This window comes from Saimiri boliviensis, chromosome 4 (assembly GCF_048565385.1).
Source record: "Saimiri boliviensis isolate mSaiBol1 chromosome 4, mSaiBol1.pri, whole genome shotgun sequence".
NCBI lineage: Eukaryota > Metazoa > Chordata > Mammalia > Primates > Cebidae > Saimiri > Saimiri boliviensis.
The window spans coordinates 3,145,032-3,217,120 of record NC_133452.1 but is presented as its reverse complement, the minus strand read 5'-3'; positions in this window follow the sequence as shown (position 1 = coordinate 3,217,120).

Below are 72,089 nucleotides of genomic sequence, written 5' to 3'. Positions count from 1 at the left end.
CAATGATCATAGCTAAATCTTCTGGAGAACTTGCTGCAGCTTCTGCATAAGCAGTTTCACCTTGCCCTTTTATTTTATGGAGATGGCTTCATTTCCTAAACCTCACAAATCAACCTCTGCTAGCTTCAGACTTTTCTTCTGCATCCTTCTCACCTCTCTCAGCCTTCATAGAATTGAAGAGTTAAGGCCTTGCTCTGGGTTAGGCTTTGACTTAAAGAAATGTTTGGCTGGTTTGATCTTCTGTTCCAACCACTAAAACTTTCTGCGTATCCGCAGTAAGGCTGTTTCTCTTCATGTGTTCACTGGAGCAGCACTTTTAATATCTTTCAAGAGCTTATTTTTAAATTTGCAAATTGGCTAATTGTTTGAAGCAAGAGGGCTAGTTTTCAGCCTACCTCAGCTGTTGACATGCCTTTCACACCAGGCTTAACCATTTCTAGCTTTTGTTTTAAAGTGAGAGATGTACAACTCTCTTTCACGTGAACACTTTGAGGCCACGGTGAGATCACGAACTGGAGTAATTTCAATCCTCTTGTGTCTCGGGGAATAGCAGGATCTGCCTACTGAGTAGAGGAAGAGAGACGATGGAATAGCCAGCCAGAGGAGCTGTGAGAACATGCATTTATTGTAAGACCTCAAACTATGAGAATCCTAGAAGAAAACCTCAGAAACATGATTCTAGACATAGGCCTTGGGAAAGAATTTCTAAGTCCTCAAAAGCAATTGCAATGAAAACAAAAATTGACAAGTGGGACCTTATTAAACTAAAGAGCTTCTGCACAGCAAAAGAAACTATTACAGAGTACACAGACTACCTACACAGTGGGAGAAAATATTCACAAACTCTGCATCTGTAGAGAACTGAAACAATCTATAGGGAACTTAACTGAACAAGCAAAAAAAAAAAAAAACCATTAAAAATGGGCAAAAGACATTAATGGATACTTCTCAAAAGAAGACACATGAGCAGCCAACAAACACATGAAAAACTGTCAATCACTAATCATCAGCGAAATGCAAATCTAAGCCACAGCAAGATACCATCTCACCCCAGTCACAGTGACTATTAAAGAAAAAAAAAAAAAAAGATGTTAGCAAGGCTGCTGAGAAAAGGGAGCAATTACACACTGTGAGCGGGAATTTAAATTAGTTCAGCCACCATGGAAAGTACTTTGGAGATTCCTCAAAGAACTTAAAACAGAAATACCATTCATCCAGCAATCCCGTTACTGGGAAGACAGCCAAAAGAAAACATTGGTCTGCCAAGAGACACGTGCACTCATACGTTCCTGATAGCACTATTCACAATAGCAAAGACATGGAGTCCACCTAGGTGCCCATTACCAGTGAATTGAATAAAGAAAATGTGGTACATATCCACCATTGAATATTATACAGCCATAACAAAGAATAAAATCATGGCCATAGATGCAGGGAAGGCCGTCATCCTAAGCAAATTAATGCAGGAACAGAAAACCAAATACTACATGTTCTCACTTATAAGTGGGAGCTCATGAGACAAAGATGGGAACCACAGGCCCTGGGGACTACCAGAGGGAGGAGGGCAGAGGGGGCAAGAGCTGAGAAACTGACTGTGGGTGCTGTGCTCAGTTCCTGAGTGACAGAATCATTTGTATCCCAAACCTCAGCATTACACAATATACCCCAGTCACAAACTTGCACATGTACTCTAGGAACCTAAAATAAAACCTGAAAAAAAGCCCACACATTTATGATTAAGTGTCCTGTCTTATATGGATATGGCACATGGCATCTTCCAAAAGTTACAATACTAACATCAAAGACACAGATCACAGGTCATCATCACAGATATAATAACAATGAAAAAGTTAGAAATATACCAAGAATTGCTAAAAATGTACACAGAAATGCAAAGTGAGCACGCTATTGGAAAAATGGCATCAATAGCCTTGCTCAGTTCAGGGTTGCCATTTAAAAAACCCGCAATATCTGCAAAGTGCAATAAAGTGAAGTACAATAAAGTGAGCTGTGCCTGTACCACATGTTGCAGTCAGAACAGAAAGAACAAAAAGAAATAGGCCGGGTGCGGTTGGCTCATGCCTGTAATCCCAGCATTTTGGGAGGCCGAGGCGGGCGGATCACAAGGTCAGGAGATTGAGACCATCCTGGCCAACATGGTGAAATCCCGTCTCTACTAAAACTACAAAAAAATTAGCTGGGCATGGTGGTTCATGCCTGTAGTCCTAGCTACTCGAGAGACTAAGGCAAGAGAATTGCTTGAACCCAGGAGACAGAGGTTGCAGTGAGCCGAGATGGTGCCACCACGCTACAGCCTGTGTGACAGTGCAAGACTCAGTCTCAAAAAAACAAAAACACACTAAAAAAACAAACACAAAAAGCAGAGAAATAAAAGATTGTATTGGAAAGGAGAAAAAAAATGATACTTTTTTACAGTCAATATGTTTGTCTACACAAAAATCTAAAATATCTTTATTGGGATTATTAAAAGACTTCAGCAAGACTTTTGGATACAAAATTATTTTTTTAAAAAAATTTAAGGATCTCTAAGTCCAGAAAACATGGGGTGAGAGAAACCAAATTTGCTGTCCTGTTTGCAAAAACCAACATGTAGATAAAAAGATACAAAATATTTAAAACAACGGCTTCCAAAGGTGAGCATAGGACCGTCAAAGACAGTGCTCGCTGAGAGCCGAAGCAGTGATGGAAACCCTTCCTTCCTCCGCTTCCTGACTGAAGAGCTTTACAGGACTCGGTGGGGAAGGGAGCACCCAGGTGGATCTCTGCAGGTTCCTGAGTGAAAGGAAACAGAGGGGAGAGAACACGGCGGCTGGAATTCAAGGAGAGAGCACCACGGAAGAGGGAGTGGCACCTGCACAGAACCCTGGAGACAGCCAAGGGTCCCTGCACATGTTCAGCAGCGTCCTGAGCAGCATGTGAGGAGACTGCATGAGGCCAGGAAAGAATCATGTGAAACACAAAGAGGGGGCCGGGCATGGTGGCTCACGCCTGTAATCCCAGCACTTTGGAAAGTGATCACCTGAGGTCAGGAGTTCGAGACCACCCTGACCGACATGGAGACACCATGTCTCTACTAAAAATACAAAATTAGCCGGCGCGGTGGCTCAAGCCTGTAATCCCAGCACTTTGGGAGGTCGAGGCGGGTGGATCACGAGGTCAAGAGATCGAGACCATCCTGGTCAGCATGGTGAAACCCTGTCTCTAATAAAAATACAAAAAATTAGCTGGGCATGGTGGCGTGTGCCTGTAAACCCAGCTACTCAGGAGGCTGAGGCAGGAGAATTGCCTGAACCCAGGAGGCGGCGGAGGTTGTGGTGAGCCGAGATCGCGCCATTGCACTCCAGCCTGGGTAACAAGAGCAAAACTCTGTCCCCCCCACCCCCCCCAAAAAATACAAAATTAGCTGGGTTTGGTGGTGCATGCCTGTGATACCAACTTCTTGGGAGGCTGAGGCAGGAGAATCGCTTGAACCCCAGAGGTGGAGCTTGTGGTGAGTCAAGATGATCACACCATTGCACTCCAGTCTGGGCAACAAGAGCAAAACTCCGTCTAAAAAAAAAAAGAAGAAGAAAAAGAAGAGAGGGAAAGAGGAAGAGAGAAGGGGCTATGCTCACAGAGAGGCAGGAACAGTGCCTGAGAGAACACTTTGCCTTCCACGGGACCCTGGGCAAGCACTCAGAAGGGCCTTGGCTCTGTCATGGGGAAGAATTTGCCCTAAACTAAACATGGACGTGGTCCTGCCTGACAAGTGTTGAAAAGCAAAACTGAAAGGATCAAACTGTTTCCAAGTAACATAACTATGTGCCAGGAAAAAAACTCAAGAATATTTTTAGGAATGTAAAAATATCCAGCACCCAGTAAGCTCAAATTCACAGAGTCTGGCATCCAATCGGAGATGACCACGCATGTGAAAAGATAACCAGGCATGTACAAAAGCAGGAAGTTCCAGCCTCTCGTGAGGTCTGAGCCCTGACACCCATGTCAGAACAGCCACAAGGGCCCTAAGCAGCTACTGCAACTGTAATCCGCATGTGCAGAAACCTAAGGGGAAGTGTATAGGAGATAAGAAGGAAACCCTAAATCAAACATCTAGAACTGCAGTGGGTTAGATCGAAAATGCATGGATTGGATTCATAGACGATGGAATTAATAGAAAATTGTTAGTGAACTGACAGATACAGCAATAGTAACTATCCAAAATAAAATGCAATGAGGAAAACATGATTTTAAAAAATAGTGCCAAGGAGATATGGATGGCTTCAAGCAAGTTAACATACATGTGATTGGAATCCGTGAACAAGAGGAGAGAGAAGGCTACAGAAGAGATATCTGAGGATATAATGGTTAAAAGCCTTCAAATTTGATCTTAAAAACTACACACGTGCAGTTCTGAGAAATCACTCCCAGCACGAGAAATATGAATAACGCTACACCAGAATACATTATAATAAATTGCCCCAAACCAGGATAAAGAATCCGTCTTAAAAGTAGGCAGAGAACACACACCGAATTTCTGTTACACATTACATGCAGAGGAACAGAAATAAAAATGGCAGTAGATTTCTCTTTGGAAAGAATGCTAGCAAGAAGACAGCTGAGCAGTGTCTTTAAAGTACTAAAAGGAAAAGAAAACAACCCTGCCACCCTAGAATTCTATACTCAGGGAAAATGGCTTTCAAAACCAAAGGTGAAACAAAGACATTTTCAGAAATACAAAAGGTGAAAGAATTCATTATCAATGTAACTGTCTTACAAGAAATGCTAAAAGGGCCCGAGCATGGTGGCTCACGTCTGTAACCCAGCATTTTGGGAGGCCAAGGCAGGTGGATCACCTCAGGTCAGGATGTTCAAGACCAGCCTGACCAACATGGTGAAACCCTATCTCTACTAAAAATATAAAAATTAGCTGAGCATGGTGGCACATACCTGTAATCCCAGCTCTTTGGGAGGCTGAGGCAGGAGAATTGCTTGAACCCAGGAGGCGGAGGTTGCAGTGAGCCGAGATTGTACCATTGTCCTCTAGCCTGGGCAACAAGAGCAAAATTCCATCTCAAAAAAAAAAAAAAAAAAAAAAAAAAAAGAAAGAAATGCTAAAAGGAAGTCCTTTAAACAGAATGAAATTGACACCAGATGGTATCAATGAAGAATGAAGAATACTGGAATTGCTAACTGCATTGATATATATATATATATATATATATATATATATATATATATATACATACATATACATATTTATGTCATCATATAATATAAATATATATATTTATATGACATAAATATATAAATATATAAAATAATTTTTTTATTTTTAAATTTCTTTCAAACATAAGTGATTAATGAGAAATACAGCACAGTATTAGAAGGTTTGTAATTTGTATATAAAACAGTGAAACATAAGACAGCAATAGCATGAAAACTGGGAGGGAAACAGAGGGTAGGAAAAAATAAAGATCAGAGCAAAACAATAAGATGTAAAGCAGAAAAACAATAATCAAAGAAACTAAAAGATGGTTCTTTGGGATAATCAATAAAATTAAAAGATTCTAGCCAGATTTATCAGAAAAAAAGAGAGAAGGTATAACATGCTGATATCACAATTGACAAGTTACATCACTCTCGATGCTCCAGATAATGAAAGAATAATAAGGGGTTACATGAATGAATTTGTGCTAATAAATTCTAAAATGTAGATTAAATGGCAGATTCCTTGGAAGATACAAACTCCCAAGGCTCACTCAAGAAATACAGGTAAATTGAATACTTTTATATTAATTAGAGAAATTGAATTTGCAGTTAAAAACCTTCCACAAAGGAAACTTCAATAGCTTCACTGGTGAATTTTCCCAACACTTAAGGAAGAAATCATATCAGGCATACACGCACTCCCAAAAAAATTGAAGAAGTGAGAATATTTGCTAATGCATTCTGTTAGACCAGCATTACCTTAATACTAAAACCAGACAAAGCCTTGACAGAGAAATGGAACAAAAATGTAGCTTGTTCATGGTGATAGACAGATTGGAAGCACAAAAAGGTCTTTCTGTGTGACTATACTGCAGTGTATTCTACAATTGAGCACCTTGCTGTGTTTCAGTGAGTGAACCCAAGTACAGGAAGTACACAATACAACATGGGGCTGAAAATATAAGTTTCAGAACTATACCTACAGTATCATTTCCTCAAAGTTTGTAAAATACGCAGAATCCTGCTACACCGTTTATACAATCATACATATGTTATATGAGTATGCAAATGCACCAATGCATGGACACATCAATTTAGAATAATAATTCCTCTGGGGAAGTGGAAAGAGAAAAGTCCTGGGACAAAAGCCACCTAGAATGAGTGCTTCAACTCAATATTTGATTTATTTCTATTTATTTTTATTTTTTAATTTTTCTCTGCTGAAAGAATATAAATGTTTTGTTAATTTTTAAAAATATATGAAGCAAATATGGCTAAATGATACAATTTGATAAAGCTGAATGATGTGTAGACAGTTTTTCTTTATATTGTTTTCTGCAAGCTTAAAATATCTCATAATAAAATCATCGTTGCTTGTAAAAGCAAACTGCCGAAAGGGTACCACACAGAGAGAGGGATGCCTGACCTTTCCAGTGTCCTTGGTCCTCATGCCAAGAGGCAGTGTCGCAACTAGGAAACTAGGATTTTCTTTTTTTTTTTTTGAGATGGAGTCTCACCTTGTCACCCACGCTGGCATGCACGACCTCAGCTCACTTCAACCTTTACCTCCCGTGTTCAAGCCATCCTCCTGCCTCCGCCTCCTGAGCAGCTGGGATTACAGGTTTCCGCCACCACGCCTGGCTAATTTTTGTATTTTTAGAAGAGACAGAGTTTCACCATGTTGGTCAGGCTGGTCTCAAACTCCTGACTTCGTGATCTGCCCACCTCTGCCTGGTGGGAGTTACAGGCGTGAACCACTGCGCTGGGATTACAGGCGTGAACCACTGCACTGGGCCGGAAACCAGGATTTTCATTATGGCTTCAACACTACCTGTTAAGTGGTATGAACCATGGGCCCACACTGGGGACGCTGTGGTCAGCAGCAGTGGGGCTGCCTGTTGAGGTGCTCCTGGGTCAGGCTGAATTTCGCTCCCTGATGGCCATTTGCCTTTAAGGATGCTCCCTGGGGCTGAACTAGATTTTCCAAGGCTTTCAAGTCACACTTTGCACAGGAAAATGAAAGAGGAGAACAGTGCAGCTCCACAAAGAGAGTCCGATGCTCTGGAGTGTCTACTGGAAAAACAGAGACAAGGTGGGAATCTCAAGCTGATCCGCCGACCTGTCAGAAAGTGAGTTTGAATGGGGCTCAGTTGAGGAGAGGCAAAGCCCCCGGGGCCTTCCAGCAGAACAACCCGCCTTCCATCTCCAGCCCCTCCTTGGCCGAGGTCTCAGCACCATGCTAGTCTCATGGAAAACAGCTTTTCCTTTTCTTTCAGCACTTTTCATGACCAAGCTGTGTCGACATACAAGCAGGTGGCTTCATCAATAAGTCTCTCAATCAGCTGTCTTCACCAACGCTACCTCCACCGCAGGGGAAAACAGAGGGACTTAAATAAATCTCCTAGAAAAAAAAAAAAAAAAAAAAAAACACAGGATGGAAAATGATTTCCTGTTCCCAATCAGATAAAAATTAAAAATAGCAAAAACCACACCTTTTCTTTTTTCTGCCTGGCAGAAAAAAATAGATTTCAGATTGGCCTAATTTCAGCGAGTGCGATTCCCGTCTGCTGCTTCAGCCTTTCCTCCCTATCACCGGAACTTAAAATAAATATGTTGCAAAGTAGTTTCTGTGCTTGTTTTATGGTTGTTTTTAAAATAAACAGTATGATTGGAGACACGAGGCAGAGCCTCACCAGATACGCTGGGATGAGGCCAGAGCCACATGCTCGAACCCCGCTCCACATCTGGCCAGGTCCCACGGGAACGTTGACCGGGACACAGTTTCCTAAGGGAAGCCTCAGCCTGCTGACACTTGGAACAGCTAAACAGATATTTGAGATCATTTCATTAAACTTCTGGCTACTCTGACTTCCTGCCTATAGCACTCTATGGATTCCTTTAGAAAAACAGTTAATTATTTAATTTCCTATTGCTTAGGTTATAAAAATAATATTTATTATAAAAATCTGTGAAGCACAGGTAATTACAAGAAATATAAAAATCACAAGCAGCGATGTGAAGACACAGCCACCAGAGATAGATTTCTTATATATGTTTCTTAAGACAGCTTCAAACGTGTTTCTCTTCTTCACAACACTGGTGGGAACTTAGTAGGATGGTTGACAAATGAGACTGCGCTTCACCCGCCATGAGGGCAGATGTGACCGTGTGGTGTGCTTTGGTCAATGATGTTTGAGCAGAAATGTTGTGTGTTCCTTCCTGAAGAAAACCTTAACAGCTAGTATGCAATTGGCTACATTGCTTCTCTTCTGCAGAAGACAAAAAGCTTCGTTTTTCTCTACTGTCATCTTTATTTTAATTCATAAATGCATTAGTATACTAGACTAGTGATGTGTTAGGTGAATCACAAATACATTAGAAATCAAAACATAGATTTCTGTAAAGACATTTAGCTGCAGGCCAGGTGTGGTGGCTCACACCTGTAATTGCAGCACTTTGAGAGGCCAAAGCGGGTGGATCACCAGAGGTCAGGAGTTCAAGACCAGCCTGGCCAACATGGCAAAACTCTGTCTCTACTAAAAATACAAAAATTAGCTGGGTGCGGTGGTGGGCTCCTGAATCCCAACTACTCAGGAGGCTGAGGCAGGAGAATCACTTGAACCTGGGAGGTGGAGGTTGTAGGGAGCTGAGATCATCCCACTGCACTCCAGCCTGGGCGACACAGCAAGACTCTATCTCAAAAATCAATCAATCAATAAAATAAAGACATTTCGTTTGCTATGTGCTTCTGCATATTTCACACCAGTGGAAACGCCACTGCCTACTGAGAAGAGTGAAAAAAAGCCGGGTAATTTTAGTGCCACGAATAATTTTGACATCACAGGCACTCTGAGGGGTCTCTGGTCTTGTTTGCCCAGGCTGGAGTGCAGTGGCACAATCCTCGCTCTGTGCAGCTCAGAACTCCTGGACTCAGCCACCTCCCTGCTTCCACCTGCCACACAGCCAGAGCCCAGTACGCCCCATCATGCCTGGATGACTTCTTTCCAGAGATGGGAAGAGGACATTCTTCTCTTAATACACCTGCCAACATTGAGTGCCTTCTGGAATTGGTCACAAGGTTGAGCAATCCGTCACTCCTCTGGTTCTTAAGGTGTGAATGAATATGAGGTGACATGAGCGTTTGCACCCCTCACCAATTCCCAAATTCCAAAGTCTTCATGCCAGAGCAGCAGATGTTTCTGTTTAAAAGCGCAGTTTTTTAAAGAGATATTGAATGTGCCCCAAACTTCCTCCAAGTTTGCTGATGATTGTCAAACCCTTCTATTAAAAAAAAAAAATCAGTTTATCAACTTTCTCTACTATCTAAGGGATCCCCAGATTAAATGTCAGGGCCCAGATGTGGCATGCAGCTTTCCCCGACTATGCGTTGCTTGGAATTGTTTGCAAATCCTTCAGAGTCTCAGGAGTCCGGAGCAGCCCTGCAGACTCTGAGGTCTACACGGCTCCCATCTGGACCTGGCCTGTCTAACTTGTACTTTAGTTGGGACGGATGCCACTGAAAGCAGACTTTTGAATTATGTGATCCTCATGGGGAAGCCTGGTTGCTTGATTCAGGTACTGGACCCACAGCTGAGGAAGCAGGTGTCTGAAAAATCTCACCGAGCTGGACAGTCGCCTACTGTGAATCTTTCTCCCTAATTCCTAAGCTCGCCCTAGACTACAGCAGGACTGAAATAATACCCAACAAAGCAAGTCCGGACCGAGCCACCACAGCCTGGGTCCCTGAGTGACTGCCTGGAGCAGAGCCCCTGCTGACCCTGGGTGGACATGGAGCGTGGGTGAGAAAGGGACCCCTGCTCAGGTCTGGCTGCTGGGCACCCTGGTCAGGCCAGGCCTTGCCACAGCCCACAGGCCTGCAGGAGCCGGCCTCACGGTGGCTCAGGTTCAGGTTGGGGCCCCTGTCCTGCCCGGCCCTGCCTGGTGGAGAGGCCTCCTGAGCTGCTCTCCATTTCAGCTCCCAAGCATGCCAGGAGTGGGAGGAGGGGACACAGCCTGCTGACCATTTAGGAAGAAATGTCTACTTCAGCTAAACACCCCAAGCCCTTCTCCACTACGCCAGCCCAATTAAAATTTAGCCAGGCGCACCAAAGCAAGCCCCACAAAGAACCCACAGCCCTCAGGACGTGCTGTGTGCCAGGTGGTGAGGACTCACCCAGTCTGCAGGGCAGACAGACCATGTTCTCTTCGGAGCGCGGGAAGGGCGAGGAACGTGGCAGTGCTGGCAGCCGAGGGACAGGCTGCAGGCCAGAACCCGGGGGCCACAGGCAGTGCCTTCTGATGCCCACGGAGCCCGACTGGCTGGTGTTCAGGTGTGTCCTGAGTCACGTGAAAGAGCGGACACAATGGCTTTCCCCACAGCTGCCTGGCTGGCTGGAGTCCTGGAGTCAGTGGACATGGGCAGTGCAGCGGGCGATGTGACCTCCCTCCCCCCTCCTCCTGTCTGCCTCCCTGCTCCTTACCCCCTCTTCCCCCTCCCACCTCTCTCCTCCCTCCCTCCCTCCCAGCCTCGCCCCTCCTCCCTCCTCATGCCATCTCTCTTCCTGCTCATCCTTCCTCTCTCTTCTTTCATCCCTCCCCACCCACCTGTCCTCCCTTCTCACCCTGTCTCTCTCCCTCCTCCCTCTTCTCCATCCCTCCTCCCTCCTCCCTCCTCCCTCCTTCTTTCTCCCTCCTCGTCCCATTTCTCCGCATTCTTTCCTCCTCACCTTGTCACTCCGTGTACCTGGTTCTTAGTGAAAAGACAAGGCCATGGTGCTCGTGAGGTCTGCGTTCTGCGGTTCTGCTTTGTGAGGTCTGCGTTCTGCGGTTCTGCTTTGTGAGGTCTGCGTTCTGGCTTTTGTGGAACATTCCTTTCCTGTTGGTCCCTGGTAACCTGGCATGTGTCAAATCCCAAATGCTCTTTTTATCTTTAATGTTTAATTTGAGTGGGGTCAACAGAAAGCTATTGAAGGTTGCAGAACATTTTTTTAAAGTGATATTTGTGCAAAATACACGTCCTAAGCAAAAGAAGGATTTTCGGACCCTCTGTTCTCAGCGAGCGTGGGATCTGAATAAAATAAGGTTAGTTGCCTGCCCAGGAAAACACCTGGCTTTCAGCTGTGTCGCTGTTTTCCGTGACTCCTGCTTTCAGTGGGGAAGGAGGGCTGCAGCCTTCCAGCGCTCCGCTGTGGTTTGCAGGCGTCTGTGTCATCTGCACCTGCAGCCCAGGCCACTGCCACGCCCACGAAGCCAGCTTCCTGCACCTCAGACGACGTAAGATCCCTCTGCTCCCGTGTAGAACATTGTAGCAAGGCAGCCTGGTTTCTCTTGGTGTTGCTTGTCAACCCACTGCTGTGAAAGTGTGTCTTTATCTGAACCTTGGCTGCATGGAAGTGGATTTGCTGCTTTCCAGAAACCAGGAACGCTGGCGGTGAGTCACCCCCACCCGGGAAAATTGACCCTGGGCCGTGTGGCTCCTCAGGCCTGTAGAAACCTCCTGCTGGCCGCCAGGCGGGAGAAGCCCCGGGCTTGGCCGGCTTTCACTCATCCTTTCACTCATCCCGGGCAGCCTGGTTTAGACACGGATCCCAGGCGAGGAGAAGCCACAGGTGACGCCCGTGAAGACCGAGAGTCTGCGGGAGTGTGTCTTCCTCCCGAGCCACTGCCCGTCTGTTCCCGTCTGAGGGCCAGGACCCGCCACATTCACACATGTGGCCCTGGAACCAGGGGCACCAGCCATGGCCCCTGGCCACATCCGGGCCACGGCCTTTTCCTAAACGGGCACAAGTTCAGAATGGTTTTCACACTTTTGAAAATGCTTTTATTTCTGTGATATGAAGAGGGACGTACACAGCCCATCACACGCAGGACCCAGCATTTTTTATTCCTTCATTTCCTGGCTTTCTTACATACTTTTTCCCCTTAATTCAACATTGTTCCTGGTTTCATCCGCCCATATTGGGATGAGAGGATTGTATTTTTCTAAACTGGAATGTGCTGATTCTGTTTGACTTTCTCATGTGAGTGGCCCAGAGACTCATGTTTAAAATATTGAAAAAAAAATAGCATCTTGTGACACACAAAAGTTATATCAAATTCAAATTTTCGTGTCCAGAAATAGTTTCTTTCGAGCCCAGCCCCTCCGCCTATCATATGCGGTGTTTGCACGTCTGTTACACAGGGCTGCTCTCGTGCTGTGGTGGAGACCACGTGGCCCAAGGAGCCCAGAATGCCCACTCTCGGGTCCACTATGGAGCAAATTGCCAGCTCCGGCACAGAACATGACAGGGACACTCACATCCGCTGACACGCCCACGAGGGGCTGCATCCTGAGTCTTTCCTGTCTTGTTACGATTGTGACTGACTTCTGCTACATTATTGGATGTTTTCTTTTCTTTTTCCCTTTTGAAAGTTATATATGTTAGTTAGAACAAGTAAAAAAAAAAAATAGGAGGTCTGTGTGCTAAAATTGTTTATAATGTCCCTCCTAACCTTCACTCCCCTGCTCTGGAGTGACCAGAGTTTCTAATCTGAGGGGCAGCCTCCGTGGTGAATCTTTGCTCAGATGTACAGGGTGCTAATACTGCTCTTTTTACGAAAAATGAAATACATGTTACTCAGCAGCGTGTTTTATTTCACTGAATGATGACCATCACTCTGGATTGATTTGGATCTCACTGATTTATTACTTTCATAGATGCATAAGATTCCACAGTGGAATAATTTCTTCACCTCTGCCCTGTTGATGAACAGTCATGTCTATTCCATTTTTGTGTTATAATTCTGAAAACAAAAGCCTTTGTATTCTAGGGTCTATGTACTAATGCTTTTATTCTGCAGCATAGAAACATAAAAGTGGGACAGAGGAGTCAAAGCCTATGGGTTTTCTAATATTAAGATGCAGTATAATGCAAGCTTTCTCTCCCCAAAGTACAGCATTTCAGGATGGCCGCAGGGAGATGGATGGTCTTTTCTTTACAGGCTTGATTACTTTTTATCTTTAAATAATAAAATGCCATTTCCTCTTTTTTATTTTTAGATAGATTTGAATGCTGAAGCTTAATCGCCTAAAGGAAAGAGTGCAGGTTAGAGAGGAACGTGAGTGCTTCCGTGGAAAGGGCTTGGATGGAACGGAAGGGCCGCTGGGACACCATCTCCCCAAAGTCAGGGACCACCTCTGTCCTGCTGGTCATGGTGAGAGCACACGGCTGTTTGCGAAATGAGAGAATGAATGAATAAATGAGCGAATGAATCATGGTGACAGAAAGGTCGCTGGAGAGGACGGTGCTGATGAATGAGGATGACGACACGCAGATCAATCTCTGTCCCCCACGCTGTCCACAGGCAGGTGTCTGGGAACCCCGGCTGCAGCGCAGGAAGCTGAGACAATCCGCCTTCTCTGGATTGTCCTGCGTCTGACGAGGGGTCCTCACTAAGCTGCCATCTAATTATATTGGATGTAGGGAGAAGACACGTTATGTGTTTCTGAAATTCAGCAAATGTTTTTTTTTTTTTTTTAGAAAAAGAGGAATTCTCCATTTTTAAGAGGTTCTCTCTGCTCAGATAAACTCCAAATGTTCTGGCCTCACATTCCTGTGAATAATAAGAATAACAATAATTGTATTTATTTTTTTTTCTGTTAAAAAGAAAAACAGAAATCTTAAGTGATCTTATTTCTCTTCTAAGAGCAAACCAGCTTTGCAGGCAAGGTTTGGAGCCAACTCCAAAGGGTCGTCGAGAGCATGGCCGTCTCCCCGCACACGCCCTGTCCCTGGCGAGGCTCCCGCTGAAGCCCGGCCTCCGCCCTCCCCCGTCCTCCTCAGACCCTGGGCTGGCTCCAGCCGCCTCCAGCACTGTCTGCCTGGGCCCCCTTCCGCCTTGTGCCATCCCCCAGGGCGCCCCTTGGGCTCTCCTGCGCACAGACTGAGGGATGTCCCCTCCCACCCTACCAGGTTCCTTCACCCTCTCTTTAGTAAATATAAAAATAGATCCTGCCTCATAAGAGGCTTCTAAAAATTGAATAGTAAAGCCCTTACTTAGCATAGTGCCTGCCTAAGAGCAATCTCTTAGAAAATCCCTCCGTTCTTGTAATAATAAACAACTGGGGCCCATACTGACCTTCCTGCTTCAAAGGCCGGTGGGGTGGACCCACCCGAGTCTCCTTCCTGCCTTGCAGACGGGCGGGGCTGCCGCTGTCCCCACGGGGCCTGCACCATGGTGTGGTGGCCTGTGCACCCCAGGCCCCGAGGACCCGGCCTTGCTCCAGTGACGAGCCCAGCAGCCTCCCAAGCCCTGTTTTCACAGGGTCGCTTCCATTTTCCACTCCAAACGGACCAGGCGCCGCTGGGGTGAGCCCGCAGTGAGCGGTGAGAAGCGGGTGACCGGCCCCTCCGCCGCCCTCTACTCCCAGCCAGTGAGAGGCGAAAAAGGCAGCCGGGGCCTGCAGGGTGCCCTCGATGGCAAGAGGCAGAGGCCTCCAGGAGAGACGGGCTCTGTGCCAGTCCCGGGGCACACTCCCCACGAGGGCCCCCCAGGACCAGCTGGGACAAAGGCCGGTGGCCGGCTCGGGCACCCGAGGCCTGCCTGAAGGGCAGACAGGGCCCTGTCGGTAACAGGAGCTGATGGCCACGCAGGGGCCCGCTCTGCTCCCACCAGGCTGAGGTGAAGGGCGAGGCCATGTGGATGGTAGAGGACATGAGGCTGACGGGAGCCCGGGACAGGCGGGGACAGGAGGGCTCCAGGAATTGGGTGCTGCGGTGGGGGTGCTCCACCCTGCTGCAGCCCAGGAGGCCACTCAGTCCCCTTGCTTGGGACCGCATTGCACGGAGCACCCGGGCTGCTTTCACACACGGCCTTTCTCGGCCTCCACGCACACTCAGCCTCGCAGCCCCCCTGCACACACGTGGAGGCCCACGGGTGCACAGCGCACAGTGGGGATGACCTCAGAGCCTGCAGCGGCGGCCCCGCCTTTCCAGCCTTTGCACAACTGTGCTCCCTCACACACCCACCGTGGCACAGCTCTGAGTCCTGCGGGAACCTCTCCAAGACTGACTCCCGGATCCAAACCCAGCGAGCGGGCCGTGCTGGGGTCACAGCCCACAGGGCCGAGGGTTGTCCCGCACCCACTGTCCCATGCTGGGGCCAAGCCACAGCGTGTCTCACGGGGCTGCCGGAGGAAGGGAGCTCAGTGCATGGAACCCTCTTGGTGGCAAGACAGACCACACGAGGCCAGCTTGTGTGCAAAGTTCTTGCAACTGGGAACCCCACGGTGGGTCTGGCCTCAGAGTCCAGGGACCACTTGAGCTTTCTCCTCTGTGCGCCTGTCAATCGCGTTCTCCCTCTTTTTCCCTGTCTCTGTCCCTCTGTCCCTCTCTCTCTATCTGTCTCTGACTCTCTCTGTCTCTGTCTCTCCCTCTCTGTCTCTTTGTCTCTCTCTGTCTCTCTCTTGCTATTCCCAGAGGAAGGAGGGCATTGAACCAAGGCCCAGCAGATGGTGGTCCTTGGATGGGCCCAGCTCATCTTCCTGGTTTTCGAGCTGGGCTTACCCCTTCCCAAGCCTGCTCTGCACTGATGGTTTCGGGTAATGAGAAACCCTGGCACCGGCTTGGGGGAAGGAAGAGGAGTTGCATTTATTGGGAGAATATTAAGGAAGCTGATGGATCCCAAAGCCAGATAGAGGGTTTGCTGAGCTCGGGGCTGGAAGACCGGTGGGACCTTCCTCACTCTCCCCATGTCCAGCTCCAAGCGTCTGGCTCCCTCCCAACTCTGGGGTGGAGAGGGCCCCCAACAACCTCAAGTTCTTCCTGTTGTGGGTATGTCACCCAAAGCAGCAGAATCAATCCTGTCCGGTGTCCACATCCACGTTTCAGGGAGGGGACTGTTGGCTCCACTGCTCCCTGGTAGAGCGGCCTGTGCAGCAGAGAATGCCCAGTGTGCAGGCAGCGGCCAGGGCAAGGTGAAGAGCCTCTGCCGCCTGAGGCTGTCTGGCCACAGCTCCCACGGCCGCCAGAGCAGCCAGCTGAGACCCCCTACAGCCTTCTTGCTCCCCCTGAGCCTGAGGGGGCTGAACCCCCAAGCGTGCTCCTGGTCATAGCTGGTGTTAAGGAAACCACAATTCTTCCACCGAACTGAAAGGCTATAGCACAAAAATGTGCCGAACTATGGGCCAGAGCAGCGCCTGTCAAACCTAAGAAACATCTGCACCGACTTGAAACAGAAATGGGTCCTCAGGTCCCTCGCGGGGCCACAGGAGGCCAAGTGCTGAGGCCGCACTGCCAGGCCGCAGCATGGCTCTCGTGGCTTGGAGAGGACACAGTGCGTGGCTTCTGTTACACTTCGAGTGTCGCCTGAGCAGGTGTCTCCGTGGCATGCAGCCCTGCCCTTGTGTGCCCGCTGGGGAGGAACTGGCACACTGTCACCTCTTCCAGGGGAAGCTGCTCTGTGCTGCCAGCAAAGGCTTCCTTGAGCTCGAGGCCTCTCACAGACTCTCTGCTTGGCCACAGCTAAAATCCTGCTCCCCACTCAGTGATGGCAAAAATCACCAATGGGTAAACTGTTGCTGCAATTCACAAAGGAATAGTTTTGAAATTTTGAACTCAAAGGTCGGTATAGAATAAATCTGTAACATAAGAATGTGTTTGGGGTGTGTGTGTGTGTGTGTGTGTGTGTGGTGTATGTGGTGTGTGTGTGGTGTGTTTGCATGGTATTTGTGTGTGGTGTGATGTGTGTGGTCTGTTCGTATGTGGTGTGTAGGGTATATACGTATGTGATGTGTGTGGTGTGTGTGAGGGTGTGTGGCATGTGTGTGTGGTTGGATTTTGTGTTTGGTTTTTGGTATGTGTATGGTATGTGTGTGTGGTGTGTGTGTGCTATCTGTGTGTGTGATGCATGTGGTGTGTGGGGGGGAGTGTGTGTGGTGTGTGCTCTGTGTGTATGTGTGTGATGTATGGGGGATGTGTGTGGGGGGTGTAGTGTGTGTGGGATGGGGTGTGTGTGTGTGGTTGTGTTGTGTCTTTGGTGGGTGTGGTATATGTGTGTGTGGTGTGTGTGGTGTTTGTAGTGTGTGTGGTGTTTGTAGTGCGTGTCGTATGTGTGATGTGTGTGGTGTATATGTGTGTGCATGGTGTATGTGTGGTTTTGTGTGTGTGTGGTGTGTGTGCTCTGTGTGTGTGTGGTGTCTGCAGTATGTGGGGATGTGGTGTGTGGATGTGTTGTGTGTGTAGTGTGTGTGTGATGTGTGTGGTGTATATAGGGTGTGTGGTGTGTGTATGGTATATGTGTATGTGGTATGTATGTGTGTGGAGAGGTGTGTGTGTGTGATGTTTGTGTGGTGTGTGTGGTGTGTGTGATGTATGTGGTGTATCTAGGGTGTGGGGTGTGTGTATGGTATATGTGTATGTGGTGTGTATATGTGTGGAGAGGTGTGTGTGTGGTGTTTGTGTGGTATGTGTGGTGTATGTGGGGATGTGGTGCATGTGTTGTGTGTGTAGTGTGTGTGTGATGTGTGTGGTATATGTGAGGTTGTGTTGTGTGTGGTGTGTATGGTGTATGTGTGTGCAGTATGGGTGGGGAGGTATGTAGTATATGTGGTATGTGTAGTGTTTGTGTATGTAGTGTATGTTACCGTGTACTGTAGTAGTATGTGTGTAGTGTGTGTGGGGTGTGTGATGTGTGTGGAGTATATAGGGTGTGTGGTGTCTGTATAGTATATGTGTATGTGGTATGTACGTGTGTGGAGAGGTGTGTGTGGTGTTTGTGTGGTGTGTGGTAGTATGTGTGTGTGATGTGTGTGGTATATGCGGTGGTGTGTGTATGGTATGGTGTGTGTGTGTGTGTGTATGCTAATCACTTACTATCTTCATTTTCTCTGGACAACTTTGGGGAACAAAAGATCTGTAGCCTTTAATGCATTTATTCAACAAATCATTTCCTGCCTACCACGTGGCTCCACACTATTCCCAGGGGCTGGTGCTCCTCATAGAGGTGACACCTGCTCCAGGCCTTCTAGCCCCAGGCCCTCTTCCCCGGGCACCATGGGAATGTGCAATCCTGTGAGAAGATATATGCATCCCCTGTCTCACCAGCGAGGAGGCCAAGGCCCAGACAGGTCAAGAAACTTGTCCGCCAGCACGCAGCTGGTAAGCCGCAGTCAAGCTGCGACCGAGGGATCCTGGTGCAGAACCATGCTCCTGACGCTCTGCCAGCTGACTCGGCTGCTCCTGCGGGGTGAGTGGATGTGTTGCCCACGGTGGGTAGTACAGGTCTGCAGCGGCCTCAGTTCTTGCCTGCTCAGAAGAAAGAACTCGCTTGAGGGGCAGAAGGCAGAAGAAGAGACAGAGGCAAGTTTTGGAGCAGGAGCAGAAGTTCACTGAAAAGCTTTGGAACCGGCGTGGAAAGAAAGAACAGTGCACTTGGAAGAGGGCCAAGCCGGCGTCTTCAAGGCCAGGGATGGGTTCGACCTCTGACTCGGGGTTCACCCACCAGCCGCTTCCAGGGCCTTGCCTGCCTTCTCCCTGGGTTCTTCCCTTGGGGTGGGCTGTCCCCGTGCGCAGTGGCCTGCTAGCCCTCGGGAGCGGGCGTGCGCGGCCTGTTCACTGGAGTTGTGCACGTGCTCACTTGAAGCGTTCTTCCCTTGTCAGTCGTGTTCCTGTAGGAACGTCATACACCAGTTAAACGCTGCCATTTTCCCTCTTAGTGTGCATGCTTCAACCCACTTGCCCAGCTCCAGAGATCTTACTGGGAAGCTGCAGATCACCAGCTTCAGGGTTTTTTTTTTCCCATCTGTAGAGAAACAGACAGACTTGCTCTGCCACTGGCTACAACCAATTTTTATTTTAGAGACGCAGTTAGCTGCCACCTGCCCATCCCCTGACGGCTGCCGGACATTCCTGGCTGGGAGTCCCTCTCCTGCCCTGCTCCTGCCTGACTTCCTACTCTAACAGATGTCAGTGAGGGACAGATGAACCAGGGAGCAGAGCAATCTGATTCTGGTGGGCTCTGTTACCGTTTGGGTTTTCAAATATATATACATAGTATTTCATATATACATATATATATATATATACACGTATATACGTATATATACGTATATATACATATATACACGTATATATACGTATATATACGTGTATATACACGTATACACGTATATATACACGTATATACGTATATATACACGTATATACATATATATACGTGTATATACACGTGTATATACACGTATATATACACGTATATATACGTGTATATACACGTATATATACGTATATATACGTGTATATATACGTATATTTATATGTATATATACGTATAAATATATGTATATATACATGTATATATATGTATATATACGTATATATATATACTATTTGAGTATTTTGAACTTCTCGGACTTGAGGGTTTCCAGTTTTCATTAATTTGGAAAATTTGGGATCATTCAAAAATTATTCTGCACTCCGTCTGGGACTCCAATTTCATAAACAGTATGCGATATTTATATTCAGCAGATATTGTTCCTTAGGTCACTGAGGCTCTGTTGTTTTCTTAGATCTTTTATTCAACAATGCTTTATTTTAGATAGATTCTATCAATATGTCTTCAAATTGAGTGATCTTTGTTTCTGCAGTACTTAGCCTCCTATGAAGCCCATCCAGTGAACTGTTCAATTCAAATAATGTATTTTATAACTCTAAAAGTTCTATTTGGTTCTTTATATAATCTTTTCTTACCATGTTCATTTTTTTAATCTTTAAGCATATTTGTAATAGATTTTAAAGTTGTTGCCTGCTAATTCCATTCTCTTTTTCGTTTCTGAGTATGTATGTATGTGTTGACTAACTTTTCTCCTGGCTATGGATCACATTTTCCAGCTTCTTTATGTCTAGTAATTTTTTATTGGATGCTGGACATTACAGTGGTATATTGCTAAGCATGTGTATTTCATTGGCCTCTTTTGAAGATTGTTGTATTGTGTTTGGTAGGTATTTGAGTAACGTGCTTACCAGATCTATTCTTTTAAGGCTAGTTTTTAAGGTTTTCTAGGGAAGGTTTAGGGCCACTTTTTTTCTAGGTCTAATTTAGCTTCTCTTCTAAGGGGTGACCCCTTTAAAATCTTGAGTGAGTGTCTTGGGTTTTTCAATGAGGTTTTTTCACTCTGGCCTGACTGGATTCAGAGGTATGATTCTTGGGAGGTATTTATGGCTTCCTGATAGCTCTTTCCCACATCTGGTGCAAGTTCATCCTACACATGCATAGTTAGCATTCAGCAACAGGCTCAACGGCATTCTTATGTAGACTTCTGGGATTCTTTCTTCCATTGCTCCCTACTCTCTTCTCTGAAAATTACAGGCACCCGAACCTCGCCAAGTCCCATCTCTGTCTTCTCAACAAAAAAGACCACCATGTTCTGCTCGGGCTTCTCCTCTCTGGAGCACGATCTAAAAACTCAGGCAGCCGCAGTAATCTTAATGCTCACCGCATTTTTATTCCGTAATTGACCACAGTCCTGTGCTACCTATTGCCTACTGTCTGAAAACAGCTGTTACCTATATTTTTTTCAAGGTTTTTCATTGTTTACTGTGGAAGGACAAGTCCAGTACCAGTTATTCCAACATGTCTGGAAGTCAACTTCTCTGCTTTACTCATTTTCCAATAAAATCATATTAGTTTTACATCAGGAAAACACAATAATGATAGAATATATATACATAAAGAACAATCTGTTGCTCTATTTTTCTTAAATTTATCTGAAATAGATGCCTTTTATTTTTAGCCTGGATATTATAATTTTAAAAAGAAACTTGTTGTTTTCACAGCCCCATACCCCAAATATTAAGTTAAGATTCTTTTTTTGCTGTAACACAAAGGCCAATCTCTTGACATCGTCTTTTCTCCATAGATTTTCTTGTCACCCACATATATTCTGGGGTTCCAAGTAGCAAACAGTAGGTACTCAGTAAGTATCAGCTTTCTTCTTAGTGAAAGAAACAATCTTTTGGGGCTTTAGTTTCCTTTGCAAAAATGAAAATTATAATAACTTCTTTCTAAGTTACGACTCTGGTTTAAATGTTTGTCCCCTCTGAAACTCATGTTGAAAGTTGATCCCCAGTGAGGCCATCTTGAGAGGTAAGGCATTTGAAAGGTGATTGGGTCATGAGGGCTCCACCCACATAAACGGATTAATTTGCTAGTGCATTTGTGGATGAAAGGGGTTCATGGATTAATGTCTTATCACAAGAGTGGGTTTGTTATCACGATGAGAGCGGGTCTGTTATGAAAGTCGGGGTGGCTCTCTTGGGAGCTTTCTCAGCACATGATGCCCTGTGCTGCCTCAGGGTTTCATAGAGTCCCCACCAGCAAAATGGCTCTCATGACCACTTGACCTTGGACTTCACAACCTTCAGAACTGTGAGGAAATAAATTTCTTTTCTTTATAAATAATCCAGTCTCGGGTATTCAGTTGTAACAACAGGAAATAGACTAAGACAGCTACTATGAAGAGTAAGGTTATTTCTCAGTAGATATATTAGTCTCGCAAATAGTAGACACATGTAAACGATATGTTTAACAAGAATTTGTGAAACAATTAAAACTTTGGCTTCAGTATCCTGCTGTTCCTTTAAACACTATTCAGTAAAGGTCATCATCTCCTACTCCTGAAGAAAACTCAGACAGGCTCATGAATTCTCTGTTCCCTCCTAGGTAATAGATGGTCCTTCCACACCTTTAAATCATAACACTGTCTCCATTCAGAAATGCGAATGTCCCACCTAAGATACTCCTCAAACTCTGAACTTGATTTAATAGCCAGTGTCCTCTGCCCTCAGTCTCTGGCTGCAGTCCAGCAGCCTACAGAGGGCGTTGCATAGATAAATGTGGGTGTATATTGTCTTTCTTTTCTTTTTAAAAAAAAAATCACCAAAATATTACTTTGCTGAGGACTTAACTTAGAAAATCCAAATATTTAAATGGCCAATGATAGCCCTGGGTGTTTTCTGTTTCTGTATGAATTTTAAGGCTTATGTTTAGGCCTGAAAATCCACAGAAGCATTCATGCAGTTGGCGTGGTGTGTGTGGGTGTGGGTGGGTGGGGGGGGTGTTGTTGTTCTGTGGTGCTAGAGAAGCACACGAATTTGGGGCTCATTTCCAGACAGTGCCCTGTTCTGTAATAGGATCTCTGACCAGATGAACGGGGCTCTGGGTGCAGCAGACAGGCAGGAGCGCTCAGCCATGGGGGTCTCATCTGTGCTAGAGAAACGGGACCCAGAAGCGCACACACAGATAGCTGCTGCTGGGAGGAACCTCACAGGCCACAAGACAATCCTTTTGCTCAGGGCAGGGCAGCTGAGCTCACCTCCCCCCGAGGCCACCCAGGAGAAACCAGCAGAGCCGGGGCAGAGGTCAGCCTTCAGCTAGTACGAATAATTTCATTTAAAATAACAAGTGGTCTTCAAAATGCACACCCTTTTTAAGTCAACAGAAATCAAGGGAGATTCACACGTGGTGTCTGGAGCTGCCTTCTCCACTTTCCGTGAGGAATTTTTGATACTTGCAAGGCTTCCTTCCGGGGAGACAAAAGTGAATCAGGTATTGTCTCTGCTTTTAAGGAACTCGTCATCTGGACAGGTTGAATGATGAGATAAGACTTAAGAGAAAGTGACTAAAATGCAATCTTAATTCCAGAAAGTTCATGAACAATGATAGGATGAAGAAGATAAAATTAATAACAACAAACGTAAGAAAGATGTGTGCACGGTGTTCCCCGAAAACAGGGTCAGCCTGCAGCCTCACGGAGCATGCGCCTGCCCCTCGGTTTGTCTTACTTGGAACAAGGTCCACAGACAAGGACAGCTGCGTCCTCCTTCCCCCGCTCCCATGAGAGGACAGCTCCTATTTTTGGTTCCAGAGCCCACTTTTTAAGCCATCCATAAAAGGAGCCAGGGAAGTATGTCTGGGATTGATAAGGGACTGAAGTCCGTGTTTACAGAGGACTCTTCCCACCTAAGGAAGAGCTATGAGGGGCTGCGCTGCTCTCTTCCTGTAGCTGGGGAAGGACTGAAGGAAGAGGGCATGGCCTGTGTGGGCCTGAGGATCAGAACTTGAGCTGGCATGGAAACAGGTAGGTCGTTTTGTTGTGTTTTGTTTTTGAGACTGAGTCTTGCTCTGTGTCCCAAGCTGGAGTGTAATGCTGGGATCTCAGCTCACTGCAGCCCCCACCTCCCAGGTTCAAGTGATTCCCTGCCTCAGCTTCCCGGGTAGCTGGGATTAAAAGCAACTGCCACCATGCCCCACTAGTTTATATATTTTTAGTAGAGATGGGGTTTCACCATGTTGGCAAGGCTGCTCTCGAACTCCTGTCCTCAGGTAATCAACCCACCTTGGCCTCCCAAAGTGCTGGGATTACAGGTGTGACCCCCTGCGCCTGGCTGAAACATGCAGCTTTTAATGCAACATTTTCCCCTCAATTTTAGTGTCTTGTCTTTATTGATAATGTCTTCACATATTTCAAAGAATGCAAAGAACATTTTCGTAAAAATCCCCATCCATCTAGTTCCCCTCCCAGGAGACAAGAATATTGTGTCTCTCATGTATCCCCGATAGAAGAATCACTGATAGAAGAATATCAGCGATAGAAGAATCTTCTCACAGGTAGAGTTGTTCATGCGTGGAATGGGCTGAGGCCACTGGTAACGCAGACATCATCGCTGAGGGATTAAGGCCCACTTGCAGGGCTGACGTTGAAGGCATCAGATGAAAGCACACAACCGTACCATGACGTCCCTCCAGCCCTGAGACGCCACGGCGTGATTCCCTTCCCCTGCTGTGAGTAGTGAGTGGTGGAAACTCAGAGCCATGTGGCGCTGCTCTCCCGAACCCTTAACCCACACGGTGCAGGCCGGGACAGTGGCCTGTCACCAGCAGAGAGAGGCTCCCTCTCCCGCTCAGCACAGCTTCGCTTCCCGGAAGCTCTCTGGTGCTCTGCACAGTGACCCTTGTCCCCTCCGCAGTTTCACCCCAGCCCTTCACCCAGCGTCTCTACAGCCGCCCCACCTCCCTGTTCTCCTGTGGTCTCGGCAGAGTTTCTGCTCCCCCCTTTCCTTAGACCCTCGGTCCTGTCACATCCAGCGGGCTTTCTCTATCCTCCTGGACCTGGCTTCCTGAACCCCAGCAGGCAGCGTCCTCACATTGTCTCTGGGTGATCCGTCTGGCAGGTTTCTGAAATTCCACCGGAGGACGAAGTTCAGAAATCAAGGATATCGACCCGGGAGACACGTTGTAATTGGCCAGCCCAGCTTGTTCAGATCAGAATCAGTATTTGCAACACTATTGAAAATGGCCTCATAAACTAATAAAACCACACTCTCCTACTAAGCATAGCCACAGAGGTGTGAGTTTCAGAAGCTATTTTCCATATGGTTTCATTTGAAATTAAAGTTTTTAGCACCAACATTTCTACACTGTGGTCAGCAATGAAACAGTTCACAAAAGACAGCACAGCCCTCACCTCTGTCAGCCAGAAGCTGCCTCACCTCCTCCCCGTCCAGCCCACCACGTGCCCCTGGAAGGAGCCAGCCTGGTCCTCAGAGCGATAGGCACATAGACCCATGGGCTCTTCACCGCAACTCCATGAAGGTGGTGCTGAGGTTGGCTCTGTTTCAGAGACGGAGACCCCATGGCACTGAGGTGGGTGTCGTCCTCTGAGCTGAGCAGGCCTCGAGCAGCAGGGCCAGGATCTCACGTCTCCACAGAGTCCTGCCACTGCTTCAGATGCCCGGCGAGCGAGCGTTCAGGGCACTGGCCCATCGGTGGTCACAGCCCAGCTATTTCAAAGGAGAACGGGCTACAGGTGTCTGCATAGGGTGCAAATCGCAGATCAGTATAAATGCCAACAAGATCAGGGTCTTGGAAGAGAACATTCTGACATTGGACTTCCTGGTTTGGATCTGACTCTGCCAGCTGTGCAAGCCACCGCCACTTCCTTCCTCCCTCTGTGCCTCAGTTTCCTTAGCCATCGCATGGGGTGAACATTACCTGCCCTGCAGCATGGTGAGTGCCCAGCGAGGCAGTGTGCGTTTTGCCTGGGGCAGTGCCTGGCACGCTGCCCGAGCTCCATGATGTCTGCTGTGGCTTCTGCTCAAGTGCTTTGGGTCCACTGGGCTTCTATTTTCTGGGCCTAGAATGAGGAACTTACTACAACCATAGGCACGCAGGCCGGGGAGAGCCGGGCCAGCCCCACATGGACCCAGCCATTCCAATCGGCTCGTCATAGTAAAGTTTCTGATTGAGGTGAACAGTTGAAATTAGTTCATTTAATTTAAGTTCATCCATAAACAGCATGAATAATGAATTAAGGCTCTGGAGAAGTTGAAATATAAGGCAGCAGCAGCAAAATACAGTTCAACCCAGAAAACAACCAACTAATCCCCGGATGGAAAAAACCCACAAGAAGAGTCTGCAGCGGGAAGGCATCACGAGGCAGCAGCAGGATTTCCAAGGCTGTGAAGGAAGTGTGGAAACGAGGGGAGGTCTTGTGTGCTCTGAGCATCTTCGCGGGCAGAGCCTGCAAGATCATGACCGTGGATGGCGGCCACTGCCACCCTAACACTGCATGGGTACAATCTCACATTCACTCATTCCCTCATTCCCTCATTCATGCATTCACGCATTCACTCATTTCCTCATTCACTCATTCCCTCATTCACACATTCACACATTCGGTCATTCATGGATTCCTTCATTCATGCATCCACTCATTCACATGCTCATTCATTTCCTCATTCATGCATTCACTCATTCTGTCCGCAGCTCTTCATCCCATCCCTGCTGGGCACCAGGCCCCATGCCAAGGCTGCCTCTCCCTCGAGGAGCTTCAGTGTCAAACCCCAGTCCACGTGGCTGCTCCAGGTCACAGCAAACAACTCCTGTTATGCTTGAAGGAAACTTAAACATGCAATTTAAGCTGAAACTTGATGTACTTATTTCTGTGGTACCTGAGTGGGTAGAGTAGAAAGGAGAATTTCTACTAGAATTTTCTAGAAAGAGAATGATCTTAAGTTTGACAAAACACTTAAACAGACTCTTAGTTACACAGAAGAAAAGTCTTAGGCTTGGAAAAGAGAGGTTTAGATAATAAAAAGAGAAATACGTATATGGGGTGTGTGTGTGTGTGTGTGTGTGTGTGTGTGTGTCTGTGTGGGTGGGTGCTTTAGATGAGCAATTTATATATACAGGTCTATGTGATGTGTATGTATCTGTCTATGTGTGGGTGGTGGATGGAAGAGAGAGAAATGTCAGTAGGAACCCCCAAGGATGGCGTGCCATGTGGAAGGTGCTCACGTGGCAGGGACAGATAGTGCCGGCCACAGCAGTGATGGGCACTCTCCGGCTTCCAGCCTTTCCACATCCTTGCTTCACTTCTTCCTTGTCCCTGGCAGAGCCTGCTGTGCACAGCCGTGTGCTCTGGTGGTTCTGGGCGGGATGATGTGGTGGGGGCTGTCCATGCTGGGTGCTCTGCAGTGTGGGGTGGTTCCGGGCGGGATGATGTGGTGGGGGCTGTCCACGCTGGGTGCTCTGGGGTGTGGGGTGGTTCTGGGTGGGATGGCGTGGTGGGGGCTGTCCACGCTGGGTGCTCTGCAGTGTGGGATGGTTCCAGGCAGGATGGTGTCATGGGGGCTGCCCATGTTGGGTGCTCCACAGGGTGGGGTGAGGACAGCTACCCAGAGGGACAGCCCCCAGCCCTGCAGGGAGGGTAGAGGGAAAATGCACCCAAAGAACCCAGGGCTGCATGTGCCGAGCTGGGGAGGGAGGATCGGGCACAGAAACCCTGGGGAGGGCACTGCACAGCCGTGGCCTCACGAGGGGCTTGGTTCTCTGTGAGACACTCAAAGAAGAGGCAGCATGGAAGGACTGCCTGAGCTGGGTGCAAAATCAGGCACATGCCCTCTGTTCCACGGGGCCTCTGTTCAACTAGTGAGTGCCCCTGCAGTAGAGTCATCCCAGCGGGCAAGCTCTGCACCCTCAAATCTCCATGCCCTTCAATCTCTTCTCATCAAGGTCAACTGAGGCACAGAACCCCCCGCCATAGGCAGTGTGCAGCATACCAGCTGCTCAGCAGGGTGGGGCAGACGGGGGATCTGCTTGGCTGAAATGCAGCAGACGTGTGGGTGCTTACGCCGGGCCAGGAGACAGGGAGCCTGTTTCTATGCCTGCAGAGCCAGCTGGATTAGTCTGTTTTCATGCTGCTGATAAAGACATACCCGAGACTGGGAAACAAAAGAGCTTTAATGGACTTACAGTTCCGCATGGCTGGGGAGGCCTCACAATCATGGCAGAGGCGAGGAGGCGCAAGTCACGTCTTACATGGGTGGCAGCCAGCAGTGAGAGCTTGTGCAGGAGAACTCCTCTTTATAAACCCAACGGATCTCATGAAACTTATTCACTACCATGAGAACAGCAAGAGAAAGACCAGCCCTCCCATCATTCAATCACCTCCCACTGGATCCCTCCCATGACACGTGGGAATTCTGGGAATTACAACTCAAGATGAGATTTGGGTGGAGACACAGCCAAACCACATCACCAGCCACGGGGGTTGGAGGATAAGGGGAGGGGGTCCTAGACTGTGCCCAGCCAGTTCTCAAGCAGGCCAAGACCGGCAGGACCACCCCCTGCCCTCATCTGGCACAGATGCACAGCAGCCCAGCTGTGGCTGGACGTCCTGGTGTCTTGGGATTCCTGGGGGTGGTCAGTAATTCCATGAGTTCCCAGCTGAGGCTCCCTGCTTGCCTTCTGCTGCTTGTCTCGCCTGCCAAGGAGACCCAGCTACTCCCTCTGATCCAGGAGCTGCTGGCACACATGGCCATGGTGCCCTGGAAACCAGCTCGTGCCGTGCTGTGCCAGGAGGCACACCCTGAGCAGGAAGCAAAAGCTGCCCATTTACCATTGGTCATGTTGATAAATACTGAAATTGATGGGTTGAAATGATACTCTGGATGTGGTAGGTTAAATAAAATACATTATTGAAATGAGCTGTATCTGTTTCCCTTTACTTTTTTAAGGCGGCTCCTGGAAGCGTCAACTCACGCAAGCATCACATTTCTGCGGAGCAGCACCGCTGCCAGCTGCGTCTTATCAGTCTCTGCCCTCCCACACCCTCCTAGCTCAGGGTGAGCACCACAGGGCTGGAGGAAGCCTCATCTGATGGACAGGAGCCTCGTCTGGAGTTCATCAGGAAGGAAGGAAGTCTGGTCCTCCCCACCCCACCCCATGGTCAGCAGCCTCTGAGCAGGAGTGGGCAGACCTGGCCAGCAGCCCCATCACTCATCCGTGAAACCCGACCTTCCCCCTGCTCCTGGGCTCCCAGGTGGGTGGGTGGCCACCCGACCTCCCCAGCTCCTCCCGAGTGGGTGTGTGACCAGCCCTCGCCAGTGAGGACATGGCTTTCTAACGGCTGGGAAGTGCAGCCACGACAAGGGAGTGACCAGCCAGAAGGGAGGGATGACCACCCGGCTGGCCCTGGAATTGCTGGAGCCGCCAGAAAGGCCACCCACAAAGCAAGCTGCAAGGAAACACCACGGGGTGGGGGGTGCTGAACCAGAAACGGGAGTGCCGTGGGGTCTGGAGGGAGGAGATAACAGGGTTGCGGAGGAGCTGGTGGTCCTGGCATGAGCCTGTGTGGCGGCCACAGGAGGCCACACGCCTGGGTTAGCCTCAGCATGCCACCACCACAACCTGTTTACTCCATCTGCAATCAAACAGGTCCCACCTAAGACAGCCGCTCTACAGATCCAGAGGCCAGGGCAGGGAGAATGCAGATCAACCAATAAAAAACACATTTTTTTTCCTCATAGAAAATGTGTCCAAGGTCACAGGGCAAAAGTTGCTCATAGCTTTCAATTCACCCCAGGTTGCCCCTCAAGGGCAAAACGGACAAGGAGGAATAAAATTCCCCTTCCTGGTCCTTCCCTGGTCTGCTGGGCCCCACTCCCCATCAGCTGGGGGGAGCCGACCTTGTGGCTAGAGCAGCTGGTCCTGGTGGCTCCCTCTGCCCAGATCCCAGAGCCGCAGGACATGCAGCCCCTCAGCAGGAGCAAGTGTGGGGCCATGGGCATGGACGAGAGCCAGCAGAGGGGAGATCAGCGCGGGCTGGGTCTGTCTTCAGTTTCGGGCTGGGGCCATGTACATGAAGGGCTGGGGCCGTCTGTGTGGAGGGCTGGGGCCGTGTACGTGGAGAGCTGGGGCGCCTGCTGCCGCCTGCACGTGCAAGCTCTTCCACTTCAGCAGCCCAGAGGATGGAGCCCCTTGGCCTTCGGGGGACCCCATTAGGGCTCTCATGGGCAGAGAGAGGAGGACAGCCCAGGCTGAGCAGCCTGACCCAGACACAGGTCTGTCACCAGCCTGTAAGGGACTGGAGGGAAGTCATTCAGCGGGGCAGCCGGCCAGACAGAGTTGGTGGAGGCTGCCGCGTGGTCCCTAGGAGGGGCGAGAGGGCTGAGCCGGGCGCCTCCAGCCAGATCCGTGGTGGGACCCAGCTATCCCAGGCAGGGCTGAGGCCTGTGGCCAGCAGCTCTCTGCAGCCCAGGCCGTGGCTGGAGGGACTGTCTGTGGAGGGACGGCTGGAAGCCAACAGTCTTCCCTGAAGCCAGGGGAATGAGCCGTTCTTCCTGACCTCAGCACACAGGGTTTCACTGTACTCTCCAGAAATCACTGTTGGCGAGTCACACGTCCAATTCTAAATACTAAGACCCAGGCCACTCTGGACAAGGCCTCTAGTCATCCTCCAAGGAGCCTCAGGGCACCCGGGAAGCCACAGGGGCACCCTGGCAGCCGAGGGCTCAAGGGTCAAGAGCGTGAGCCCAGCTGGGTGACAGCGAGACACAGCTGCACACGGCGGGAGGGGTGCCAAGCTCCCACTGAGGTCCTGCCAGGCTGTGCAAGTGGAGATGCAGGAGCACTGACCCAAGAGAGCACTCCAAACCAGACGGCAGGCCGCTAAACCCGAGCAGCAAGCTCTCCTGACGGGGTCCGGATGCTAAGTCTCTTCGGCTCTGCGTGCCTCGGCGTCTCCGTCACCACCGCGCAGCTTGCTGTTGTGCAGTGACAGCAGCCGGGACACACAGAGGATGAGCGTGGCTGCCACAGTGACCTTCATTTACAGAAGCAGGCTGGATTCGGCACGGGCAGAGTGTGCCATCCTGCTCTAGGGCAGCGCAGGGGACAGCGGTTTATGGACCGTGGTTAATGGCCATATTCTCTCTCAGTGGCCTGTCTTTGGGCCAGACCGGACTTATTTTTTGTTTGTTTGCTTGAGATGGAGTCTCTCTCTGTCACCTAGGCTGGAGCACAGTGGCGAAACCTCAGCTCACTGCAACTTCCACTGCCCAGGTTCAAGTAATTCTCCTGCCTCAGCCTCCCAAGTAGCTGGGATTACAGGTGCCCACCACCATGCCTGGCTAATTTTTGCATTTTTAGTAGAGACGGGGTTTCACCATTGTTGGTCAGGTTGGCCTCGAACTCTTGAGTTCAGGTGATCCTCCCACCTTGGCCACCCAAAGTGCTGAAATTACCGGTGTGAGCCACCGAGCCCAGCCCAGATTTATTTCGAATGAGGGTTGTCAGATGTCAGTGTTAGGCCGAGCTCTGCCTCTTACCATTGCTCGTGCGTACACACACACAGAGAGGGAACCCCACCAAGGGTTCACTACCGTCCTTACTCAAGTATCTTTGGCCCCAGCCACGCTGAGTCTTGTGGAGATGTCACCTGCCAAACTGTCTTGGGCATAGGAGACATAAGTGGGAGCTCCTCCCGAGGGCCACTGGGCTGCCGATCCCAGCTCCCTGAAGGAGAACAGGAAACGGTGAATGCAAAGCTGGAGCTGGGATTTAGTGCTTGGGGGAGGCGGGTGAGGAGAGGAACAGAGCTCTGTGGCTGCTGTGTCCTCTGTGTGCGCGTGGCCCAGGTGCCCAGGGCGCGGGGGTTGAAGGTGAAAACTGATGGGTTGGAATGTTGAAATAATACTTTGGATGTGTTAGGTTAAATAAAACACATCATCGAAATGGATTTGATGTGTTTCCTTGTACTTTCCTAAGGTGGCTCCTGGAACACATGAACTCACAGCGCCTCCTTTCTCTCAGGGAGCGACCGGCCACGGGTTTGGCCTCTCCGGGAAGGGACCCGTGGCCTAGGCCGACGTGGGCGGTCAGTGACGGCGCTGCACTCGGTGGGGTCCCGGCAGGGCTGGCCCGTCAGAAGAGGCCCCATGGCTGCCGAGCAGCGACGTGAGGTGGACTTGGATGCTCACTGGCCGTCTGAGTGAATGTCCCTGTGTTGACCCAGAGCGCCCGTTTCAGGAGGAGCCTTGGAGGCGGTGAGTCACTCGACAATGCTGCGCTTTTGCCATTTTCTCGTTCTTTGGAAAAATATGCAATAAAAAAGCTGGCCATCAGCAACCAGAGTCACGCAATTCACGGCATACGTAGTGCCCCCGGCGGCGGCCGCACCCAGCACGGACCATGGACTGGAGGACTCTAGTCCCTGCGACATGAGGCAGGTCAGACCTTCCCCTGGGTCCCGGCTCACTCAGGACTCGACTTTCTAACCCGGGAGGGTGCTATGCCTCCGTCTCGGCGTGCTCAGCTCCAGCCTGCCCCTGGTTCTGCTCCACGCCAGCCCCACTTCGAGCGACACAGAGCTGAGGAAGGAGCCCAGGGCCAGGTAGCCACAGAACCTCGAATGCCAAGGTGGCACCTTCAGAGAGTTATCAAGGGATTTTAAGGAGCTTGTGTGCAGAATCAGAACTGTTTTTTGTGCAGGGAGACAGCCTCGCTCTGTCTTTGGGGTAAAGCCTGTAACGGGCCGTGTGGCCTTGCACGCTGGGCCCTGCTCATTGCACACGGTGCCCTCCTCCCCGGGCTTCAGCCCCGCTAGCCCTTCCCGGGTCCATGGGGCACCAGCCCCTTCCTGCCCTGGGCGCTCAGCACATCCTGGCCTTTCTGCCCGGAGCACCCACCAGGCAGCTTCCAGCTCCATGTCGCCGCCGGCTCGCCCAGTCCATGCGTACTTGTCCTACAGATCTTCAGTCAGCATCGTGAGCTGGGACAAGCCGTCCCCAACCAGCAGACCCGTCAGAGGGCACGCAGGCCTGTGCATCTGCCACGCCGCCCACCATCACCGTGGTTCCAGGGCGATGAATAGCCTGGCACCTGCCTTCCTGCCTGAAACGCCAGCCTTCTGGAGCCGAGGCCCGGCTCTGACTGTGCCCAACACCACCTCAAGTGTAGCGAGTGCTGGGTCCACCGACAATGAGCAGGGAAGGGATGCTGGAAATGGGCCGGGGGAGTCCAGGCCAGGTGTCCGCTGGATGGGACCAGTGTGAATGTGTGAAAGGCGATCACGTCCGGCTAACGGCAGGACTGGGAAGTGGAGACCCCACAGGGGGTCAGCGCTGGGCTCGTGGGGGTGAGGGCGTGTCACCACACAGGGCGTCAGCGCTGGGCTCGTGGGGTTGAAGGTGTGACAGCACTATCAAGGCAGGCCTCGGGAATCACTACCGTAAATCACCTCTGAAGAGACGTCTGTGGCCCATGTGCCCGGCCAGCACCAGGAAGGCCCCTTGGCATGGGGAGAGGGTCCTCGCTCGCTCCGCAGGGCACCCCTGGGCCTGACGGCCCTGCTGGCTGTGCACGGACAGGAGGCTGCCTCTGGGGACAATGACAGCCAGACTCAAGCCTTCCAGAGGTGTCGTTTCCAAATGAATAGAAATCAGAACAGCTTTCTTCCAGAATGTTTTCTCGGTAACTTTTCTGTACAAATGTCCCTAATGCAATAGCAAAGAAAAAAAAAAAAAAAGGTGACTGCTATATTTCCAGGCAACATTCACTTGCACACATCCACCTGGGAACCCTCCCACCAGTGCCAAATAGCTATTATCAGTGCCCAGCTCGCAGATGAGGGAACGGAGGTGCAGGGAAGATGACAGGCAGTTTACCCGAGGTCACAGTGCTGGCGACGGGGCTGCGGCTCCCTGGCCAGCAGGCCTAGCTCTGACTCAGCTAGGCTGCGCCTATGTGGCCCCCGGAGTCCGTGAGTACTCAAGGCTGAGACATTCCTGGCTGCCCTGGGGCCTTCCCCACATCCAGCCTTCTGAGAATGCTATGCTGCGGCTTAAAGCCTTTGTTTTAATTTGATCTGTGCCCTTTCTCAGACATCAGATGACACTTTGTTTTGAGAAAATCGCATTGTCAGGTTAATGCAGTGGCAGAAATTTGCATTGCTGATCCTGGGGTGCAATGTCATCACTGCTTATTTAATTTAAATCAAGCTAAATCCAGCCCCTACCAACATTCCATAAAGGCTCATGGGAAATTCTGTCTTAATGAAAACTGTGGTTTCCCTGACACCCCAAAGCAGGGATAGGGTCCCCCACCAAGGGTCTAAAACAGAGGTAAGCATCCAGGAAAGGCCTTCTGCACGGACCAACCTGGTTACCCAGATGAGCCCCTGAGTCAGGGCCCTGCTGCCTGTGTGCCCCTGAGGCCTGGGGTCCCCTCAGGCAGTGGGAAGATCCCTGAGGCTTGAGGCCCTGTGCCCAGCCCAGCCTTGCTGTACACAGGCATACTGGGCACCTGATGTTGCCAGCTCTCCCACCTCACCAGCTCCACCACTGAGGGGCTCACGGCCCCACCAGCCTGGGTCCCTTCCTGGGCTGGGCAACCTTCTCCCTTCCTCCCGCCTTCCAAAGCCGTTCGTTTCTGCTCTTGCCTGTCAGGATACCTGGTGTCAGTAAAAACAGAAAAATAATGGACTTCCTTCCACTCCCAACCCGAGGAAGTCAGCAGCCGCCCTGACACTCTCTGGAGTTGGGCGTGAGGCCTGCAGGGTTTAAAAATAGAATAAATGACGGAGGGAGAGCCTATTAATAAACGTCACAGTAAATCACTGTTCCGGTTTTATAAAAGGCACCAAATGGAAGAATTATGCACAATTTACAAGGATTTTTGCTATTCAAACGCTCTCCTCTCTGTACCACCCCCAGCACACAAACACACACATACACACACACATACACACACACACACGCATATACACACACATACACACATATACACACATACACACATACACACACATAAACACATACACACACATATACACACACATATACACACATACACACATACACACACATGCATATACACACACATACACACACATAAACACATATACACACATACACACATATACGCACACATACACACATATACACACATACACACACACGCATATACACATACACACACATACACACATAAACATATATACACACATATACACACATATACACACACATACACACATATACACACACATACACACACATGCATATACACACATACACATACGCATATACACACATATACACACATATACACACACATACACACACATAAACACATATACACACATACACACATATACGCACACATACACACACACGCATATACACACATACACACACATAAACACATACACACATACACACATATACGCACACATACACACATATACACACATACACACACACGCATATACACATACACACACATACACACATAAACATATATACACACATATACACACATATACACACACATACACACATATACACACACATACACACACATGCATATACACACATACACATACGCATATACACACATATACACACATATACACACACATACACACACATAAACACATATACACACATACACACATATACGCACACATACACACACACGCATATACACACACATACACACACATATACACACATACACACACGCATATACACACATATAAACACACATACACATAAACACATATACACACATATACACACACACACACACCTATACACACATACACACACACATACACACACACACACACACACACACACACACACACACACACAGGATGATGGGTTTTGGAAAGACGGGACCTTTGAGCCTGTGAGGGCACCCAGCAGTTCCTTGAATCCGCGTCCTCATTCAGGATGAAGCTGTGTCAGCCCCACCCCAGGAACTCAACAAAACACAGCGGGAATCACACCTAATAAAAGCAATGCAAAGCTCAAGTCCGCTAAGACATACTTGCTGTCATTCAGACCCTGGGACGTTCCCCCGCTGCTCCAGAGCCAGCCGATCTGACCCAGAAACACCAGCACCTTCCTAACCCTACACGGAGCCCTGATGTTCCCCCATCCTTTCCAGCATCCTTCGGGCACCTTCCTAACCCTACACGGAGCAGAGCCCCAGCCGGCAAAGCCCCTGAAGTGCAGGCCCCTGGCTTCCTCGACAGCCCCATGTGCTGGGGCCTCCTGGTACCTCTGCGGGTACCGCCTATGCCTCCTCAAACCGGGGGGCAGATTCCACTTCTACCTTCTCAATCCTTTCCTTTCATCACCACGCACAGAAAGACTGACCGCAAGTGTGAGAACCTCAGCTTCCCGGAGCCCCGGGACTCACCACGACCTTCATGTTTCATCCAAAATGTGTTTTTGTCAACTCTTGATTGCAAGATTCCTTCAAAGACTTTCTTAACAAGGACCTCTAACAAGAATCTGAAATGGGCCCCATTCTTTGGAATTCCCCCCGGGGCAGGTGAGACGGCAGCGCGGAGCCCGGGAGAGCGGGTGCCTGCAGGGAAGCTGCCCGCTGAGCCCCCAGGGAATGACACTCTGAGCTGCATCTGTGACACAGGAGCCACCACCCTTCCCACAGGGATGAGCTTTAAACTCTGCCAAGCGCAAGTTTGAGAAAGAGAGGAAGAAGGCTCCCTACACACAGCAGGTAGTTCAGGCCCTGCCCTCCAGGAGACCCAAAGATAGAGGGTCACTCCACGCACGCTCCCAAGGCCTCGCGAGCCAGGCTGGGGGCCATGTGGACAAGCAAGGTACGGGCGCATCAGTGAGGCATCCGCACACAACTGGAGGTGTCTCTACAGCCCTGACTCCACAGAAAGGGGGCATGCCTTCTGACAAAAGGGTCTTATACCTGAAAATGGTCTTGTTCTATGCTGCAGAATACATGGCTAACACAGACAGAGACAGGCCACAGAGATGGGGCCACAGACAGAGACAAAGCTACAGAGACAGTGCCACAGAGACAGTGCCACAGACAGAGACAAGGCCACAGACACGGGGCCACAGACAGAGACAGAGCTACAGAGCCAGGGCTGCCGGCAGAGGAGCAGGGAAGCAGACGGTCCTTCCGGAGCATGGGTGCGCTCAGGAGGCGCGTTCTCGGCATGGTGAAGCTGGACCTCAGCGGCAAGCAGGCACATGGGTCAGGGAGCGGGGAGAACTTTCAAGACGGAGTCAACAAAAGGCGCAAAGAGGCAGAGCCCGGCGGATGTGAAGGGTGCTGGGCACTCCTTGTGCTTGGGTCTGGCTGAAACGTCCTGTGGGAGGGGATGGAGCAGCAGTGGGTGGGGCCCTGCGTCCTGCTGTGGCCTGAGGCGTCCATCTCCGTCTCGGGTGGCACGGCTCTGGGGGCACCTGCAGGACCAGCAGCTGAGCTGACGGTGCACCCGGGACGCTCGCCCTGGCTGACGGGGAGGAGAGGCTGGGGCAGCGACAGGAGAAGGCGCTGCTGCACGCACAGCTGCGGTCCCCATGGCTAATGGCACCGGGGAGCTGGAAAAACAAAAGGAGACAGCCTCCTGGTCACCTGCAACCTGAAAAGAACCCCAGCCCCATGTGGCTCAATCGTTGTTTAAAGTAACATTCAAATAACAGACTGCCAAAAAAAGTATTAGAAAGAACAGCATGCTCTGTTGATGGCTTTCGCTGCCTCCCTGCTCTCTCCTTTTCTGCCAAGACACACACATAAACCCAGGCAGAAATACAAGCACAATTCTCAGCAGCACTCCTTAAAATTCTTACTTGACATCTCAGACACTCCCCAAAATTCCAAGCTCGTAGCAAATGCTAAAGTCTCTTTTTTCCTTTCTGCTCTCAAAAGTCTTCATGGGGTCAGGCCGTGGTCAGGACCCTCCCATGCCACCCGTTTTCCCCCGGCCTCCCTGTCTTCTCCAACGGCTCCTGGGGTGCCAGATCTTCGCCCCAGACTCACTGGGGTGCAGAAGGACCTGGGGAAGAAGCTGTGGAAGCCTCTGGAACAGGCTGTTCTTCCCATGCTGTGGGTTTTCATGAGGGGCAGAGCGAGGCAGTAAAGGCTTTGAAATTTACACAATTAGGGGCCACAGTGACAAAAAAGAACATGAAATTATAAACACAAAATGAGGTCAAAATGGGAAAATTATTTGGAATAGAAAAGAAATCGCAACAAATTATGACTGTTCAAAAGCTGCCCAATACATAGTAGGTGTGATGCAAAGGCTAAGTCATGTTTCTGATTGGGTTTCTGATGAGGACTGGCACTTGGAAATATCTTCTGCAGAGAGTAGAAGGCTAGCCAAGTCTTTCTTCTAGCAGGGCTGTTTGATTCGTTTTTTATTAGTGATGTTTAGAAATCGTCCACCACTCGTGCTTGGTAAAGTCAGTGAACGGGGCTGTGGCCAGATGCATGTGGAGCCTCCCATGGGCAGGGTGTCCATACAGGGTCCCTCTGCCATGCCAGGCTCAGAGCACCCACATCTGTGGTCCTGCCCTTTGGGTGCCCCTCAGAATGATCTGGGAGACATTTCAGAAGTCCCACGGTCCACCTCCTGGCCCAGGCTACGCTCCGGATGCTCCGGGGACCCCCGGGTCCCCATCTGAGAGCCCCACCCCTTGTTTTACAGCACAGCAAACTCGGGCTCCAGACGCCGCGGTTGCCAGGGCTGCCCTGTGGGAGCCGGAATCCGCACGATTCCACCGGGGTGAGCCAGAGACTCCCTGGAGAGCCGTCACCGTGACAGCCGGGCCGCTTCTCTGCCGTTCCCAGCCCCGACACTGTTCCCGCACAGCCGTTCCTAAACGCACGGAGGCCGCTCCCGCCCTGCCGCTGAGAAAAAGCCGAGGCCGGGCAGCCGTGGAGGGACCAGAGTGAGTGTGTGTAATGAGATGGTCTCTAAAGAATTCACGGTCAGCGTTAATCTGGATGTCAAGTGTATTCGATTATGATACATTCACAGTCTACCAAACGGATAGTTTCTAGAGCTGCTGTGAAGTCCACGAACTACAGACCCTGGCTTAACCGACGGCCGCATATTCTCTCCCGGTTCTGGAGGCCAGAGTCAGAGGTCAAGGTCGCCGGCAGGCTCTGATCCGGTCACCAGGCCGGGCCGCCCTGGTCCCCAACGTTCACATGCACAACCCTTCGCTCCCACAGGGACGGCTTCAGAGCTGACTAACCACGTTGGCAGGTGGAAGTCAGGAGGGTGGAGCCCTTGGGAAGGGGATTCGTGCCCTGAAAACACAGGCCCTGAGAGCTCCCTCCCCGTCCCACCTCGTGAGGACACGGGGAGACGCCGTGGGAAGCAGGAGCTGTTCTCCCCATACGCGGACTCTGCCGTCCCTTCTCCCTAGCCTGCAGCCTCCGGAACGGTGAGGAGTGAGCGTGTGTGACGCTTCTGCTTACGTGGCTGGGACGCACTGAGGCCAGGCCCGGGGAAGCCAGTCCTCCGGGTTCGGGAGACAGTGGGGCCAGGTGGGGAGAGGGCTTTGTCCGCACCTCTCTCCAGGGGTTTTGCTGTATCTGCTGCACCCTCGAAAACTCAGGTCAAACGCATACTCCTAGACCTTCTCTCGGGGACACTGGGGGGAAAGACTGGAATGGAACAGTGTGAGTAGAGTCAGAGAAACGCTTGCAAGGCAGGAAAAGCCCCAGGGGCTCCTTCAGCCGGCCTTGGGCATCCTCTGGCCTCCCAGGGGCTGGGGCTGAGCTAAGGGGAGGCTCATTTGTTGCAGAAATGGCACAGAGGAGTCTTGGGCGCAGCGAAGGTGACAAACGGACTGTGTCTACGGCTCAGGAAGCAGCAGTGCAGAGTCCAGGGTCTGGCGCAGTGGCTCCCAGGTCACCCACTGATGAGGGCAGGACTGAAGCACATACTGCAGGAGGGCTGCATGGGCGCCAGTGCTGGGGGTGTCGGAGGGCCACGTGGGCACCAGTGTTAAGGGTGTGGGAGGGCCGTGTGGGTGCCAGTGTTAGGGGTGTCGAGGGCCACGTGGGGGCCAATGCTAGGGGTGTGAGGACTGCATGGGCGCCAGGGCTAGAGGCATCAGAGGCCCATGTGGGTGCCAGCACGAGGGGTGTGGGGAGGCCACATGGGTGCCAGTGCTGGGGACCCCTCTCACTTCAGAAGGACTCTCAGCTCCCGCCTGGCTGCCAAGCCTGCTCCCCAGGGAGGGTCTGGAAACCTTCCTTGAACTTGTCCCCTGTCTCCTGAGCTTTAGCATTATCCTGACTCTTCCTCTGCCCTCCTCACTCCCAAGTCCCAGAATGCCAGGCTGTTGCACAGACGCCCCTCACAGCCCAGAGCCCGGCCCTGCCTGTGCAGAAGAAAACATGCAGCGATGAGAGACGTCAGGTTCCCGAATTCCTGAAGGATGATGCCTCTATCCAGCTCCGAAGGTTTCAAAGCGGGCTGGACGTGTTTTCTCAGACAGGTTTGGAATGCTCACCGCAGGACTCTGGGATCATAGCGACCCCCGGGCCTGACCTGCCCCGCAGCAGCACAAACAGCCGCAGATGCCTGTAGTTAGTGCTGTCTGCAATCTGAGGCCTCCTGCCACAGCGAGGAGCCGAGGAGCCGAGGAGCCGGGCCTGGAGCACAAACAGCTCGTTAAAGAGAGCGTTTGCGGGCATCTGGAGGGCGGCAGGGCTCGGAGCTGAGGACGCGCTCCCCCAGACTCCCGCTCTGCGTCCTCCCAGGCACGACTCACTCCTCTCTCCCTCTCGCACTGGGACACTTATTCACGATGTCAGCTAAGCGGCAAAGCCACCAGGATTAGAATCCCTCCCTCACATGCCCTCAGGGTAGGAGGGCGGCTCTGCCCCGTCCCAGCTCTCAACGGTGAGAGAAGATGCTCTTGGGGAGCGGCAATGTCTCCAGCAGGTCAGCTGTGAGCTGTGTGTGGACGTGGCGCAGTGTGTGTGGCTGGATGTGGTATGTCCCCTGGCCGTGTCCACCGCCCTGAGTCTGAGCCCAAGCCTCCGTCCTGCAAGTGCCTGGCCACACAGCGTGGGCCTTTGACTTCACATCCCGCCAGAGAAGTGCTGAGCCCAGCGTGAGCCAGCAGCAAGCCCTCTGTGAAGGCATTCGGGTAGAAGGGAGTGACTAAATGCTGTCAGTCCTGAAGAAACTCCCCGACGGTGGGAGTGCTATTTTAAAACACATTTTTTTTTTTTTTCAAATTCCAGCGTTCAGAATACTTCCCATGCACTTCAGGTGAAAAACAAGCAGCAAGGCTACCCTTTCGTGAAGTTGGTGATTGGTTACGGAACCTCAGTCTTCAGAGTGGCACTGTGGGGCCATGTGCCTCCAGCCGTGGGCACTGCCACCCCTGGATCTTGGACAGGGACATCGGGTTCCTCTGCTCTGTGAGCCCACAGAGCTGTGAGTATCTGGAGCCCTCACTCCTTCCTGACAGCTCTGCTTGGAGCACACAGCTGGGTGTGCTGGGCGTGGAGCGGGGCTGACGTCTGCATCCACCTGGCGATGCAGGGAGCACCTGCCTCAGCAGAGTCTGTGTGGGCCCTTTTCCCAGACTGCATCCTGCAGAGTGAGAAGCAAAGCTGGCATGAGCGTCTGCACACAGCGTGAATGGGTGAGACCCACCAGAGAGGCTACTCAGGGAGGCCAGGGCCGCGGTGGTGGGAGAGCCCTGACTCAAAGCCTCTTCCCACAGGGGCTGATGCCCGGCAGGGATCTCACCACAAAGCTCGTCCTCAGCACGGCCTAGGGGTTTGATGCTAAAACAGGGCGAGGATGCGGGGGGTGATTGCAGAGGCAGAAATGGGGTCGAAAACCACACCCTGCTCTGTCCAAAGCTCAAGGAGATGGTGAAATTAACACCTAAAGCCCTGGTGGCTGGCATGAGGAAACTTAAGCCCACAGTCTGATAGTACCCTCCTGGCGGGGGACTGATGGGACTCTCCTGGTGAGTGGACCAGATAAAGGAGAGCTGAGGAAGTTCCTGGGAATGCTCAGCTGGCTCACAGCGGGCGCTGGGCTGGTGGCGTCAGGGAGGGAAAGGGAGCAGGCTGGACCCTGTGGCCACCATACAGCTCACGTGGAAAGGACTCTAGCGCGCCTCCATGCCACGTGGGGCCGTGCACACTCTCTTTGTTTCTCTGTTCTAGAAGCTGGTGATGAGAGCAGCCCAATGCTGAGGTCACCTTCCTGGCTGCTGTTCGTGTATTCCCTCCGTGCTGTGAAAGAACGCCTGAGATGGGGTCATTTATCAAGAAAAGAGGTGAATTGGCTCAGGGTCTGCTGGCTGTACAGAAACCACAGCAGCTGCTGCTTCTGTGGAGGCCTCAGGAAGCTTCCTCCTGGCAGAAGGTGAGCGGGGAGCAGGCAGTGGCGTGGCGGGAGCAGAAGGAACAGCAAGGGTGAGGGGAGTGCCACGCAACACCCGCAACCAGATCTCGTGAGAACCCACTTCCTCTCGAGGACAGTACCAAGGGCGGCGGTGCTCAACCCTCGTGGGAAACTGCCCCGTGAACTGGCCGCCTCCCACCAGGCCTGACTTCCCATGCTAGGCCCACCCTGCTACCTCACTTGACGCCATGACACCCGCAAAGAGCCTCGTTCAGGAAAGAGGCTTAGAACGCAACGTCAGCTTATCTTTTGTCAGCCCACAATGTTGCAAACTGAAAGTTTAAAGCATTTTTAAACACAGACCAGGTAGCTTTGGTAACGTGCTCTGAGCCTCCGTTTTCTTTGTGGTCCTGTGTTGACCTGAACTCACCAGTGTGTTTGTCTGGTGCGTGTTCTCACACACCTTCTAGGCATGAGTTCTCCTAGGCAGGGAACCCACCCCACACTCACCTATTTGTGGAGTCAGGGTGCAGGGTAGGGGACAAAGGACACACCTGCTTCCTGCCCACATCTCTCCAGCCCCCGCTCTAAGGACCCTCCTTTCTGCTGTGAAATTCGTCTGTCTGTGGTTGAGCTCTCCGCTGCTGGCCCTGGTGTCTGCAGGTCGGAATGTGGTGTCAGGCTCTTGCTTGCTGTGCTTAAAGCGGCCCACGTTGGAAAAGCCTGTGTGAAGCGGCTGGCACCTGTTACGTGAGCACAGGTGGCTCTAGGCTGACCTGTTGCTCCTGGGCCCTGGGGAATGACGGAGAGAATAGAGAAATTGGGAAGGAGAAAGCCAGGTGTGGAGTGAAAGGGTGTGGAGAGCAGAGCTGGATGGGGGACAAGTGAGGAGGCCGGGCATGAGCAGCGATCCGGAGGGACAGAGAGGAGGGCGCCTGTGTACTCCGCGCAGTGGAACCACCTGGGTCCAATTCCCATCTTCCTTCCACTCTGCACCTCAGACCCGCATTCACAGGAGGGGCCTCTGTCCCGCGGCTCCTGAGTCAGGAGAATTAACGGCAAAGATGGAGCCTGCTGACTGCTCGGCCTGGCTCCAATGACAAGCACATAATAAGAAGCCAAGAGTATCACTGCTGACTCCCATCCACAGCATAGTCACGTTTACGTCACTCTGTGGTGATACTAGTAAAAACATTCCTGTGTTTTAAAAAAATGCTTTCATTGAAAATAAGGGAGTTTGTCTCTTGGTGGAAGATGAAAGATTCACATGAGCTTCAAGGATTTTCTTGTAAGCACACTGGGACCTTAGCCCATTTAATGGAGCATAAAACATACACTGTGGCTTCCAACAAAGTCCATGTCAAAAACAACACTTTGGAATTTTTTTCTTAAAATAAGCAATGTGGGAGAAATTAACGCAGAAAGACATGGAATGTTAAAAGGAATACAAAGCCATCAGTAAATGAACATAGAATATTAAAGACGCATTTTTCCAGGTTAATATTAAAACAAGCAAGAAGAATCCATGAACTAGACACACTTTGAGGGACTGTAGTTCTCAGAGCAATCGGAGTGCGGCAGCTGGGGAGGGAATTAAAGAAAAGTTAAGAAGTAGTCGTCTCATGAAATGATTATACAAAAACCATTCCCTAAAGGAATGACTGGATATATCCTTCTATCCACAGCAGCAGTAAAGGAATTGACATACTGAATTAGAAAAAGCTAAGCAAATACCCATTTCCTAAAACAGACACATTTCTGGAAGTGCACACACCCAGACACACCCAGACACCCTCCCTGTTGGCTTCACGTCTGCGGGGACCAGCTCAGAGTGGGTGCCTGCCCAGGGCTGCACAAGACTCTTCACTAGGAAGGGAAAAATACACACTCCCATCTTCAATCCCCCCTTTTACAGCTCCTATTTGGGGTGTGATCTATAATACTAATTACCCCTTAGTACAGCAGCACCTCTGAGAACTGCCGTATACAGAGTAGCCTGCTCCAAGGATCTTCCTGATGGGTGTGCATGTGGACACTCCCCAGAAGACAGGGGATGGACCACAAACGGGACGAGGGGGAAGTGGGCAGAGGGGCCATCTGGATGCAAAGGCTGATGGCACCGGACGCTCTTCCTGAAGCAGGTAAATGCGCATAGACACAATGCTAAACATCTGGATGGGACCTGAGAAATTAGTTTTATTGTTTAGAAATTTTTGTTGTATAAGAAAGAACTTAAAAAGCACTTTATGGGATTTGAAAGGAATACAGTGTATGTGCTTACAGCTTGAAAGGATTCAAGGTTGGTTTTAAATAAGATTTAAAGGTTATTTGTAGATTTAACATTTTATTTGCATTTTTCATAGATTATGTTTTTATCTACTTCTGACACTGGTGTTTTGACAACATGTAATTCATTCTCCATTCAGAGACACACTGACAGCCTAGAGGGTGGAGCAAGACAGCAGAATAGGTGTGTCTAGTGATCATCCCTTAGCAAAAACACTGATTTGAGCATGCAAATGAAAACACTGTCACAAGAGCTAAGTAAACCAGATGCGAGACCACCGCATTATAGCACAATAAGAAGACAAGATGTGAAGGTCTCTTTTCTATTATACACTTCACCCCTCCCCCAGCCCAGGCAGCACAGCGTGGAGAAATTGTCTGCTCGGGGAAAACCGGGAAGTGAGCAAAGATATCCAAACACGGGGCACACCGCAGTAAAACCCAGCACTGGGTAAGTCTCCATGGCCCCAGCGTCCAGGCTGGAACCCAAAGACTGAGCCTCCAGACCTGCTGCAGTGCCAGGCAGGACCACATTGCCTCAGGCTTCTGGCTTGTGTGGCAAACTTGACCTCTGGCCCACACAACTCCTTGATCAATGTCAGCAGCCCTGGCCTCCAGATCATCCTCACCAGTAGGCAGGACCCAGTGGCTCCCAGCTTCAGGTAGGCCCCAGCACAGTGCCAGTGGGTCCCAGGCTTCTGGCTTGCCCCAGCACCACTCCAGCCAGAGTGAGCCCTGAGCTTCTGGCACACCCAAGCAATGCACCAGCTGCAGCAACTCCAGACTTCTGGCATGCCCCAGTGCCATGCACGCTGGTAGCAGCCCCAGCCTTCAGAACTATGCCAGAAAGCCTGCTCAGAATCTCTATACAGGCTGACTTCTTCATTTTTATCATAGGGTCTTGCTCTGGCTCTGTCACCCAGGCTGGCATGCAGGGTTATGATCATGGGTCACTGCAGCCTCCACCTCCAGGGCTCAAGCAATTCTCCCATCTCAGCCTCCCAAGAGGCCAAGAATACAGGCACATGCCAAGACACCCAGCTAATTTTGTTTATTTTTTGTAGAGATGGGGTCTCACTATGTTGCCCAGTTTGTTCTCAAACTCCTGGGCTCAAGCCATCCTCCCACCTCAGCTTCCTAGAGTATTAGAATTACAGACATGAGCCACTGTGCCTGGCCCAGGCTGACTACTGAAGGGCTTTCCCAGGCAAAGCAAGTTTGAGGAGACTGGAATAAATACTTATATCCACAAATGTGCAGACATCAATGCATGGCCCACAAGGATTAAGAACAATCAAGGGAAGCATGACATCACCAATGCAACAAAATAAAGTGTTATTGGCCAAACTTAAAGAAATGAAGATCAATGAACTTTCTGAGAAAGAATTTAAAATAACTTTTAAAGAAGCTTAGTGAAATTCAAGAAAATACAGAGAAACAATTCAATGAATTGAGGAAAACAATAACTGGCCAGATGAGAAATTTAATAGACAGATTGTGAAATAACTCTAAAAAGCAAATAAAACAGAAATCCTGGGGCTGAAAAATCAAAATGCAATGAACAAAATGATAAAATTAATAGAGAGTATCAACAGTAAAACTGATCAAGTAGAAGAATGTGTGAACTTAAAGATAAGTTATTTGAAAATATACAGTCAGAGGGAAAAAATGAACAAAGCTTATGGGATTTATGAAACAGCATAAAAAAAGAAAGTAGTTGAGTCATAGGAATTAAAGAAGAAGAGAAAGATAAAGAAGTAGAAAGTGTATTTAAGGAAAGTTAGGAAAAAAAAGAGGGAAAAAAGGAAGAGTAGCAGAGACTTTTCAAACCTGAAAATACATAGAAGTATCCAGGTACAGAAAGGTCAAAGTTCACCAATCCAAATAAGATTTAATCCAAATACGACTACCCCAGACACATAATCACAAAAAATCAAAGCCATATGGAAGATCCTTGAAGCAGCAAAAGGAAAAAAGCAAATAACATATAAGGGAGTTCCCATACAGCAAGCGGCAGACCTTTCAGCAGAAACTTTACAGGAGACAGTGGGATGATATATTTCAACTGTTTAAGAAACAACAACAAAAAAATGCCAGCCAAGAATATTGTACCCAGCAAAGCTGTACTTCACTAATGAAGGAAAGGTATTTTCTCAGACAAAAGCTGAGAGAGTTCATCACCACCAGATCTGTCTTACAAGAAATGCTAAAGGGAGTTCTTCAAGTATAAATTTATTGGTAAAAGTAAATACATAGTCGAATTTAGAATACTCTATCACTATAGTGGTGGTATGTAAGTTACTTATATGTTTACTATGAAAGTTAAAAGACAAAGTTATTAAAAATAACTATAGCTGCAAAAAATTGTTAAGAGATATGCAATATAAGAAAATGTACATTGTAACATCAAAAAATTTAAAATTTTGGTGAAAGGAATAGAGTAAAAGCATAGTTTTTTGGGGAGTGGTGGGGTATGATCAAAGATAAGTTGTTATCAGCTTAAAATAACCTGTTATAAGTATAAGAGTAAGCCTCGTGGTAACCAAGAAACAAAAACCTAGAGTAGATACAGAAAAAAAAATGTAAAACAAGGTATCAAACATGCCTTTAATGAAAATTATTTAATCACAAAGGAAGATAGTTAGATGGGAAGAATGGAACAAAAGATCAACAAAACAACTATTAATAGAAAGTATAGGTTGGTTCAAAAGGAACCATGATTACTTTTGCAGAAAACTAACAATTAATAAAACAGTAATAGGTAGGTTCTTACTTATCAATAATTACCTTGAATGTAAGGCCATAATATTCCCCAAACAAAAAAACAGACTGGGCAAATGAATGAATGAACAAGACCCAACTACATGCTTCCTACAAGAGATTCCCCTTCACCAGGAAGGACACACATAGACTGAAAGTGAAGGGATAGGTAAAGACAATCCATGCAAATAGAAATCAAACTAGGAATAGTTATACTTGTATCAGATAAAATAGACTTTAAAACACTGTAAAAAGAAAAGGACAAAGAAGGTCATTAATAACAACAAAAGAAACAATTCAACAAGAGGATATAATGATTATTAATATTCATATAATATTTCATATAATATTTGCTTTATATATTTAGATACCGGAATTGGAGTATATAAATTTATGAAGCAAACATTAACAGATCCGAAGGGAGACAGAGTGTAATACAACCATAATAGGTAACATCAATATGCCACTTTCAACATTGGACAGATCAGTTATACAGAAAAGTAAACAAGGAAGCATTAAACTTAAACTACACTCTAGACCAAATGGACATAACAGACATATCTAGAATATTCCATCCAGCAGCTGCAGAATACTCATTTTTCTCAACTCCACATGGAATAGTCTCCAGAATAATTATGTGCTAAGCTACAAAACATCTTAACAAATTTAAGAAGATTAAAAGTAACTTTTCTGACCACAATGGTATAAAACCAGAAATCAATTACACAAAAACTTTGGAAAATTCACAAATACATGCAAGTTAAATATGCTTTTGAACAACAAATGGAGCCATGAAGAAATTAAAAGGGAAATTTAAAATTTTGTTGAGACAAACAAAAGTGAAAATATGACATACCAAAACCTATGAGATATATAAAAAACAGTTCTAAAAAGAAGTTTATAGCAATAAACACCTACATGAAAAAGATAAAGACATTCAATAAACAACCTAACATTGTACTTCAAGGAATCAGAAAAACAAGAATAAACTGACCCCAAAGTTAGTAAAAGGAGGAAAATAATAAAGGTCACAGCAGGAACAAATGAAATAGAAACTAGAAAAATAGAAAAAACAACAAAAATGAGATCTGTGCCTTTAAAAAATAAACAAATTCTACTAACCTTTAGTCAAACTAAGAGAAAAAGAAAATATGTAAATAAACAAAATCATAGATAAAAAGAGAGACATTTCAATTGATAAAACAGAAACACAAAAAATCTTAAGGGACTATTATGAGCAATTATATGTCAACAAATTGAATAACCTAAAAGAAATAAATAAATCCCTTGACACATATAACTTATCAAGATTGAATCATAAAGAATAGAAAACCCAAACAGACTAATAATGAGTGATGAGATCAAAACTGTAATAAAAAGTCTCTCGCCAAAGAAAAGGCAAGAACTGTATGGCTTCACTGTTGAATTCTATTAAACATTTAAAGAAAAATGAATGGCAATTATTCTTAAACTCTTTCAAAGCATTGAAGAGAATAGAACCCTTCTCAACTCATTTTACAAGACCAGCTTTACACTGATACCAAAGCTGAACAAGCAGAGCACGCACGCACACACACACACATACACACACACACACACACACACACACAGAGGCATGCACACACAAAGAAAACAGCAAGCCAATATTCCTGATGACTGTAGATGCAACACTCTTCAACGAAATGCTAGCAAACCAAATTTAACAGTACATTAAAAAGATCATTCACCACGTTAATGTGGAATTCATCTCAGGAATGCAAGGATGGTTCAGCATACATAAATCAATAAATGTGATGCATCACATTAAAATATTTCAGAATAAAAACCATATTATCATTTCAATAGATGCAGAAAAAGCCTTTGATAAAATGTGAAATCCTTCATGTTAAAAACTCTCAATAAAATAGATATAGAAGGAAGATAGCAAAACATAATAAAGGCCACGTATGACACACCACAGCTTATATCATTTTGAACAAGGAAAAGTTGAAAGCTTTTCCTCTAAGATCTAGAACAAGACAAGGATGACCCTTACCACTTCTATTCAATGTAGTATTAGAAGTCCTAGCCAAAGCATAGGCAAAAGAAAGAATAAAATGTCATCTAAATTAGAAAGGAGCAAGTTAAAATGTTTCTGTTTGCAGATGACATGATCTTATATATACAAAACCTTAAGGACTATTTACAAACTGTTAGAACTAATAGATTCAGGAAAGTTGCAAGATACAAAATGAACTTACAAAAATCAGTAGTGTTTCTATACATTAACAGTGGAGCTATCCAAAAAAGAAATTAAGAAAACAATCCCATTTACAATAGCTACCAAAAAATAAAATAGAAATAAATGTAAACCAAGAGTGAAATATCTCTACATTGAAAACTATAAAATACTGATGAAAGAAGTGCAGTAGTCACAAATAAATGAAAAAAATGTTCTGATTTCATGGATTGGAAGAATTTGTACTAATAAAATGTCCATGCTACCCAAAGTGATCTACAGATTCAATGCCATCTGTCAAAAAACCAATACCAATTCCATTCTTCACAGAAATAGAAAATATATCCTAAAATGTGTTTAGAGCCACAGAAGACCTCCAACAGTCAAAGTAATCTTGAGCAACAAGAAGAAAGCAGGAAGCATCATGCTAGTTGGCTTCAAAATATACTAAAACTACAGTAAACAAAACAGCGCTATACTGACATAAAAACAGACACATAGGCCAATGGAACAGAATAAGTAGCCCAGAAATAAACCCACACATTTGCAGCCAACTCATTTCCAACAAAGGTGCTAAGAACATGCAGTGGGGAAAGGATAGTCTTTAATTAAATAGCACTGGGAAGACTGGATATTCACATCTAGAATGACACTAGACCCCTAACTCACACCATATACAAAAATCAATTCCAAACGCATTAAAGACTTTAGTGTAAAACTACCATAAAAAAAATAGGGAAAAGCACCATGTCATTAGTCTGGGCAAAAATTTTTTTGATATATCCTCAAAAGCACAGACAACAAAAGCAAAAATAGACAAATGGGATTACATCAAACCAAAAGCTTCTTCACATCAAGGAAACAATCAACAGAGTGAAGAGACAACCCACAGAACGGGAGAAAATATTTGCAAACTATACGTCTGATAAGTGATTAATATCCAAAATATAGTCATGTGATGCTTAATGACAGGAATACGTTCTGAGATGTGTCATTATGAGATTTAATTGTGGTGTGAATATCATTAGAGTGTACTTACACACCTAGAAGGTACAGCTCACCACACACTTCGGCTATCCAGTATAGCCTGTTGCTCCAAGGCTACAAACCTGTACAACATGTTACTATACTGAATACTGGAGGCAATTGTAACACATTAGGTATTTGTGTATCTAAACATAGTAAAGGTAGAATAAAAATATGGTCTTACAATTTTATGGACCACCGTTGTCTATGTGCTCCATGATTGTCCAAAATGTTGTTGTGCTGTGCATGAGTGTGTATAAAGAACTCAAACAACTCAGTAGCAAGAAAACAACTCCTTCTATAAATGGACAAAGCATCTGAGTAGACATTTCTCAAAAGAAGACTTACAAATGGCCAATAGGTTTATGGAAAAATGCTCACCACTAATCATCAGGAAAGCACAAATTAAAACCACAATGAGGTATCACCTCACACCTATTAAGATAGCTGTTATCAAAAAGACAAAAGATTTAACAAGTGTTAGCAAGGATGTGGAGAAAAAAGAGCCCTCACACTGTTGGCAGAAGTGTAAATTACTACAATCATTACAGAAAACAGCGTGGAAGCAGGGGAGAGAGGAGGGAATGAGGAGGGGGAAGAGAAAGAAAAGGGGAGCGGAGGAGAAAGAGGCCGAGAGGAAGGGGGAGGGGCAGAGAGGGGAGTCGGGAGGGAAGGCAGGGGAGGAGAGGGTGTTTCCAGGTAGGGTTAAGTCTGGGACAGGGCACAGGTGCGCTCCTTTCTGTCTCGCCCTCTGCACTTGCTCACCGTCTAACCCGATGACCCCTGAAGTGGCCCCCGTCAGAGCAGCAGGGAGAGGGATACGTGAAATCTGTGACCCAGAATCCTGCTGGGAGTCTAAGCACGACCCAACACTATCATCAACAAGCTCTTTGAATAGGTCATTTGCGTTTCTGAGCCTCCATGTTCACAGATTTAAAATAAGGGGGCCAAGAGAGATGACCCCTATGGTTTCTTTTAGTTTGTCAACATTTTCCTAAGAATCCAGATCTCCTCAAGAGTTAGTTCCTAATTTTCAAGGAATGAGTCGGCTGAGCCCTGCACTGCCCCAGTTATGTTGGCACAGATGTGGACGCCAGCCTGGGGGCAGAATTTAACAACTCAGAGCCCAGGAGACTCCCACTCACTGAGCTTCCAATGGCTCATGGAGCTCAGGAGCAGGGAGGGGTGCAGAACTAAAGTGTTCCTTCCTCTGATAATATAAAGTGTTCCATTGAAATTCCAACAATTATCCTTTCTTCCTTTAGCATTTAATCACCCTGACACTTTCAGAGAGAATCATGACAGGCAATTGCTTTCTGTGAGTTATTCTCCGCAGCGTCCCTGCGGTGTGCCCCGACTGCCAGCCTGTTCGCTCAGATGAGCCAGCAGCATGAGTAAAACTGCCTAATGGATGAGGCCAAATAGTACCAGAAATCGGAGCTAAATAACATACAAATCCCCTTTGTGTGGCACCAAAGCTGAACAAGATCCTGGGAGTCTACAGGGAGATAGGCCCTTCCTGCCTGCTGTGTGGGGTTGCCAAGTGACCCACACCACACTGAACGCCACCCCCAGGGCACCACACGCACGCACACGCATGCACACATGTGCTCACCTGGTCTAGTCACCTCTGGGGAGGCTGCTCTTCTTCAAGGCCAGGCTCAGAAGCCCTGCGGTCCCTGGGCAGGCCTTGGCAAGGGTCCGGGGCACCATCAGGACCCCTATCCAAGGGGTGTGGGACTATTCTGCCCCCACTCTCCTTTCTGAGTGACCTGAGAGGTGCGGGCAGCTGTCACTGAGGATTCGCTGTGCGGTGCCGCCTGCCTGCAAAGCCTTCCGCAGGGTCTTCTCACCTCCATTCAGGCTCCACATTTGTCACCCATGAAAACTGGGATAGGCAGACCCCAAGCCCCACACAGAGGACCCACGTGAGACCCTGCTCCATCCTTCAGAGGAGCCCACACCAACCTCCAGCTGAGACCTTTCATCCAACAACGTATTTCCTGCAGTTCAGTCTCACTCCCGAAGTCCTGGCCAAGAAACCAGCCGAAAACTGCTTTAGGGCAGGTAGGACATAGGGCTGTGGACAGAGGAGATTGTACTCTGGGCTTCTGCTCCTTCTCCCTTTCCCCAAACAGGGGTGCTGCAACCCCCTTACCCTACGCCCACCCCCACCCCACATACCACCCCCTGTACCAGTGGCTGCAGCTCCACAGGTGAGCCAGGTGCGTGGCTCGAGGACATGGTGGTGCTCCAAGGAGGCAGTGGCTCGCGCCTCCTTTGGAAACCACGTTGCAATCCAGAGGCCAGTGCTCCAGTCTGGGGCACCGCAGCACGGCTGCAGGAGAGGGAAGCGCCCAGATGGACTGGCGGGCGAGGCCGCTCCTGAGTCCCATGCTCAGCACGGGTAATAGGAAGTAAACCACATTCCCCCAAAGGAAGCTTCCTTCCATCTTCATCCCACAGACCCCACCTTTCCCTCCAAAACGGCTGTGCCCGAATCCACTGGGAGGAAGCAGAACCTCCTGCCTCCCAAACATGTCAGGTCCCAGGGACTTAACAGAGGTCCCCAGGCCCTGAATCCAAGAACAGGAGCCTTAGAACAAGTGTTTTAAATGCCCACTCACACAGTCAGTCGGAAGCTTATGGAGCTCAGTGCTGCTTTAAATTAAGGAGTCCAGGCAAAAATATAAATCCTCTCAGATGGGTTTAGCCAATTTCTGAACCATAGAGCTATAAAGGACATTTGCAGGAGACTGAGGCACAGGAACGTCAAGAATGGTGTCAGAAAACAAACTACCAACTGGCACATCAGATCTCAGGAGTCTCTGCAGAGCCAGGACAGAAATTCCCAGACTTCCAAGATGCAGGCTTGAAGCCTGGTGTGAGGCTCATCACCACCGCAACCTTAACCCTCCCGGAACACAGACACACAGACACAAACACGCACGCCACACCACACCATCACCTCCACCACACCATCACCTCCACCACCACTATCACCTCTACCACACCATCACCTCCCTATGCAGAGAACACACACACCATTATTACCATCACCACCATCACCTCCACCTCCAGCACCATCACCTCCAGCACACACCACACTATCACCTCCCTATGCAGAGAACACACACACCATTATTACCATCACCATCACCACCACCACACACCACGCCATCACCTCCCTAAGCAGAGAACACACACACACCATTATCATCACCACCACCTCCACCTCCACCACCATCACCTCCACCACACACCACACTATCACCTCCCTATGCAGAGAACACACACACCATTATTACCATTACCACCATCACCTCCACCACACCATCACCTCCCTATGCAGAGAACACAGACACCAGTATTACCATCACCACCATTACCACCACCACTGCCACCACCCCGCATACAGAACAGAAACAGATGCACAGCACCACGCCACTACCATCACTACCGCCGAAGGACAGTGGTTTGGAGAAGGCATCACCTTTAACTGGCCTAAGAACCGGATGCTAGGAGGCTAACCGGGTGCTCCAAAATCTGCTGGATATCAGATTCTGAGGAGCCCAAGACACATTCACCCAAAAGCTTCTACTTTCTAGTCTACCCACGTCAGCCGTGATGTAATCCGACGCTGCAGTCTCCACACTGACGTCCACAGTGGCAGAAAGCTGAGCTCTGCCAGCGCATTCACGCCGCTGCCGGAAGAACCAAGCTGCAGCTCAGACCTGCAGGTGCTTTTCCGTGTTGTGCTCTTCCATGCGGAGTGTGTGTCCTTTGAACACACTTTTTCGAAAAGGGCTGTTTCCTTTCCTAGCAGGTGGATAATAACGTTCTGCCTTTCCTGAAGCCAAGGCAGGCCCATGCGGGGCCATCCTCCCTCAATGAAATGTAGTCATGCAAACCAGGAAGGTGAGAGGAACGTGTGCAGGTGACTTGCAGGAGGCGAAACGCTGCGGTGCCCCCAGAACTGTCCTCCTGCGGCAGGTGCCTCAGAAATGAGCTGCTGTCTCCAGGAGAGTAAACTAAACCCCTCAGACTTCCCACATTTAAACTCGCAATACCATATAGGAAAACTGACATCATCAGATCCCATGATACGCTGTCAAGTGAGAAAAACCAGTTGTACGACAGCATGAATTGTCTGAACCCACTTATATAACCCTGAGTGTGTGTGTGTGTGTGTGTGTGTGTGTGTATGCATGCACGCGCGTGCATGTGTGTGTTTGAACACAGGGAGAAGCGGGAAGGGAGTCCAACGTTTTGACTGTAGATGTCTTGGGGGATGTGGTTGGGTGTGTGGAGGTGGCGGTTTCACTCCGTGACTGCGAAGAGCGGAGTATTTGGGGTTAAACCTATCAGGGCTGAACTCCTGCTTCTGAACGCTGCCAGCTCTGTTCTCTTTGACAGGTTCATGCTCTGGCATTTGACTTTCTCAGCGGTAAGACGGGGACAGCCGTGGTACCTTCCACGTAGACATGTTGGGGTTGATGAGATGGTGTCTGGCGTAAAATCCATGCTCAAGGAAGATTGGGATTTCAAGTTACTCTCTATTTTAAAATCTGTATGTGCATTTATCTTTTTAAAGCTTTTTTTTATTTTGCTCATCATGATTGAAGGCTGGACCCCTTGTCCCTTTCTCTTAAAGGCCAGCAGTCTAACACAGCATCACTTCTGACACAAAGTCAGAGCACAGTGGCCCCTGGTTTCTCAGAGTTACAACTACACAGAGTTTTTTTTTTTTTTTTTCTTTTCTATTTTGGTGAGAGTAACAGCAGGACACAGAGACGGACATTCCCCCACATGGGTTTCCATCATACCCTGTGTCCTGCCCACAGTTTCCATCACAAGGCTTACCCACAGCTGCCACCATGAACAGCTGCGTGGGAAGAAAGGGGGCTTAGAAGATTGGCCTCAGCTCTGCAGAGAGCACCACCAGGAAACTCACACGAGAGGTCCCTTGAGGTAAGCCAGGTGTGGACTCCACCACCCATAAGGAGGCAAACATTCTGGTGCTGGTTTGTTTCCAGTGCTTGGTGGCTGGGGGGATTCTTAGGTATATCCTGTGTCTTTCCGTGAGGAATCTACTTCTGTGCAGTCAGGAGGGGCGGGATCCTTCTGCGCTCCTCACAAAACCCAAATGCTTCCAGGTGGAATGAGGCAGGTGTCAACATGCGCACTGCACGTCTCAGGCCACCCGTGCAACATTTTCACCGAGAAGTTTTCTAAAGCATCGAGCTGGTCTTCAGCTCACTGGTTCATAGTGCATACTACACATCCCAGCACCTTGTGCAGGCCGTCTGCAGTCCTGCATAACGCTCTGCCTAGAAGACATCCCGAATCCCGGGTCAGCCAGCACCTCTCCCTGCCCCTGCAGCTCCGAGCCAGAGCCTTGGAAAAGGCAACCCGGACGTGTCTGGCCCTGGCCAGGAGGCACCGCCCAGCCCACCACTCTTAGGAGACCCCAGCAAAGTTTTCATTGGAATCATCTCCGCTTTTACAAAATTGCCTGAATCAGAAAAAAATGGGACATTTCAACCTTTCCCTTTTTGATAAGCCTGGTGACCCATTTAGTCCACTCTTCAGCAGCTTTAGCCAGAAGAACAAGGGTTAGACTTTGCTAAGTGGCCAGGGCACTCCACGGGCGAGCCCCAGGATGGCACTGTGTGTTCTAGATACACACAAGCATTCATGTGTGTGTTGTATATATGGACTACACTTCCATACATACGGGTTAGACTCGTAGATATGCTCGCCTTAAAATATAATGTGCACATACTGTTTGTAAATACATAATAAATATATAATCTATATTACATACATATGCATTTCTATTTTCAGGTATAAAATATTTTTAAATGAACATCAGGATACTAATGGTCCTGGGCCTCTTCCAGACCACTCCTGGGATGGCTCCTGGGTCACTTTAGGAGAAGCTCTGAACTACTGTCACTTTCTGTTAGGAAAAATTAGGGCCCTGATTGGACAGCAGAGTTAACCAGTTCTAACTTCACACTACAAGCTCTTTGTAGGTTTCAGCCACAGCCTTAAATAACAGGGAAATTATCACACGTTACAGTTATCTGAAGCCATGAAAATTTTCTTCTCAGCATTTTTTATTTGCAATTTGGCCATCGCTCCTGGAAGCTGCCGATGGCAGCGTGGCCACGTCATTCTGAGGTCGGGAGGCTCCTCTGCCCCCTGCCCGTGCTCCAGCCAGCGAGCCTCCTCCTCAGTCCCCCGGACCACCTTGCCTACCGACACCCTCTCCTTGGGAGCCTCACAGACCCCCGAACAACCCATACCATGCTTTGCAATTTTAAGTTACCCTGGTAGCCATTTAGTATAACTTCTACTTTCCCCCCAAGCAAACTATGGGATTATTTTTCTAATTATAAAAATAACCCACTCTTAACAGTGCCTGAAACAAGAACACTGTTCATGACTGACAATGTTTTTATTTGAATTGTTAAGTCATGTTTTCACTTGGTTCAAAATTTAAAACTACAAAAGGATACACATGGCAGATTATTTCCTCTAGAGGCAACAGATGTAACTGGCTCCCTGTGCACTCTGTGGTTCAAGAGCCATTGTAGCATGTCAAAATAAATGCACACTCACTACATAAAGCCTAAAGAAGAAAATGAACCTGCCCCTAGTGTCACCCCTGGGGAAGAGGCCCATTGCCAGAGTCACGTCCTCAGGAGTTCTCCCACATCATCAGAGAATCTCCCTGCTTTGTTTGTTAACAGCACTTCAACACAGTATGCCCGACTTTGAACTCTAGTTTTCATTAAAGCCAGACACGTCCGGGTTGCCTTTTCCAAGGCTCTGCAGCAATGGATAATGAGCGGAAGAGCTGAGATCTGATCCAGTCCAATCTATCTACGTTTCTGTTTGCTTTGCTCAGCTAGGAAAACCTGGGATCGTTCATGTTTCTATTTGCTTTCCTGTGTCACCTTACACATTATCACATTCACAAAATGTTCCAATTGTCGCACTTACCCAAATTTAGCAGAAATCTCCATTTTTTCCCCTCCTTTTCCTCTCCAGCTAGACTTGGGGGTTGATTCCAAAGTGAGAAGGTACCCATGTCCCCCTGTGACCAGCACCCCTTCACTCAGGGTGACTAAGGAAGAAGGGAATTGTAGACTCTACTGGAGAGAAGGTGAAGAACAGGCATTAAGTGGGAGAACAGACGGCTATGAAGTAAGCCAATGCCACCTGCAGGCAGAAGAGCAGGGGAACCCCGAACCCAGCACCAAACCACCCACTGTCTCCATCTACACACGCAGGGCCGTGTGGACTGGGGATGCACAGCACAGACAGCACACCTGAGGAAGGGCAGAGAGCTGCTTCCCATTGAGGCGAGGACCACAGCTTCCTCCTGCGGGATGGTCTGTGATCATTGTCACCCACAGGATGGTCAGCACACAGGACCGTCTATGCACTGACCTGAGCGGTAGTAGTGTGTGGCTCACCCTGAAACTGTGTTTTCTACAGTTTTACAAAGCAAGTAAAAATAAAAGAATAAACATAAACAGAACATCTGGCACCAGAGAAAGAAATTCAGACAATTCACAAAGCTGTGAAGGAGAGCAGACAGACTCCTATACAAATTTGTTACAATTGTTATAAACTTCCCTAATATCTCACTGTCTGGACACGAGTCATTAATTCACTTTTTATCACAGAAAACTTTAATATCAAACTTCAATTTTTTTTAACGCTTTTTGATCAAGAAACCTCAATATGACATCCCAACCTCAAATTTCTGTCAATGCAACTTCCCATAAGCCAACAAAGAATATTAGAGAATTCAATTGAATTAATAATAAAAATCATCCCGATGGGATTTTAACTTTCCCCCAAATTTTCAGTCAAGCTGTTTCTTTAGTTTCACACTATTGGGGTGTCAAAGAACCAGCGCATGAAGACATCAACACATCGGAAGCATCCTCCACGTTAGTGGGAATTCCACGTCCACGTAGCACTTCCACCTCCAGGACACCCACGGTGACTCCCACTCATTTCCAGCCCAGGGTCAGAGGTTATATTTCCTCAGAAAACACACACTGATCATTCAATAAAGAATTGCTATTGAAAAATGTAGAGAAAAGATGTAAATTTTGACTGAGTTTCATAAGCCGTGCTATGGCTCCAAAGCCATTTTTGCATTTTGTGAGCAATTTACAGAAACGGGAAAGAAACACAGTCACGCTGCTCCAGATGACCCAAGGAACAGAGTCTAACAAGGCTCCCCGGTAGGCTGCGGCTTTGCCAGGAAAGCTGCTCAGTCCCTCCCTTTTCCTTTGGCCCTAAACAGGGCAGGGCTGGCGATGAGCTGTGGACTCCAGGACTTGGCACACATTACTGCTGCAGCTCATTGTAGTTATGGGGAGTCTTTCACTTTGCTTATTTTTCATTTCGCAACTGAATGCACATGCGAGAAATCTCCCTACCTAAAGGCTCCTTGAGCTCCTGGCCCAGACCCTTCCATGGCCACCTCCGTGAAGGTCACGGCCTTTCCAGGAAGGGAGCCAGGTCCCCCAGGCCTCCTTCTCCTGGGGCCATGGTTCAGCAGCCCCCACAGGAGCTCATTTCTGGGCAACGTCCCCCGAACCTGAGCACCCCTCCCTTCCTTTTCTGTCTCCATCTGCACCCAGCAATTGGAGACCTCCGCTTCTTCTTGGGAGCTGGTGGGCGAGAAGGGAGGTGGGGTTAGGTCATGACCAATTCAACTCTTTTGGAGACAATTCAACAAATTCGAATAATTTATTTCAATAAGGAACTGTGCCCTCCTCCTTTGCAGCTCAGAAATGCTGAGATTTGAAAGTCAGTCTAGCACCCAGCACCAAGGCCTCTCTCTGTTGGGTCTGAGAATCCCTCCAGCGCCTGGGAGAAGCCTGACTGTGTCCTTTTCCTGAGTTCTTTGGACTGTTTTCCACTCCCCTTCCCCCAGCCGTTCTGAAAGCAAGTGCCAAAGTACATGGCACATGGCAGTAGCTGATCGCCAGCTCCCTGTTTCCTGCTGAACTGGGACAACTGAAAGCTGAATTTTCACACAAACCATTGCCCCAGCTGGGGCAGACCCCAGGCCTGCCTGAGATTTATTTCTGCAAAGTCCTGGAAAACTCAGTAAACAGCATCAGAGTCTCCATGGTCGTGCCATTGTGACAGGAGCAAAAAATAAGATATCCATCAATGGAGGGACGCTCAGGCGGCCCTCCCTTCTTGAGTGTGGCGTCTGATCTGCCCAGGGTGACGACACCTTTGGAAGTCAGTGCACCACGGAGCTGTCACTGCAGCAGGCCGTGTGACAGGTGACTCCAAAATTCTAGCCCATGCCAGGAAACTCGATTCTGTGCTCGCAACCTGCAGGTCCACAGTGGTTCAAGTGATCAAAACTGGCCCGGGATAGGCCAGGCCCAGTGGCTCACGCCTATAATCCCAGCATTTTGGGAAACCAAGGTGAGCACATCACCTGAGGTCAGGAGTTCGATACCAGCCTGGACAACATGGTGAAATCTTGTCTCTACTAAAACTACAAATTAGCTGGGAATGGGCACGGTGGCACACGCCTATAATCCCAGCTACTGGGGAGGCTGAGGCAGGTGAGTCACTTGAACCTGGGAGGCAGAGGTTGCAGTGAGCAGAGATCCTGCCTGGGCAAAAAGAGCAACATTTCACCTCAAAAACAAACAAACGAACAAATGCCTGGCGTGGGCCGGTGGCTATTTTGTAAGTGAGGTTTGCCTGGTGTTGGGTGCAAGCTGCGGGCTGGGTGAAGTCTTCTCCTGGAGCCTCTCATCCTCTTTAGGCTCGTTCTTCTGTGGGGGGGGCATGGTCCCAGCCAAACACACAACTCACGCAGAGCTTCCGGGTCACATCACTGCCACCCACATGCCATTTGCCAAGGCCAGCCACATGACCAAGCCCAAAGTCTGTAGGGCAGGGAAGGAGAGGGAGGGGGATGCCTACGGAGGGTCTGTAGGGCAGGGAAGGGGAGGGAGGGGGATGCCTGTGGAGGGTCTGTAGGGCAGGGAAGGGGTGGGAGGGGGATGCCTGCAGAGAGTCTATAGGACAGGGAAGGGGAGGGAGGGGGATGCCTGTGGAGGGTCTGTAGGGCAGGGAAGGGAGGGAAAGTGAGGGAGGGGGTATCTGTGGATTCTCACCTCAGCACAGAAGATCTGGTATGGAAGGTTGAACATTTGAACACAGTGGGAACTAACTACAGAATAAAATACACATCTTGCAGGAGGCCTGATCCCACAAAATAAATAAAAACAACATGAGGCAGCTATTCCACCTTCCCCCGAAGAAACAAGGCTGGGCAGGTCATCTTCCGCCGGCAGTGCAGGGGGGAAGGCAGCACACAGCATGGCCGACCACACGTTCCCAGAAGACCACCCGAGGGTCAGAGAGAGGCCCTCGGGAAGGCTGACGCCGACGTGCACACGTTCCCAGAAGACCACCCGAGGGTGAAAGGCAGGGTCATGCCATGTAAAATTCTGCAGGAAAAAGGACACCAAACCCCCAACAACCATTCAATTCCTTTCTGATTTCTTCTAAGTTACTAGTCAGAAATGAAAGCTTAATTTTGCTGTGTACGTGAGAAAATACCTGTATATGCCTATCTTCTGATTCTCACCTTTCAAGACAATGTCCCAAACCAAACTGGTTATCACTATTTATTTTCTCTTTCTGGCATTCACTTTAAGCAAATTCGCCACAAGTGAATGATAAGGACCTTCCTAATAGAGGCTCAGAGTGCAGGCTCTGAGGCAGGGAGGCTTTGGTTCCGATCCCCATGTCTCTTTGGTCACTGTGTGACTTCCAGTGTGTTACTTAACCTCTCTGGGGCTGTTTTCCCACCCACTAAGGGAATAATAAAGACCTTTCAAATAGAGGCTCAGCATGCAGGCTCTGAGACAGGGAGGCTTTGGTTCTGATCCCCAAGTTTTTTTGATCACTGTGTGACTTCGGGTGTGTCACTTAACCTCTCCAGGGCTGTTTTCCCAGCCACTCCTCACTGAAAGGATTAAATGAGGTGATATATTTAAAACATAACTCCAGCTGGACGCAGTGGCTCATGCCTGTAATCCCAGCACTTCGGGAGGCCGAGGCAGGTGGATCAAGACCATCCTGGCCAGCCTGGTGAAACCCGTCTCTACTAAAAATAAAAAAATTAGTCAGGCATGGTGGTGTAATCCTAGCTGCTTGGGAGGCTGAGGCAAGAGAATTGCCTCAACCCGGGAGGCGGAGGATGCAGTGAGCCGAGATCGCACCACTGCATGCACTTCAGCCTGGGAAACAAGTGAGACTCTGTCTAAAAAAAAAAAAAAAAAAAAAAAACACCAAAAAAACCCCATAACTCCTAGCACGTAGTAGCCCTCCGTAAATGATATGTGTTACTGTTAAGATTACTAGACCACTCTACTTTGGCACTTAAACTTTCATGAGTTCTCTTTATTATTTTGGGATAGCTCATCGTAATCAAGTTTATACAACTGAGCCAAGCAAATACCTGAACCCAAACTGCCTACACATTTCGCACAATACCTTCGCCTGCTGTTCTGGAACTTTTTTATGGAAAACGTTTTTTCTGGAACTCTTTAATGGAACTTTTGCTTTCCACAAGCCAAAAAGGATATAACCACAGCAGAAATAAGAATGCAAAAACTGACCCTGCACCAACCGGATGTAATTAACCATCGTCGGGAGTTCCCGCACAGCTGGATGTGAAGCACACGTGCTCTGTGGTGCTGTGGGACGCGGGAAGTGCTGTGATGGACAGAACGGGGTGCTGGGACTCAGGCGCACCCACACGTGGAAGAGGGCATCCCCCAGCCCTTCCTGCTCCCCGCCCATACCCCGCCACCTCCATGAGTGCTCAGGATGGGAGCAGATGTGGGCAAACAGATGCTGTTGTGAAAAAAACAGAGAGAAAGGAGGAAATGGAGGTGGGAGGGGACCCCTGCTTCTTACACCTCGCTACTGCACAGACATCAGGTCTCTTCTGAGTTTTTCAGCATTTGAAGTCAAATAAACCAAAGTGCAAAAGCTAATTATGTGAGCAGGTGACTGTCGACACTTCTCGGGGAGAGAAATGTGTGTGTGAGTCCTGCCAGCCTGCACAGCCAGCAGGTCACTGAGAAGCTACGTGGGTGGGGCTGAGAAACCCACACGGGCGCTCAGCCCCGGGGCAGGAGAGGGATCCCAGGCGGAGGGGGCAGCCTGGACGGAGCCATGAAGATGCAGGAGAGCAGGAGTGTGTGAGTGTGAGAGCCAGCATGTGGCATGTGCCTGTGTGGCATATGTGTATGTGGTGTGTTTGTGAATGTATGCGGTGTGTGTGCCCTTGTGTATGTGGAGTATGTGTATGTGTATGTGTGTGTTTGGTGTGTGCACGTGTGAATGTGTGTGGTGTATGTGTGTATGTATGTGAGTGTGTGTGTATGTGGTGTATGAATGTGTGTGTGCATGTGTATGGAGTATGAGTGCATGTGTGGTGTGTGTGGTATGGGTGTGTGAGTGAGTGGGATGTGATATTGTGTGTGTGCGTATGGTATGAGTGTGTGTGTGGTGTGTGTGTGATATGTGTGTGTGAGTGTGTGTGGTATGTGTGTGTGGTATGAATGTGTTTGTGTGGTATGAATGTGTGTGATGTGTGTGTAGTATGAATGTGTGTGTGTGGTGTGAGTGTGTGTGTGGTATGTGTGTGGTATGAATGTGCATGGTGTGTGTGTGGTGTGTACGTGTGTGTGTGGTATGTGTGTGGTATGAATGTGTGTGTGTGGTGTGTGGGGGGAGTGTGTGTGTGGTATGAATGTGTGTGGTGTGTGTGTGGTATGAATGTGTGTGTGTGGTGTGTGTGTGTGGCATGAATGTGTGTGTGTGGTATGAATGTGCATGGTGTGTGTGGTGTGTGTGTGTGTGTGTGGTATGAATGTGTGTGTGGTATGAATGTGCATGGTGTGTGTGGTGTGTGTGTGTGTGTGTGGTATGAATGTGCATGGTGTGTGTGGTGTGTGTGTGTGTGGTATGAATGTGTGTGTGTGGTGTGTGGGGGAGTGTGTGTGTGGTATGAATGGGTGGTGTGTGTGTGTGTGTGTGGTATGGATGTGTGTGTGGCATGAGTGTGTCTCTTGATTTGCAAGTGGCCCACCATTGCCAACGTGTGTTTCATAACGGAAGAGAGCAGAAGCAAGAGGCGAGGGCAGAGGTAGAATTGAGGGGCTGTCCTGGAGGTCAGCTCTGAGACGCAGGCCGAGGGACCGACCCTCTCTGAATTGGATGACAATGGGCACACATATGTGCACGTTCACACACAGGCGTGTCCAGCAGAATGCAGTCGTGGGTCCTCACATACCACAAGCAAGCTAGCAGCTCCCGAGTCTTCCGCAGACCGAGGGGCTGCAGGAAGACCGCGCACCAGGCTCCCCACCGCGGGATGCAGAAGGGGAATGGCAAGGGGAAATTGAGAGGGGGGTCCCAGGATGGCCAGAGGGGCCCCACCCCGCGACCACAGCCATGAGAATGGAATGCACACTCCACCCTCCGTGACTGCAGACGAGGAGCTGGGTTCACAGCAAACGCCCACGACCTCGGTGGCAGCTCAGGGGAAGCAGGCTTCAGACGGATGGCAGTGGACGAATCCACACGGTGTCGGAGCGGCAGGAGGCTGGACCGGGCTGATGAGAAAGCACAGGGCGGCAGGGGCGAGGAAGCAGGCAGCGCAGGGCGCGGGGGAGCTGAGCCGTGGCCGGGTGGAAACCCCCACCGGCCCTTCCCCGGCTAAGAGGGTGTGATCGCCATCGGCCGGGGAGGGCCGGGGAGGCCGGGCTGTGGCGGTGTCTCAGGAAGGACGGAGAGGCCCCACAGGGAAGGAGAACTGGGTGGAGCCCTCAGAACACGGCCACGGGGAGACAGCCCTGCGCACGGGGGCGGTAGTGTTGGCACAGAGACCTGAGCAGGCGGTGGTCCCAGAGCGGGGAGGCCGTGATGGTGCTGGCCGGACGGTGACTCTGAGCATGGTGCTTCTGTGAGACGTCGGGGTTTGTGGCACATGCGGGACAAAGGCCTGCCGCTCCTCCTCGCCCCCCAGCTCTGGCTTCAGCTACGTGGGTCTGCGCCTGTCTACGCTTCCATCTCTAGACGTCCGTTCTGTACTTTCTCCCCGACTTGCCTTCCTCTGCCCGCGATTAAATGTCAGAACTCCTGTAGGCCTGATCCCAAGCTTCCTTCTCTTCCCATCCTATGCGCCTGGGAAATCTCACCGTGACTCCAGTTAGCCTTTAAACGAAGGTGACTTGCAAACTCCCCAACTCCCGCTCCAGCCTCTTTGGCAAGCTTGGGGTCCATTCATCTAACCTTGACGTCACAACCCAAAGTCAAAGTACAAAGGATGGAAGTGCTAAGCTTCACATCCGCCAACAGGTGGTCTTCCAAAGCCCTTGCGTATGTGCCTGGCACCCACACCTATTCAGCTCCACAAGCCAGACGGGGACAGCATATTGGACAACTGCAGCCTGGCACCCGGCCCCGCTCCGGGGTCTGTGTGTTGCCTCCTGAGTGTCTCTGGAATTCAGCCATCTGTCTTCATCTCTGTGGCATCCACTCTTGTCCAAGCTCCCATGCCCGTCAGTCTTTCTGGAGGTCCCCGGAGCCTCCCAACTGCTCCATCCACACCACTCTGCTCCCCACGGAACACCGCTGTGCCACAGCCTGAGCCAGTTAGAGAAGCACGCTGCTTCCCGCCCCACACGCTGTCCCACTTCCTGCTGACACCTGATTGCCTTGCACACTCAGGATGGGTCAGGCCCCACAGACCCACGTGCAGGGCCCGTGGACATTTTTTCAAGGTGGAAACTCATCCAAAGAGAAACCCATAAGATGATTTAAACTGAACTCTGAGATTAGCGAAACAAAAATAAACAAGCAAAAACACTCTCAACAAAGCAGACTCTTTCCCACTGGCCAAGAACAGTGAAGCGTCCAGCCCGGATGGTCACCTTGAGACAAGAGGGCCATGGATGGGACCCCAGGAAGCAGAGCCAGGAACTAGGGATGCAAACCAGCCCCATCGTCCTAAGGCTTGTGATCCAGTAATCCACTGCTGTTTTCCTAAACCACACAGACTCAGGTTTTCTGTAAAATAAAGCAAAAGAATCATATTATAGTTAACATGTAGGTGATCACAGCATTACCCTCTTGGCAAAATGTGTCAATAGCTTCCTACGACCCGTGGTTCTTAAGATAAAAACCAAACCTCCTCAATATGGCCACCAAGGCCCTGACAGGTCTGGGCCTGTTTACCTTCCCAGCCACACGGCGAAGCTCTCTGTGCCGGCCTCACCTCCAGTGGCATTCAGCTTGCTTCCAGGCCTCCACACCATCCTCCCCTCACACAGTCTTTGCTCCAGATGCTTCTCCTCACCCCCCACTTTCCCCCAAGTCATTTACCTTTTCCTTCAGAGAGGCGAGCCACGTGAGATTCCTGTCCCTTGCTTTCATAGAATCATCTCCTTTCTTTCAAAACAATTTCTACCATGTTCAATTAAATAATGCTTAGTATGATTATCTGACTGTTCATCTCCTGCACTAGGCAGAAAACTGAGCAATGATCATGGATATCTGTTTCTGCTCACAACTGCAGCCCCATCGTCTGATATGCATGGTGAGTGCTGGAAAATGCTTAGTGGGTGGGTGGATGGACAGATGGATGGGTGGGTGGGTGGATGGATGGACAAATAGATTGAAGGGCTGACAGATGGACACATGGATGGATGATGGATACATTGATGGGTGGACAGATGAACAGGTGGATGGATGGATGGATGTATAGAAGGATGGATGGATAGATTGATGGGTATACAGATGGACAGGTAGATGGATGGATGGATGATTGATGGGCAGACAAATAAATGCATGGATGGATGGATGGATGAATTGTCAATGAACTTTGGAAGGAAGAGTCGGAGACAAGAGCAGTGAGAGGTTTCCAGCTTGAATTACCAGGTAGAGATGGTATCTGAGCTAGAAGGAGGAAAAAGGTGGGTAGGGAGGTATTATTTGCATGTTACTATTTAAATGGAAGGGACACAAAGTGAAATGAAAGTTTGGAGACCCACGTTTGAAAGCCCATGTTTCCCTCAGTCACTGAGAGAAGCATTATTCTAGTCATCAAATAAAAAACAAATACTCAGATAATTTCAACCAGCCACAGTCTCCACACACACACCTGAATCCAGATATTCTCAGGCCCACCTTTGTCCCTGAGCACTGCCTGACTCCTGTCACTGTGCCCTCTCCTGCACCCCCACCGGCTTCACAGCCCTCCAAGCTACCTGCCATTAATAACTCTGCACACAGAGCAATTCCTCTAAAACTTCACTAGACCGAAACAAGAAATGCTTATAATTTTACTTAATAAGGATAAATGTGAAAATCTAGCATGTACACAAATGAATGACTCAAAAGAGTGCTTTTGCTCAAAACTGAAAAGAACACGTTGCCGTCTTGACAACCCTAGTTATGAGTGGGGTCACGCAGAACCAGCCATATATGTTGCCAAGTTAAGGTGTAATTTGAAAATAGAATGCCAAGATCTAAGTAAAGTAAGTGGTGTTTTCAGTGTAACCTAATTAAGTTAATGTTAATTGCCCTTGGCAATATCTTCATGGTATATTATTTCTGATTATTCAAAAACAGTTGATTACGAAGACAGATTATTTTAAATATTCCATACAATGGGAAATGTGTTTATTTTATGTTAATTATTTAATTTGTAATTATGATTGAAGTTTTTTCTAGTGACATTTTCATCTTGGTAATGGCTGATTTTAAAGTATGGAACACATGAAAAATATTATGTGACATGCCATTATTTTTAAATATAGTTTATAGTGATGTTTGCTAGATGTACATACAGAATTTATATTGGAAAATGGAGAGAGAAAGTGATGCCTCCAAATAATTCCATTATCTATAATTTCATATCATCAATATAATTATACCAGGATCTCTAATACTGCCTCCCCCCCCCCCCGCACTCTGGCTTACTAGGTCCCCCTTAGAAGTCACACATTTAAACTTAAAAAAAAACACACACACACACAAAGAACTCCTAGTAACTGAAAATATGTATAGAAAGGCATTTGGCAGCTCCGCTTATGATTGAAGCATAGAAATTGGAAAATGTCTAATTAATAAATGAATTAAGTAATTACAATAAACAAAAAACCATGCAGCGCCATTCATCCACAGAGGGAGGCTTGAGACCACCAGCAAGGACTGAGTCGCGTTTTAGACTCAAGGGATTCCGGCTCCCAGGGCCGCACGTGGAGCCTCGCTCTCCCCGCTTCCCTGGCACCCGGGTTCCACAGCGCAGCGGAGCACAGGGCGTCCTGGGAAAGGAGGCAGCTTGCCGACGTGGTTTGGCTCTGCAACACCGCCCAAATCTCACGTCAAACTGTGACCCCCAGTGTTGGAGAGGAGGCCTGGTGGGAGGTGACTAGCTCATGGGGTGGACTTCCCCCCCGGTACTGGGTGGCCACAGCGAGTGGGTTCCATGAGACCTGGGTGCTCAGAAGTGTGCAGCACCTGCCCGCTCCTCTCTCCCCACTGCTCCTGCCATGGGAGGTGCTGGCTCTTGAAAGTTCCCCAAGATCATTCCAGAAGTGGAAGCTGCCACGCTTCCTGTACAGCCTGCAGAATGTTGAGCTCATTAAACTTTTCTTTATAAATTCCCCAGGCTTGGGTGTTTCTTTGTTGCAGTGCAAGAACGGCCTGACACACTTACCTGGCTTCCCTGCAGCTAAGGGCTGTGGGCTGAACTATGCCCTTCTCAATTGCAAAGCGTTTGGCACCACCACTAATGGCTGAAGTGCTCAAGCTCTACTCCCAGTGTGATGGTGTTTGAAGGTGGGGCCTTGGGAGGGTGCCAGGTTTAGATGAGGTCATGCAGGTGGGTCCCCATGAGGTGATCAGTGCCCTTACAGAAGAGGAAGAGTTCGGAGCTCAGCTGTCTCTCTCCACCTCCCTGAGGGCACAGCAAGATGGTCACCATGTGCCATCCCAGGTGGGAGAAATGGACCCCCTGCTTCTCACCAGGTTCTCACGGGACCATGCCAACATCTGAGTCTGGGCTTCCAGCCTCCAGAACTGTGAGAAATAAATTCACCTGGTTGAAGTCGCCCATCTGCAGTATTCATCATGACGACTTGAATTGACTAAGACACTGAGTGCGGTCAGAGTGTGTGGAGATATGGTTAACAACTACAGGAGTCCCCGCACCACGGATTCCCCTTCTGGTGTTTCTGTTAACTGAGGCCCCAAAATATTAAATGGAAAATTCCAGAAATCAGCAATCCACAAGTTTTAAATTGCACACTGTTCTGAGTGGTGTGACGGGACTCCTGCTGTCACTGAGCTCCTGCCCCAGAGATGAGTCCTCCCTCTGTCCAGCGGATCCATAGTGTGGCTGTTCCCTGCCCGTGAGTCACTTCATCGTCACCTTGGTTATCAGATCAACTGTCAAAGTCTCCCAGTGCCATTGTTCAAGTCACTCCTGGTTCAGTCAGGAATGGCTGCCAAAGGCTGGCCATTTGGTTTCGCCAGGAAGAAGACATAAAGTGAAAAGGCGTCAGTTCTCAATAAGCAAAGGCAAGAGTTGTAGGCTGAGGCTGCTGAGATCTACAGTCTTAGCGGGAATGAATCTTCCATCAGTGAAACTATAAACACGGAAAAGAAATTTTGCACCTCAAAAGGCAAAAGTCACAGCATCCAGGCATGGTGAGTGCTTAGTTAAGTTAAAAAGTTATTGAGTGTGTGGGTGGCAGACATGCCCAGAAACGTCTTCTGATGGGCAGCAGGTGGGTCTGGTGGCATCGCTGTCTCGGGAGTGCACTGGGGGTCTTGGAACGCACGCCCCGAGGATACAGGGGACCAATGTGCAGGGGTCCCCTCAAGAGTGGCTCACAGGCCCAACTTCCTTTCTTCTGGCCTCAGTGCCAGAATACCAGCCCCAGCTGGAGCTGCCATTTCAGACCAAGAGCTGGAAGCCTTGAGGTTAACCCAGAAGTAAGACAAAGGAACCCATCCCCTGAAGCTCATACACAGCCCCAGGCTGCTGTCCTGTGATTGTGTTTAAGACACTGGTGTGTGTGTGTGTGTGTGTGTGTGTGTGTGTGTGTGTGTGTGCATGTGTGTATGTAATGACCACTTGCAGCCAAATTCAATCCTGATTGACATGTGTCCTGAGGACTGGGCCCCGCTCCTTGCTCCTCAGCTTGGCCCTGTGTTCAGTCACTGCTCTAGAGCTGCTCTGTGAAGGGGCTCAGTGCCCAGGGAGGATGCATCCTCCTCTTGCTCCTGCGTGATGAGGTTTACAGGACGGCAGAGCAGCCTGGCAATCGAGCTGAAGTGTAGATACACATACACACACACACACACACACACGCATACACATACATATACATACACATACAAACACATATACATATACACACGTGCACACACATATATTCATTTATATGTACATACAGAAATACATATACATCTATACACATATACATACATACACTATTCACATATATACACACATGCACACATGTATACATATACCACACACACCCATATTTATATATACACACATATATATGTACGAACACAAATATATATATTCATTTATATATAAACACACATATACATATACAAACACATATATTCATTTATATACACACATACACACATATACATACAGACACATATACATACACATACATATAATTTATTTATATAAATACACACAACATATACATACATGTGCACACACATTCATTTATATATGCACACACCTGATACATATGCACACACATATACATATATACACATATATGCATATGCACACATATGCATACATACACACATATTTATGTATAAACACATATACACACATACATACATAGGTATATATTCATTTATATATACACACATATATATACACATATATTCATTATATATCCACACACATATGCATATGCACACATATGCATACATACCCACACACATATATATTCATTTATATGTATACACACACATACACACACATATGCACATACCCATATAGTCCTTTATATATACACCCATATACATGCACACACATTACACATATACATACATATGCACACACATATATATTTATTTGTATATGCACACATGCATACACACATTCATTTACATATATACACACATACACATATACATATACTGACATATTTATATACACACATATATATACTCATTTATATATACACACATACACATATACATATACACATACACACATACACACATATACACATATGCACATACATATACACGCACATATATATTCATTTACATATACACACATATACATACACACACATACATATATACACACATTCATTTACATATACACACATACACATACACGCACATACATATATACACGCATGCATTTACATGTGTACACATATAAATACACATACATACATAAACACATGTTTATGTATATACAACACATGCACACATATATACTCATTTATATACACACATACATATATGCATCTACATATGTATTCTATGGATATGCACATGCACATATACACATACATATATAAACACAAATACATATAAATATATATATACACTTATATATACACATGTGTACATGTATATATTCATTTACATATACATGCATACATATGTACATTTATGTACACACATATGCACATACACACATATACACACGCATATATTTATATATAAACCCATATGAAATAATATATAAGTAATATATATAAAATGATGTTTATATCAATATTTCTATTTCTCCTTCCATGAATTCATTGGAAACGTTGTTCATCTGTTCACAGAAAGCAAGGTGCCAAATGTCTGTGTATTCCAATGAACCAGATTTCAAAACTGACTGATTCTATAATAACAAGAAGTCAGAAGGTGAACGGTGGCAGCCTGAGACCTCCCCAGTTAGGATGATGGAGGTGGGTAATTGTGGCCCAGACAGTCTGTTGACAAAGAAAGAGAAATCAGGTGCTTAAAACACCTGCATGTGGGCTCCGCATGTATTCCAAACTTGTGAAACAGCATGCTGGTCAGATGGATTTGGGTTGTGTGGAAAAAGAAATCTTTAAATTCCTCTCTATTCTCTGAGTGCTGTGGAATTCTTTTTAATAGAGAAAGATTAAAGCAAACGCCAGAAGGGTTGGTTCTAATATGAATATTTATTAAATGAGCTGAACAATTCATACTGCATCAAAGGGGCCCCAATGGGTCTTCTCGATTGTAAATTGTAAGAAGCCCCTTTCAGTTAAATTGTGAAGAGTTAAACTAGAAAGGGAACCATAAGGTCAATCTTTTTCTGATGTCCTAAAGCCATCAACTTCCTGAGATGTGCCCTTACCAAGATGCTCCTCATCTCCTGAACATCAGTGACATCGTCTGCAAGATCAAATGAGTCCAAAAAATTCTGAAATCAATTTCTAACGGAGCGACCCTAAATTGACCAGGGCATGCTGTAACAGCACTGGTCCCAGCCTGGCCACCACCCCAGGATGTGCTGCAGCCTGCCTGCACCGGCTCCTAAGAGTCATTCAGTAACTTCTGGAAAATTTTTCCAACTCGTTGTTAGTCACAGCCATGGTGAGAAAATGCAGAAGTAAGGACGGTTGCCACCCCTGTAACTACACAGGAAGCTAAAGTGAGCCCGTTCACAGTCGGTAGTACTGAAACTAACAGCTGCCACTTAATCAATAACATTAGCATGAGGTGACATGAGAAACCATTTTGGAGATCATATTAGCTTAACAATAAACGTATGGAGGAAAGTGGGCAGGTTGGAAGTAGCCCCCGGGCCACACCCGAGACCGTCTGCAGACGTGAAAACTGGGCTGAAACCACCGAAATGTTCTGTGGGCGTGGGCTGGCGGCCGGGCGTGTGCAGTCAGAGTGTCGTGTGGGACTTTGTATTTGGAAGTTTCACAGTTTGCATCCTTTCTATCAGCAAGATTTATGACAGATATTGTCACAGGTACT